The following is a 72089-nucleotide window of genomic DNA, read 5'->3' on the forward strand; positions in this document are numbered from 1 at the left end:
AATTCATAAAAACGTTTTGCACAATGAAAATGATTAATTAATTGATTAATTCACTTATTTATTTGCTCCCCAATTTCCGTTCACGACAAGACTTTTTTTTAACATATTGTTACCACTTCCTGGATCACAGTAAAAGAATTTAGTTATGAGTTCGTTCAGCCTAATCATCGTATAGGTATTTTATGCAAATGCATGTAAATTACCCAATCGGGATTGTCTTTGTTAGTCCAGTTCTCCCTTATCAGGATCTTGTTCAGGATAGCAAACCGGAAACGATCTCTATTGTTCAAACAGGTTTTCAGTGTTCTCATCCTTATCAAGACTCACTTATCTGTCTTTGCTTGAATTTGATGCTTTTTTTTTTATTGTAGATAAGAATTCTTAGTAATGGTTATTCTTTGCAGAAATGGTATTGTTTTCATATTAGTTCAATTTCTCGCTGTTATCCTATTATGTTGCTTTTGTTGTTTAGTTTTATTTTCATTATGTTATCGGTACATTTTACTATTCTTTTGCATGGAGAGTACTTTTGTTTTATATTGTAAAATTACCAATTTTGGCCTTTTGTGGTACAGTGTCCTCATATATTTCTTGGTTCCTCACTTCCTAAACCTTGTACTTAAGAGGTGAGAATCGAAGTAGATAATATTTAACATATAATGGATGGTTTGCTAATCATGATGCTGATGCGTAAAACATCTCCATTGAGCATAGCAGTGGTAAATTTGAATATTTTGAATATGAATATATGAGTAACATACTAACGATCCATGTCTGAAGTCGTTTTGGAGAATAGACGAAACATACATTTCCCTCGGTTATATTTATAGAAATATGAGGACACGAGTATCATAATCTGGGGCTTGAAACACGATAACGACAGCGATATCAACCCAAGCCATTAACGCTAGATTTTGCACCTATGTCGATATGGGCTCTATGTAAAACTAACTATAAGATGTTTATGAACAAAATTTTGACTAATATATTCAATAAGAGGCTAATAAAAGCAAAGCATGCCTGCATTGTGACGTTGTTTTTACTCAAATATTTTACCCTAAGTTCTTACTATCCTACGCATGTATGCATGTATTATTATACTATCGACCATTAACTATCCTTCGTGGCAGTAAAACAATTCAATGTTTTCTGTTAAAATATACAACGTTTTTGTTAACTGTATTCTGGTCTAATCTCAGCTACAACGTTTCTTAGTCGTATTTTTTGTTGCCTTTTAATCTTCTGTTGTTTTACGAATGTAATGTTTTCTTTTTCATACATAAAGGGATTGAGGTTGTTAACGTTGGAGTCTAGCACTGGGTTCCCTTTGATCATTTCTTTTCAGTGTAGTTTTGCAAGAGCTGAAAAATGTCTATCCTTTTTAATAAGATAATTTCATTGGATAATTTCATTGGAGTCAACTCCACGCAAGCGCTGACGCTACTAAATTTTACCTTTTTCCATCTTATTGTTTAGATTTCCTTAGCAATTCCGTTAAATCAGTTTGTTAATGATGTTTAGTAAATTAGTAATTATGATATAGATGAATCTGACATTACTTTATTGTGAATCGCCTGCATTTAGTTTACGATAGTTAAAAATCTTGAAACCCAATTAGCACTACAACTAGGGCTAAGGTTATTAAAGATATATGAGAAGTCGTGACATTAAAAGTGATAGTGCAATGAGTTACAGATATACAGGTGTAAGTATACTCAACGACTGTATATCAAAGAGGTTAACGGGATATAAAATAAAGTGGTTTCGTATGAATTCGGAAATTACATATTTGACTTTCTTATTCGTTCACATTCCACTTCTGATTTACACCATACCTCGTCAGTGTATCTTGGCTGATTTGAAAACCACGTTAAAATTATGATTATATGTCTTCCATACTTTACAGATATATTGGTAATTTTGTATTAAAGGAACTTGTGTCTTTATTTCCCCCGCCAAAAATTCTTATATATGGATGCGCAGAAAACAATTTTAAGCCTTATTTTTCACAGAAGAATTAGTAACACGTGTAGTGTTTTTTAATATACATATTGTAAAACAGAATGAGAACGAGAAGGAATATAAAAACTTCAAATAATGAATGGATGAATGGAAGGAAAACATGGATATTTATTATTAACTTAGTGAAAGCTTTTGCGATCACTTGTAGTCCTGGGAAATGAATATCTTTTGAGGAATTATAACCATGACATGTTTAGGAAATAGGTAAAGTGTAGAGACCACGTTTAATCTTGATTGTTAAATGAAAGACCTATAAAATCAGTTATGTAATGAATATAATTAGCAAATAAAATGATTCAGTGACTTTCAAATGCCAGTGGCAGAAATGATGCAACCTCCGGCACAGCAACGCATTGCAAAACACCCACAGTGGGAGTTTTGCATTTGTTTCCTGTGGCTTCAGTGGAGGCCGTTTCACAAATGTTTTGTGGCGAATGTGTTTCTTTGTTATTCATCAGTTACAAAGGGATTGAAATTAACAGACCTGCTATACACAAATGACGTGAGATAAACCTGAACAGAGAAATGTTAGAAGAACTAAAATGAAGGCAAGTTTTGTGATAGAGAAATAAAGGTGTATTTGAATTTTAGGAAACGTAGATTTTGGTTGTCATTTTAGAAGTTCTCATTATTGCCATTTTCCATCGATAACAAAAGAGTGAAATTACTTTATTGATTTGCAAGTCAGTGTAGTTTTGAAAACCCAAAGCTTATTTTCGTGCAATATTACTATTCGGCTTCAATGAATTTTTTATCAGTGACAGAATTATGTTCTTACTGTTTAGTAAACCATGTTTGTAACAAATATATATATACGTTGTTTTAATTAGAAAATATCATATTTCTCCATCAGTGTTACATTGGTAATTATTGTGGAAATAAAAAGGTAATTCATTTTATTTACTCGTCAAAGGGAAGTTTAAATTGTAAGGCGTAAAAAAATGTCCAATATTGGCTTATCTACATCGCAGAGTGCACTTCTATTACGATCTAGCAAGGGAAAATCGTGTGTGAGTAAATTCTTCTGTTAAAACCGAATACATCTCAAGTATAAATGGCCCATTAAAACACTCTGGTTTAATGCTAAGGTCTTAGTAAGTATTTTTGACATGGGTGGCCATCTGCCATCTGGTAGGTTTTCCGGTTATGACGTCATCAAAGATGGCAGCCGCTCCATCATGAAACTTGTCATATCTTTCTTAATACTGGCCCGATTTGGATGAAACTTCAACTATTTCCACTAGTTAGAACTTTACAAAGTTAAAAGAAGAGAGATAAGTGATGAAAATGTTTGCAAATACTTAAAGGTGTCTAATTTTAAGGTATTATTCTAAACTTTTGTATGTCCAATTAATATAGTTTGTTTTTTGTGGGTTGCTGAAATGAAATGATTAAATCAAACTAAGTTGCAAACCCATTTATAGGTGTTTTGTATTATTTCTTTCCAAATATATTTCTGCTTAGAATTGCTATTATTGTAAAACCTCTCTTGTATGGACCGTTCCATGTCAACCACTCTTATGTTCACCCATTAGCTCAAGGGTACTAGTATCTGCTGAGGTTCAGAAAATGGTCTTGGAGCTAAAAACATCATCCTTAGGAATTACTGAGAAACTGCAGTCAATATCACCAAAAGATATAAGAAAGTAAAGACATATTGTATGTGTGTGTGTGTGTGTGTATATATATATATATATATATATATATATATATATATTAGTAGTACGGCATGTTTACAAATGTACCAACTGTTTGTAATTTTGGTTCGCTTTAGCAAACATCAGTGGGTAATCTCTCTCTCTCTCTCTCTGTCTCCTTCTTCCTCAGTTGAACTGCAAAGATATTCTCTTAACTCGATATTCATATTCTTGCGTGGGTAGAAGGTAAGTTGTGGAAACACAGAGTAGCAAAATTACACTTATTATTCTGTAAAAGGTTTACATCTTGAGATAGCTTAGAAGAAAAGGTTTCTGAATAGATGTTTGAGACAAGAGGAGTAAAGGAAATCTGAGTTACAATACATTTACAAATCATAGGCGAGCAAACCTAGTCAAGATACAGGTATACGAACGAACATACTTATCTAGGTTAAGACACATCATCCTTCAAGTTCTCGTGAGAGCCGAAGTCGGTTCCCAAGGAATATAGGTTGTTGATGTTCTTCATACATTTGCTTATGTAAGGTTCTTACAGTCACACATCCAGGATAGTGGTTTTCGGGCAGACTTTCCTCCATTGCTTCCTTGGCCCCTGACCTGATTATGTTATGTGTATTGCTTCTAAAAAATGTTCCCACATTCCTTTTATCATGTAATATTCATTACATATCGCTCGGTCACGATAACAAAATCAAATATAAAAGAACAGTCAGGTCGGAAAGATGCCTTGCCACAGGATGTGTGCGAATGTTATTTCAGGTATAGATAACACAAGTTATGGTAAACATATAACTACCAAAACATAATGACTAAGAAAATTATATTGGATTGGTTATATGCACTAATCATATATTAAAAATGAATATATACGTAAAAGATTTATGGAACATTTAGATATAGATCCACGCACAAGACATATGCATATGATTTTGATTCTAAATCCCAAGGGTTATATATATGTGTGATATATTGATACATTTATATAAATCCAAGTCTTGAAGATACATATTCAACAAAATTACTGACGTATTTCTGATGGTTACATGACACACAAAGATTATATTTGTTGCTAAAAATCAATGGTACCAAAATATGATAAGATATAAGATAATAGGTATCACCTCACAGATAATATACTATACATAACCTGATATATGCATGCATGTATTTATTGATTCAAATTACTGATTCAAATAAATGTGATTAAAATATGTGCGTTTTATATAGATTCCTAGTGCGTACACGCACAGATATATTGATTCATTGTTTAAATTCTATATGCTTTACTTAGATGCACATTGATATAGATAATTGTGCGCTGATTACTCTGTATTCAGATACTTTTACACATGGAATGCATTGTCAATGAGGTTCTTTTTTACTTCACAATTAGCCAATGACCTGATCAACTTTTTGCGCATTTCACAATCCCAACCAAGCCACCACACGTCAAATGAAATGGCCAGTTTTATATGATGCGCACATCAAATGCCTTGAGGGCACATGGAAGATTGTTCAGATGATCTCTGACGTTCTGTTGGTAAGCCATTCTTGTTCTCCTCATCCTACGCCAAATGAATACATTTACAGTCACCATGATTGCCACCGTCACCAAAGTTGTGGCTAACAGGATATAGTAACGAAGGTCCTCAGCGACATCGTAAGCGGGGGAAGTGCGGTCAATGGTAGCTGAACGCGTCAGCTGCTGGGCTACCTTTTTGTTAAAAGGCAGAGGAAGTGCTGGGAAATTTGTATTACCCCAGGAGAAATTTGCGAAGTAAGCTCTCTCCCGGATAATGGTGCTTATTCCGTGGACGATATCGTTGGTCGTTGCTCCACTGCAGCCATCCGCAGCAAAGAACAGTCGGGAAGATGCAGCTGATCCATCTGGGCAGTCGACTTTAAATTCTTCTATGGAGAATCTCAGCCAGGTTCCATTGTTCAGCCTGTAAGCGAAGTTATACTCGTCAAAAGGGTAAAGATGATCCAAGCAATGTTCTCGCGTGTGGGGCAGAGTACATTAAAGGCCAGGTCTAACTTGCATGAACCCTTGGAAATATTGTGGAATTCAAAGGAGTCAGCCGTACAAACCTTATTACCTATGGCTGTGAAACAATTAGTGAAAGAGTCCAGGCCTCTGACGACCGTAAAAGTTTCCTTATTAGGAGAAATTAATACGTAGCCAGACCGGTTCGATATTACTGGCAATGAGCTATTTGACATGTAAGTAGGAAACGGAGCTACTTTGTAAGATTTCCATGCATCAAAAGGATCAAAGGGGATATTAATCATGATTCTATAATTTTCCACGCTTACTGAGATTAGGCTATAATAGAACTCAATCTTATTTGCTTCTAACAAAGGACTATAACCAAGTTTGTCACGCACATTCTCTAAGGTTAATGTTAAATCTGTGATTGGTAACAAATGCGGCAACAGGACACCCCTTGTAGCTAAAGTGATAGCTTCAACATAGTCTTTGGTTTGGCACGGGGTAGACCCCCTGGCTGACAGGTCTCTTAGTGTGCCCATTGTTTTCGTGGCCAATGTGACAATTAGCTATGTTTTTTTTATATCTGTAAGGATTGTAGACCAGTAGAATAGCCTGGGATGACCATGTAAGGGATTGGAGTGCAACCAGTTTAGGACGATTGTTATAAGAGAGATTGGTACTACTACCTGGTCGTTAGTCACCTGCGGTGTGCTTCGGGTTTACCTCGTCATGGACCTACACAGACTATTATCTTTGATTATATAATTCTGCTGCGCATACTTTAAATATTCTTTTTCTTTAGGATTTCCGCTCAAAACATCTATTATTTCACTTAACTGCTGATTTTTCTTTTGTTCACTCTGTACCAGTTCAAACCAACCTGGGTCGTCAACGTGCGCAATCGTTTGGATTACTGAATTTTTTTATTCGGATACTACTTTAACAATGGGTACGGATGTTGCGGTATCTTCTAGTTCAGCTAATGGTTCCATGCATGTTGGCGCGGGGTTGCGGGATAATGCATCAGCGATGATATTTGCTTTCCCAGGTAAGTATCCTATCTTTGCGCCAAAGTCCTGAATGATAATATGCCACCGAGTTCTTTTGGGACTGTGATTAAAGCCTTTGAAGAAGTCGGTGAGGGGCTTATGGTCAGTAAGGACCTTAACAGGATAGCCGTAGATTATGAACTTAAAATGTACTAGTGAGTTAATGATAGCTAGCCCTTCCTTGTCTATTATAGCATATTTACTTTCAAAGGGCTTCAGTTTACGTGAATAGAAAGCTATCGGGAAAAACTGTTAATCATATTGCTGAAGTAGTATCACTCCTACCCTCTGGTCTGAGGCATCAGTTGCGATAAAGAATTCCTTACTGAAATCAGGGAATTTTAAGATAGGTGAACTGAACGATTTTTCCTTCGAGGTATCGAACGCCTGTTGATGCGTTTCAGACCATAAAAATTCTGCGCCCTTCTTCATGAGATCAGTTAAAGGAGCTGCTATGATTGAATAGTTGTTCACAAACCTGCGGCAGTAACCGCTGCACCCCAGAAATTGTTGTGTGCCTTTAACGTTAGTAGGTACTGGAAAGTTATGGATAGCCGACACCTTATTATGGACTACCTTAAGACCTTGACTAGATACCGTAAAACCTAAATAGACTAACTCTGTCTTAAAAAACTCACATTTAGATATTTTTACTCTTAAATTGTGTTGTCTTAATCTCTGTAGCACTAGTTCGAGTTTATGCAAATGTTCTTCTAAGGTATGAGAAAAGATTACAAGATCGTCCATATAGGCATGAAGGATATCTCCCAATAAGTGTCCAAACACTATATTGATCATTCTGGTAAATGTGATTGGGGCGCAACATAAGCCGAAAGGCATACATAAAAATTCATAGTGTCCCCTGGCTGTGCTGAAGGCAGTGTATGGGGTACTCTCCTTAGCTAAGGGTATCTGGTGAAAGCCTTTAAGTAAATCCAAGCTAGTGAAATATCTATTCTGCCCTAACAAGGATAAGATATCGTTGGTATATGGCTCCGGAAAACGATTGGGAATCGTTATTCTCGTTTAAGCGATGGAAATCTACGCAAATTCGCCAGTCCGATCTTTTTTGGGTACAACATTTAAAGGAAAGTTATAGGGGCTATTCGATTTCCTAATGACTACTTCTAACATCTTTTCTACTTCATCATTGATTTCATTCTGAAATTTCATAGGAAGTCGATACGAAGGTATGTAAATAACTTTATGCTTGTCTTTTAACCGTATATGGTGTTCAATGATATCCGTTTTCCCTAGAGATCCCTGGCTAGTAGAGAAAACATCATGATATTTAGATAAAAGTTCAAAAAATGTCTTCTGGATCCCCACATCTTGAATGTCTTTATCGATTTTACTTTTGATAGATTGTAAGAGGGATTCATCAACAACGGGTTGAGCATGATTAATTTCAGCATCGGTAAGAATGCGGTATTTATACACTTCTATATCCACGATATGCTGATTTTGTTTGATTACTAGATCGGTATTCAAGTGGTTACAGACTTCAATGTTAACCTGATGCTGTGAGTCAACAGTGTATAATGCTTGTGCCACGGAAAGTCCATTAATTTTCAGTCTGGAAGGATTAAAATTTCAGATCCCGGCAAGGTTTTCTTAACATGTGCTGAGAGATACGAGGGTGCATTAGGCTTGATAGATTGCATGCAAACTGCCAGTATGGGTGTGCGAGAATTCTGTTGGGTCGCTTGGATAATGTCATGGTTCATGAGACAGGTGATTGGTTCTTCAATATACGTTACTGTTTGATTGTCTGTCTCATTTTTGTCCAAAACAGATTTTAATGTGTTGGAAGATTTGTAGAATTTTCCTTAGATAAACACGCCATTTTAGGCAGGAGCTAAGATAATATTTTGAATGTACATGGATGGATATCCTACAGTTACAACTGGATACATATCAATGTGCTGTACAAATATAAATGTATCGGTAAGCGTGCACTTACCCACCTTGTACTGAATTTGAGTTACGCCTACAACACTTAGTTCGTTATTGCCGATGCCTGAAAGTCGTACTCTGGACCTCTCAATAGGGAAGTTCGAAAACAACAAGTGATGAGTCTGTTTCTGATTCTGAGCAAAGTTACTGTTCGCTTGTTTCTTTTAATGATAATGTGGATGTTTCTTCTTGTTATCATTTGCCATGTGCTGTGTATTTTTAGCATTACTCTGCACCCGGTTGCGCGAAAAACAACGAGTGTATGCATGACTTGAGCTATTATGAATGGAGCAAAAACGCGTATGGCAATCGGCAATCATATGCCCCGTGCGTTTACAGTTAAAACAAGTTATCCCTGCCATGTTACTGTTAACTACGTTTATGTGCTGTGGTTTGTTTTCATTCTTTGCAAAAACGTGGACAAGTTAGGGATCTAAATCTGCACATTTAAACATGTTTCTTAATTTGTTTATAGATATCAAGTTCCGTACTATCTGACATTAGCTCTTCATCAAAACACCGCACCATGGCTTCTGGCAACATAGCTGATTTGAAAGTTAAGTATATGAGCCTGATAAAATCCTTTACAGCCATATTCTTACCAGTAACCCAATTTGATTGATTCAATTGATCCAGATATTCATTCAGACGGTCTGCAATAAGTGCTGCTCTATCAACCAAGCTAAGATGAGTCATAGAGACCAGATTAAAAATGTTTCTTAAAGCTAAAACCTCGTCCAAGGCTTCCTCACTACCATATACTGAACGTAATTTAACTTTAAATTCTTCCCATGTCTTTGCCTCCTGAAAGGAAACACCTCTAAGGTAGGACCCAGCATCCCCTTTTGCAAAGTCAGTGAAGCTTTTAGCTTCCTGTAGCTATAGGGACGGCAAACTGATACATTTAGCTTTCAAATAAGCATCCACGTATGAAATCCATGATTCTACCCCTTGAGGCAAAAACCCATTAATGCTGCCTTGGAAAGGAACAATTGCAGATCTAGCATTAACTAAAGTGACTACCGGGTTACTGGGTGAGATTGACGCAGATGCCCCTGAGGGAACTGCGGTCGCCATCTTTGCATGCGATGTCTTATTACTACTACGTCTATTTGCAACCCTATCAAAGTACCTATAAGAGTACACACGTCCACTGCGTAAATGCATATGCTATATAAACACAATGTGGCACAAAAATATTAATGTGTCTCCCAAAATGATAGTTAGGCACATAAGATATAATAAAATATTTCAGTAAAACCTCTGAAAAAGAAGGGTTGGCATGAATGACAAGATGAAATCCTGCGGGAACAGTTAATAAAATGATAAAGATAGATTCCTGCAAGAAAAAGTGAGATTAAATGATGTCTCGTAAGTCACCCAGAGTAGCGATCTCACGACCTACGTAAAACACTAGGTCACTAATGTTACACACCGAATGAATAAAGAAGGTTTACTTAGCTGGTTATATGGGAGAAGCCTGTGGTGTTTTTATGACGTCATGGATCAGCTGGCTTCCTTCCTTGCTTCCGAGTGACACAGATTGAAGATTCGTGCGCCGTGTTTGTTTGTAGAACGTCTGTTTTCTGTTTCGTTGGTATGTTGATGATATTCTGCGGAAGTTCTCGAAGTTACACGCTTTCTATGAAGGCCAGATTACGATGAAGAAGCCATTATATAGCGTATGGCGTATATATTTTAATAAAGATTCACTTGCTCCAAGGTCGACTCCATACGATTAGCTGAAGTCTCGCGGTGCCTTAACGCTTCTGCCTGAGGCATGATGCCGACGCTTGTGGCTGATTGTAGATTCTTCCGTTGCGACATCGTAGAAAGATTCCGATATAATTATGATAAAGTTTAAGTTTTCCTACTGTCGATATTCCCACGTTACCTTCCAATTTTAGTTTCCTGTGATCACTTGCCACCATTTATTAGTAGTCGCTGTGTTTACAAATGTACCACCTGTTTGTAATTTTGGTTCGCTTTAGCAAACATCAGTGGGTATTCTCTCTCTCTGTCTCCTTCTTCCTCAGTTGAACTGCGAAGGTAATCTCGTAACTCGATATTCATATTCTTGCGTGGGTAGAAGGTAAGTCGTGGTAACACAGAGTAGCAAAAATACATTTATTATTCTGCAAAAGGTTTACATCTTGAGAGAGATTGCAGAGAAGGTTTCTGAATAGATGTTTGAGACAAGAGGAGTAGAAGAAGTCTGAGTTGCAATACATTTACAAACCATAGGCGAGCAAACCTAATCAAGATACAGGTATACGAATGAACATACTTATCTAGGTTAAGACACATCGTCCTCCAAGTTCTCGTGAGAGCCGGAGTCGGTTCCCAAGGAATATAGGTTGTTGATGTTTTTCATACATTTGCTTAGGAAAGGTTCACACAGTCACACATCCTGGACAGTGGTTTTTGGGCAGACTTTCCTCCATGGCCTCCTTGGCCCCTGACCTGATTACATTATGTGTATTGTTTCTAAAGAATGTTCCCACATTCCTTTTGTCATGCAATATTCATTACACACACACACACGCACACACACACACACACACACACACACACACACACACATATATATATATATATATATATATATATATATATATTATCTATATATATGCGTCTGTCTGTATGTTTGTATGTATGTGTAATTGTAGATTATAGTCATACCTTGCGGTTTGTGTAATATAACACTGGCAGTAGATAAATTTGAAAGGCAGACGTTAAAAGGCTTTTTCCATTTAATATAAGTATTTGTACACTTGAACGTTTTCATCTGACAGTGCATAAATCTCTCTATAGTTCGGCCCACGGGGAATTAACGGTATGATAGGTAAACAGATGGAAAGAGAAAAAGGTAAACTGAAAAATTCGTTTATGTTCCTGAGTAGGAGTACTTTGGAGGAAATATTCTTAATGCTCCATAGTAAATTCTCTGGAATGCAGAAACTCTGTGCCACTTGACTGTTACAGGTGGTATCTATTCGATTTTTTGGCAAATGTTACCAAAATTATTACTACTGCTGTTAGTCTCCAAGATATTGTTGAGTAAACCAGTGCAAAGACATCAGGAGGTAAAGCTACCCCAAATTCGTAGATTCCAGGGGTGGGTATCAGCTCAGGACAAATAAACAATAATCAGGTTTAGAATTGTTTGCGTACAAATATGTAATTAGTTACGTATACTTATGGTTGTCATTATAAGAAGTATACCCTGTGTATAGTAGTTCATTTTTCCATTTCTTTCTGAATGACACAGTTAGGTGTCAGCTTTTTCCATATAAGCCGTAAGGCCTGTGGGTTTTCTGGGAAAGTAAATCGACAGTAGTGTGCCTGTTTGGTTTTGTTATTTAAAATATAAAAAGCAGAAAGATTTCGATGACCTGTCAATCTCAAGGAGAACAATGCAGCTCATCGAAAGCTTTCTGCTTTATATATTTTAAAGAACAAAATCAGATAGGAATACTACTGCGGATTTACTTTCCCATTTTATGGACTCATGTGATTATGAGTTTTCTTTGGATTGAGTTTTCTGTTATGAAGTCCTTTCTTATAAAATTATATTATGCGTTTGATGGAAGTTATCTTATTATTATGGTCGGTTACGTTATAGATTGTAGTTGAGTACTTACAACGTGGTTGGAATTATTTTCACATCTATGGAACATTTTGCATAGTTTATGTACAATTAACGATTTTTTGCACATGTGTACTGTAATTATACTTATAGCTTGAAAAAGCGAAAATAAATGTAGACTTCACTTTCAACTTTGGTGAGAAAGTGTAACACGTCGACCGAAAAAGATTAACGCTTATCTACCGACAGAGTGCAAAGGGATTTTATTTTTTTCCTTGGAAAAAAATCGAAGAGGAATAAAAAGAGCTTTCAAATGAGCGGGAGAACAAAAACGATTTTTATTCCTTACCTTAAGTCGTCCAGGGAAGGAAAATATATTTGCATTACAAGGAAGGTGATATAAATTCAGGTTTCATATGAAGTAAAGTTGCTCATCAAAGTGACGGTCATCAGAACCAGTCTTAAGAAGTATTATTAACTGCTAATTCAATAATAGACGCATCAATATTTTTCCAAGCTACGCTTCAAAAAGTCCTTTTTTCGAAGCTGGGGACAAATTTATTGTTCTGTGAATCTAAATTATAATGGTAAATTACTGATGAAGTACCATAACGCTGTTTAATGACATTGGACAATTATTAGAACGAAACAATAGCTATTCCCCTAATTGTGTTAACTACAAAGAGTCCTGATTATGCTGATGAAGTCGTGTTTAGTGAATCCTTTCTAGTAATTGTTGAAGACTGAAAAAAAAACCTGAAATGAGCTGTTGCCTTTGTTTTCTTCAATCTTAAAAGCAACATTATCATTTTACAAGCAAAACGTTCAGACTTCTTATGTCTTAGTATTTACATTTAACCAAACGGTAACGTTTCATATCGTGAATAGAATAAACTAGAAACCATGTGGGATTTACTAGTTCTTAAACTGAGTATTTTCTCGATAGGTACATCAGGAACTTGACTTTGTTTCCAAGTAAAGCAAATTATGTAAATATCTAGGCATCAGGCCAGACCTAGTATAGGTGATGCATTTCAGTTTATAGCTTTATTCTTGATGGGCAAGATTTTGGTTTTACTCCAAAGATTTTTATTGCTTGGTTATTTAAAATTTTGGTAACGGGGTTTATGTTACCCTGAATGCCAGTCTTCGTCATTGTAGTCAAATTTTTTTTGCTACTTTTCATTTATATTTCATCATTAATGTAACCTTAAGACAATTGTGACATCTCGATAGGTAAATGAGTGTTTTAAACTTTACGTTATTGTATTATGGGGTCTATGATGTTTTTAATAATTTATGCGTTTTTTTTATCAATTTTTTATTTTGGTAGAATTTGACAGTGATCTCTCTACAACTTTATGAATGTTACCAATTGATTTTCATCTTTTTTCCCAAAATTGTTCTCTCGCTTTTCTCTTATGGCATTCCGAAAATGCAATTATTCATGAATTTAGGTTAATGTTTACGTTTCAGTGTCAATTTCAGAGACACCTGTAGAAAAATTTTATTCCTCTCTGTAGATGAGAATCGATATTCCTGTATTTAGTTTCCACAGAATAATTCATTACGTAGGCCAATAATTGATTTTCTCCCAGTTAAATATATCTTAGTTTTACCAGCCCACTGAGCTGATTAACAGCTCTCCTAGGGCTGGCCCGAAGGATTAGATATATTTACGTGGCTAGGAACCAATTTGTCACCTAGCAACGGGACTTACAGCTTATTGTAGGATCCGAACCACATTATATAGAGAAATTAATTTCTATCACCAGAAATAAATGCTTCTGATTCCGTGTTGGCCGAGCCGAGAATCGAATTTCGGACCATCGATGATTTTCTCCCAAAAATGGCGTAAAATAAATAATTTAGCCACGAGATTTATTTGCTCCAATCTATAAATAGATTTTTAATGTAGCAACAAACAATTAATTATTTTTAAAAAAAATTCCATTCCGCATTAAAATCGATCTCATGCACTAATTGGTATTTCGTCTATATACTAGGCAAACAAACCTTTAGCCCGTTCAGTGAAAACCCATGGATATATATTTTGCAGTTATATATCCTTTTGATGAATTGGCGACAGACCCTTAACTACAAGGCAAATGTTACAGTTTCATCTCATAGGTATTAACGAAATTAGAACATATTGGTCCGGCATTGATATTTTGTCGTCATTATGCATTGTTAATCTTCAGAGAGATTTTTCTTATTTTAGTGTAATTATTTAGACTTCATCATTAGTGAAGAAATAAAAAAAGGACAATTTTTGCAATTATTTGGTAATATATGCACAAAGATACTATTTTTAAACTTCAATTAAGTTTTCCTGGAAACTGTTCATTCATGTTGATTTGAAAGTGCGATTGGGAAACGGCTTTAATGAGTGGGGAGGGTGGAAAGCAAATGTACGACGAGTTCTTGATAATGTGGTATGAGTGCATCCAAAGGTGTTGAAGATGTAAATTTTATGAAGCCGGAAGAACAGTTCCCGGCTGGATCTTTTTCAAGCGTGAGGAAGGAGTGCAATGATATTCGAAAAGGGATCAGTTAAACTATCCATTTTCATGAGTATTATCATAAGTCTTCCCATTATTATTCTTGTTTTTTTATGATTATTATTTTTCTTCCCCTCTGTTGCCCTCATAGTCCCCTCTTCTGTCGCCTTTTAGTCCCCTCTGTCGATCATATTGCTTAATTTCGTGGGAAAACAAACTAACCCTACCATTTTATTTCAACATAATTGACATTGGCCATTTTTTCAGGGTTGCAGATTTTCTTTATTAAAATTACTTTAAAGTAACTTATGATTGTTGACAGTTGAGTTATAGATAAAGATGTTACTGTTTTGGTGGTAGGTATTAATGATCTAAAATGTCCAAACAATTTCTTAAATTATGTGATTAAAATGTCATATTTTCAATCTTTTCCTTTTGGAAATCGTACACAAATTTGGTAAAGGTGCTAATTTATTCATTAATGAAGGATCGCGTGTGAAACCATCCCTGCCAATAGGTCAAAGTCTGGGGGTCCACACCTGGCTTGTGGTTTGTTTTTATATCTTTCTTTGCGACACCAAGAGGCAGTTTGGCTTTTGGGAAGTTTACTAAATCGAAGTCATCCTATATACATATATGATAGGCCACCCTTTGAAATATTCCAAATGTTTCCTAATTAGGAATAGTTTTTAATTGTAATTTTTCATTGGTCTGTTCAATTACAATTTATAGTAGTATGAAGACCTTGCATGGATCATTCCCGCCAACAAGCCATATATGTTCGCCCCTGTGGAACTGAGTCACACTTTTAAAACTTTGTTCATTTTCTAAGTAAATGGACGAAAAGAAAAAGGTAAATAACAAGTGAGACTATGTTGCCTTTCGTAGTAGTGTTTGGTTAATAGTCTTTTTTAAACGCAATAGTAAATCCTCGTTAACACAGTAACTGGCTTAACTGATAAATGTGGTATCTGTTCGGTTTTTGCTCTTTTGTTACCATTATCGTACCACTGTTGTTAATCTCCGAGATATCATTAAGTAAACCAGATCTGTTTGCTTACAAATATAAAATCGTACGTATACATATCTGTATGTTAAATATGATCTCCATATTGTAGGTCTTTTTCCATTTTTTCTAAATTATGACATTATGATCGTTTATTGTTCCATCTGACACTTAAGGTCAATGAGTTTTATGTTATGATTCTTATATATATATATATCCTTTCCTTGTTAATTGTGAATAACAAACGTCCTCTTATATGTTTGACGTTAATAATCTTATTATTTTGTCTGATCTGTCCATTGAAATCTGACAACGTGTGATTGGAATTATTTTTCCGTAGTTTACGTAGAATTAACAGTGCTTTGCACATTCATATTTTACTTATATATTTTGTCGATAACTTCCTTATGTACATTCTGACATCAATGTAGAATCAGTATATTCATAATATGAAAGTCCGTAAATAGATGTAGAAACATCAACGTCAGACTGAGAAAGGAATATTTTTTCTTGCTGATGTAAAAAACTAAGGAGAAACAAAAAGAACAGCAAAAGGCTCGAAAACATTGCTGAGAACAAAAATTATTTCTCCTTCCTACGATGAATCGTTCAGAAAGGAAAATACATTTTGATTTCACAGAGGACGATATAAATTCAGGTGTCACTTGAAATTAAGTGGTTCATAAAATTAGCCATCATTAGAAGTAGTCTTATTTAAGAGGTATTATTGAATGCTAATCCAGTAATGGACACATCAGTTTGTTTGCGAGCGACGCTTCAAAATCCTTTCTTTGAAGCTTGCGACAAATTTATCGTAATGTAAATTACTGATGAACTACCATTATAATGTTTAATGACGTGGAACATTTATTAGAATGAAACAATATTTGTTCCCTTTATTGTTTTGCGTACAATGAGTCTGATTATACCAATGCAAAACGCGTTTAGTTAATCGTGTCCATTGTGGTATGGAAATGCCAAAGGGCTTGTATGATGAAGGTAATTATTGATGACTGAAAGAAACTTTTAACAGTTGAATTGAGTTGTTAGCTACATTTTCTTTATTCGTAAAGGGAACTGGACGTATACAAATAAAATTTTTGGAAAAACATTTTCTCTGAAATAACGCTTCATATTTTGTATAGACAGAACAGAAATCCATGTGAGCTGAAGGTTGTAAAATTATATATATATATATATATATATATATAATATATATATATATATATATATATATATATATATATATATATATATATATATATATATATATATATATAATATTTATATATCAGGAGCTCAACCTTCATTACATTAAGTTTATAGTTGTCTTCTTGATGATCAAGTTTCTAGTTTTAATTTCTGAGATTTTGATAGCTTACTCAATATTTGAGTAATTCAGGTTGAAGTTATTTGGATATCATATTGTTACTGTGAAACTAGGATAGCTAACTGAGAGTTTTTATTAGAATTTTCTGTAGTGTGTATAGATTTTAATAATTTCTGAGTTTTTAAGAAATATTTATTCTGATTGATAGAATTTGGCATTTGTTGTTACAGCTTTATGAAGAATACCATTTGATTTATATCTTTTACGGAACGACCGGAGAGGAGTAGTGCCGTCAGTGCACATCACGTGGTGCACTGTAGGCATTTGCTTAGGGTCTTAAAAAAGTCCCTTCGGCACCTAGATGCAACCTCTTTCCTTCCGTTTGCTGTGCATTCGTTCCAATTTTCTTCCTTCCATATGGTTGCTCACCTCTCTAACAATTGTTCATAGTGGAACAGCGAAGTGTTCCTCCTGTTACACCTTTCAAACCTTGTTAGTGTCAGTTTCCCTTTCATCGCTGAATGACCTCATAGGTCCCAGTGCTTTGCCATTGTGCGAAATTCTTTATTCCATTCTATTCTTTTGCGTATCAGTAAGCATTTCAATATTTCCCAAAATTTTTCTTCTTGCTTTTCTTGTATGGCATTCCGTGAAATGTAGGTATTCTCGAAATTAGGTTAATATTAGTTTTCTACTTAAGATACGTTGGTTTACGGTAGGAGTTTGGTTTTTAAGCAATAAATAGTGTCTGATGATGTCACAGTCTCCTCTGCAGTTATATATAGCTATTCAAACTAAGTATGAACTTGAAATTTATGGGACAACAATTTTGACGGAAATTTTTGAGGAGGATTTAATTTTTGTACTCTAAAAATCTTTTTCAATCCAAAATTTGAGAATTTTATCATTTGCACAGAATTATGATTTTATATCGCTGAATTGCAAGAAGTTTACTCTTAGGGTGATCTTGTAACTGGTCGAATTCTGGCAGTAATTTTACAAAGATTTTCATATTTTTTTAAAAAGTCAGAGAACTGATACTTGCATACTCAGTTGTCAAATGAATCCAAAGGGAAAATTTATACATATATATATATATATATATATATATATATATATATATATATATATATATATATATATATATATATATATATATATATTATATATATATATATATATATATATATATATATATATATATATAGAGAGAGAGAGAGAGAGAGAGAGAGAGAGAGAGAGAGAAAGCACTAATGAAAGACAGAAGTATACCTCGCAAAGTGAAATCCATGATATACCTCACTGTTTTAAGACCAATATTGACTTATGGCCATGAATCATGGACATTAACATCAAGAACTAGAAGCCAACTTCAAGCAACTGAAATGAAAGCCCTATGACTCATAAAAGTGTAACAAGACTGGATAGGCTACGAAATGAAGATATAGAAGAGAACTGGGAGTGGAGGGGATTCTAGATTTTGTGGAGAGGGGGACAGCTTAGATGGTTGAGACACACCAAAAGAATGGAGGAGGAGCGATATCCTATAAGGTTTTTGGAACGGACACCAGAAGGAAGAAGACCGGTAGGTAGACCAAAAATGAGATGGCTACAAAACACAGAGAGAGGAGTGGAAAGGAGAGGCTCCAGTTTGAGGGAGGTTGATGAGATGAGGCTCTATGAAGGTCGCCAAGAATGGAGACACTTTCCTGAAGCAGGACAACTGACAGGCCTGGAGGCCTCCCTAGCGCCTGGTGAGATAATGGTATTAGCTATCTATCATCTATAAATAAATATATATATAATATATATATGATATATATATATATCTATATATATATATATATATATATATATATTAGTAAAATATAATATATATATCTATATTATATATATATATATATATATATATGTGTGTGTGTATATATATATATATATATATATATATATATATATATATATATATATATATATATATATATATATATATATATATATATATATATATATATATATATATAACCATTATCTCACCATATATATATATATATATATATATATATATATATATATATATATATATATATATATATATATATATATATATATATAGAAACAAGCATGAATATGGATGTCATTCAATAGACTCCTACTCACGCATGGGGTAATGAGAGGGAAGGTATCCGTCACTGTCTGATAGTTCTTCCTTGGACGAGTGGGTTACGTGCTCACCTACCGATTCGGTAGGCCGAGTTCGATTCCCCGCTCCGCCAACACGGCATCAAAGGAATTTATTTCTGGTGATTAGAAATACATTTCTTGATATAATGTGGTTCGGATCCCACAATAAGCTGTAGGTTCGTTACTCAAGTAACTAATTGGTTCCTAGCCAGGTAAAGATATCAATCCTTCGGGTCAGTCCTAGGAAAGCTGTTAATCAGCTCAGTGGTCTGGTTAAACTAAGATATACTTAACTTTAACTCACTATCTGATGACAATTACACCTTCGCATTGAAAACGGGAAATCCTTTATAGAAAGTATTTCCATTTATAAAAACTATTCCTCTCTGTAGACGGAATTTCAAAACTGTATTTAATATGGGAACATACAATTAACCGCTGGTAATAGAATTTCTTTCCCAGCATGAAGATCGATCACTAATGATAATTACGTCTAAACGGACAAACAAACCTTTAGCTCTTTCAATGGAAAACCGTAAAAATATATTTGGCAGTTTTGCTCTCTTTTGATGATAAATGTCAGACCTTTAACTGCAAAGTAAATGTCACTGTTTCATCTCATTGGTATTAACGGAATTAGCACGTGACCGTCCAGGAATGATACATCTTCACCCATGTGCGCTTTTATGCTTCAAAGAGTTTTTATTTTTTTTTTATTTTTTAGTGTCATTTTTAGACGTCGTTAATTATATTTGTGTTGAATATCGTTATTTCAAGTAAAAAAAAAAAAAGTTATTTGTGCAGGTCGTGGAAACTCTTTTCCAGTTCATTTTTCTGATAGGTTTTGTAATTGACAAAAAAGAAAAAATATAAATTTTTCAACTTCAGTGTAGATTGTCCTGGAAACAGATTATTCTTGTTGATTATATAGTACGATTAGGAGTGAGTGTGTGGAAAGCAACGGCGCGAGCTTCTGGTAAATGTGGTATAAAGCCATCCAGAGGAATTACAGGTGTAAGTCTTAATGGTAGTGGATTGCCAAAGCTGCAGCAACTATTCTTGGCTGAAACTCCGTTAACACTTGCGGAGTCTAATGATATTTGGAAAATGTATTAGAATATCGTTTTGCATGAATTATTATCAGAAATCTTCACATTATTATTCTTGTGTATTTATAATTATTATTGCTTTTTGTTCCCCCTCTGTTGACACTAGATTCCCCATCTCTTGTTTTTATACCTCTATCATATTGCATAATTCTGTATGGCACCAAACTGGCCTTACCACTTGACTTCAACATTATCGAAATCGGGCAGTTATCAAGTGCAGAGATTTTCCTGTTAAAATTACCTATAAATTACTCATGATTACTGACAAGTTACTTACTAGCGTTTTCTGCGTCGTTAAGTGCACCACTGCTAACTCCATTTATGCAAGGGATAATTAGTGTATACTTCTCATGTAAGCCGTAACGTCATTGCGTTTTCTATTATGACATTCCTTTCATATGTTTGTGTTTACCTTGTTAAAGGTACATTAACTACTGTATTCTTTTCTTCTTGGCGATCATAGTTCTGTTTAGGATTAAAAATGTTTTGTACATTCATTCATACAGATTTGGTTTTGAAGTCCCTCCTACACACGGTAACATTAATGTAAAATCCTTTCCACATACTTTAAAAGTGTATAAATAGATGTTGATTTGTGAACTTCACCTTCGGAGGGAGAGATTATTACTTGTCGACAGAGTGAGAAGGAAAGAATTTTTTCCGGTCGTGTAGAAAACGAAGCAATATTATCTGAAAAAGTACAGCTTGGAAGGCTTTGGTAGAGCAAAAATGACTGTTTCCTTCCTACGTCCAATCGTGCAGAAGAGAAAATACGTTATGATTTCACACAGAAGACGAGATAAATTCAGATTTCATGTGAAATTAAGCGGTTCATAAAACTGGCGATCATTAGAAGCAGTTGTATTTATGAAGTGTTATCGACTGCTAATCCAATAATGGACACATTAATTTGTTTACAAGCCATGCTCCAGCGAGCCCTTTCTTTGAAGCTTGGGACAGATTTATTGTTCTGTGAATTCAAATTATAATGTTAAATTACTGATGAAGTGCCATTACGCTGCTTAATGATGTGGAACAATTATTAAAGGAAAACAGCAGTTATTCCCTTTATTGTTGTGAATACAATGAGGCCTGATTATGTGGATGCAAAACTATTAGTGTATCCGTCTGTTCGAGTATAGAAATGCCGAATGGATTACACGATGGAGGTGATTGTTGCTTTGAATTTTTTTTTAGTGTTTTATATATACTCTGATCTTTGATAAAATTTGGAACTGTCCACTGCAACTATATGAATATTACTAATTGGTTGTGATCTTTTACAATCTTGTTCTTTTACTTGTCTCGTATGGCATTCCGTAAGATATAGTTTTTCACGACTTCAAATTAATATTTATGTTTTAAACTTAAGAAATACGTTCTCTTACGGTTGTTTTTCCTCCTTGAAGCAGAAATGGTGTCTGATAAAGATTTATCACTTTTCCTCGGTTAGTTACATAAGGTTGTTGACACTAAGTACGAATTTGGAAGTTAGAAGCCAATAGTTTAGACAGTAGCGTTTTTTGAAATTCTAACTTTTTTCCATTTTTAACTTTTTTTTTTCTTTTCAAAATAGAGATTCTGAGAATTGTAGCTCGTTCACGCAATTATTTGTTGCCACTGATATTTTGCAAGTAGTCTTCACTTACCACTATTTGTAACTGATTGTTAAGGTGGTCGAAGTTTGGTACTTCTTCTACTGAAGTAAGGGGGGGCGGGGGTGGCGGGTGGCAGAAATTTTCTTAGAATTGCTTCTTGAATGTTTACTTCTCAAATAATTTAAAGGGCTTATTTGTGCGGGGATTTAACCAAATATGAGTAAGGATGTCATATCACAAACTCCCACTCATAGAAGAAAGATATTTCATGCTCAAAGTAATTTTCATCATCACTCAATAATTCATATTGTAGGTCATCAACTGATTTGCTCCCAAAAAATGGCGTAAAAGCCTTTACGATCATCGGCTCCAAAATAAATCGTTTAGTAACGCGATTTATTTGCTTCAATCTCTAAAAAAAATGTTTAATGTAGCAACAATTAATCCCTGATAAAAAATATTCCATCCCACATTAAAATCGATCTCGTGCGCTAATGGATATTTCCTCTATACAGGCAAACAAACTTTCAGCTATTTCAATAAATAACCGTGGATATATATTTTGTAATTATATTTTCTTTTTGATGAATAAACGACAGACCTTTTAAAGCAAAAGCAAATGTCACTGTTTCATCTCATAGGCATTAACGGAATTAGAACGTGACTGTTCAGCGGTGATATTTTTTCATCACTTTCCACTTTTATGCTTCAAAGAGATTTTGTTTATTTTAGTGTAATTTTTTGCATGTCATTCATTGTACTTCTGCATGATATCTGGATATCGTTATTCAAAGTAAATAAAAAGGGCACTTTTTCGGTTAGGCTTGGTAACTCTTTTCCAGTTATTTTTATGTGGGGTTTTGTAATTTATGAAAAAAAGAAGCCCTTTTACAACTTCAATTAAATATTCTTGGAACTGTTCATTCATGCCGACTATTGGGAAAGGGCTTTTATGAGTGAGGTTGGTGGAAGTACTAAAAATGAGTCGTAACTCTTGTGAATTTTCTAAAACCAGAACAACTGCTTAAACTCCATGAAAAATTGAACAGTGTGTGACATCCAGCAAAGGAATTGTTATCCAGATCTTTTGCGTTATAATTCTTGTTTATTTATAATTGTAATTTTTCGTTTCGGTTATATTTTCTTGAGAGCCCCCTTATTGTCTTTAGATATCGGTCATATTGTATAATTGTGTAGGAACCCAAACTGACCTTATCCCTTGACTCCAATATAATTGACAGTGGCAGTTTTTTTTTAATGTTAGATTTTGTAGTAGAAAAACCTAAAAGTAACCTACGATTGCTTACAATTGACTTAAATTTAAGGATGATATCATTTGGATCGTACATAAGTGATTTAAATTTATCAAACAGTTTATGAAATCATATGATTAAAATTTCATATTTCCAACATTTTACCCTTGAACATCTTTAACAGTTTCTAATCCATTCCTGAATGAAGGCTCAGGTGCGAAACCTTCTCTTTTGATAGGCCAGACTCTGGTGGTCCACACCGGGCTTCCTGTTCCTTTTCTTTTGTATAATGTTCATGGGTTAGGTTCTAGTAGAGAGGCTGCAACTGAAAGTAAAACATGAATTAGAAACTGTTCTATTACAGAACCATTTTGTCGCCGTTATAATCAAGTGAAGGGGAATGAGGAACACCACGTATGAGCTTCACGATCCAAGTTAACCTGAAAACCAGGGCTAGATTCGAGCCTGAAAAGCAAACTGTAAAATGTCAGAAAAACATCAAAAGTCGAAAATACAAATATGACAACAGCGGCATTGCCAATACAATAACAATAAAGGTTAAAAGACCAATTTTTTATCGGATCCATTTAACTCGCAAGGTATAAAGTAGTAATAAAAAGGTTTGGGTCATTTGGAAAGCCCTTTTCTTTTTTCTTTTCAGGGTTTGTTTGTTATACTTGTCATCCCATAAGGTCAGTTGTTTCCTCTCTATCGCTGAAGTTTGCTGGCGCTTAAATAACTACCTAGGAAACGTTATCTTCAGATAGGACCCTATTCCTGTTGTTAAAGTGATGTTAGCTCTGCTTAAGAAATATTATGGAAAAGTAACCACTCTTACAGTTTGGTGGTTCTAAGCACGTTCGGAATGGGCTAAAGAATTGTTGTCAGCAGCAAATAAAGTTATGTATTTATATAAAAAAAATAATAGTTAACTGACTATACGAATCTAACTCGGTAACATGTAATACTTCTCTGCAACAGCTATATCCCCACTCAATCAGTCGGACTTCTCATGCTGATGAATACAGATATTATTTGCATAAATATATGCACTTCTTTGCATGCATACAAAAGGAAAACATTTGAACTGCAGTTGCATGCGTTTTCTTCCTTTTATAGAATTAGGCAAAAGGAAAAATTTGTTTAGAGAATCATTCAGAACATTTTTAATTGCGATAGTGATTGGTACATTCTTTTAAAAAATTTTAATTCAATAGTCAATGGTGCATTCTTTTACAATTGGAATCACTTTAAAGTTCTAGAGAATTCACTCGTATTAATCAGATTTTCTTATTTTAAACGGTGTTTTTGTGGGTAATATTGATAAAAAGCTTCCCTTTTTCGTAGTGAAACATGTAAACATGATGATCAGTTTTCCTATTTTTTTAGGGTAGTAGTACTTAACAATCTTTATTTTTGCATCGGAAAAAAAGAGATATATATATTCCGTTTGGTAGGCGAAGTGCAGAGTACTCAGAGTTGCAAATGTTGCAGGCTCTCGCTTACCAACGCGTCCTAAACCGAGGGAAGTGTCGAGTATTGCATTGTTGCAGTGATTTAACTGGTCTCTGTTTTGCGGTGTATTTGCGGGGCAGCAGTTTCTTTACCTTTCATCAGTTGCAAATGGACCGAAATTACGAGAGTCGGTCGGCAGCAATGATCAGAGACGAATTTCGCCGCAGAATCATCAGGAGACCAGAGGGATGAGAAATGCATATTATGAAGGAAAATATAAGCGTCAGAGTTCGCTCGCTCTAAGGGATTGTGTGGAAAACTGGAATTTGGTTGTTGTTGCTGAACTCTTGTTTTCTTTTAGTAATTCATTTATCTAACTGTTAAAGAAATAAAAAATATTTTCTTAATCGTTATTTCAGGTGCCAGTTAGCGTCATTATGTGTTCAATTAGCACTGTCTTACTCATATCTTGCAGGTTAAATAACTGCAACTGTATTGTAGCAAACATTCCAATCTTTTTCCTCTACCTAAATGCTATTTCAAATCGAGTTATCATAAGTATATATCTCTTAATTTAGTACTCTCATACTCATATCTTCCAGGTTGAAATAACCTAACTGCATTATAGCAAACATTCGAATAATTTTCCTCTAAAATAATAATAATAATAATAATAATAATAATAATAATAATAATAATAATAATAATAATAATAATAATAATAATAATAATAATAATAATAATAATCATTGCTATTTCAAACCGAGTTATCTTCAATATCTGTTAATTTATTACTCTCATACTTATATCTTCCAGGTTGAAATAACCTACTATAGCAAACATTCAAATCCTTTTCCTCTACAAAAAAAATCATAATTGCTATTTCAAATCGAGTTATCATCATTATTTGTTAATTTAGTACTCATATTTTCCTCGTTGAAATAACCTGACTGCATTATAACAGATATTCAAATCCTTTTCCTCTACAAAGATATAAAAGTCATAATTGCTATTTCAATCCGAGTTATCATCAATTTCTGTTAATTTAGTACTCTCATACACTTATCTTCCTCGTTGAAATAACCTAACTGCATTATAACAAACATTCAAATCCTTTTCCTCTACAAAAAAAAAAATCGTAATTGCTATTTCAAATCGTGTTATCATCATTATCTCTTAATTTAGTACTTTCATACTCATATCTTCCTGGTTGAAATAACCTAACTACATTATAACAGACATTCAAATCTTTTCCTTCGACGTTGGTGTCATACATGTCATTTTCTTTACATGCATTTTCTTGAATAGCCAGCCCTATCATCGAATCGACGAATATCTTTATACTCTCAATTTCTTTCACCGTCTCTTGTCTCTCTCTCTCATCTTCGCAAGCACAGCATCACTTGAAGTCTATAATATCCGTTCTCTATCTTCCTTCTCCTCTTAGCTCAGTCAGCGATTGTGAGAATTATAACGATCCATACAGCGTGCCCATCTCATTCTCTTTTACTCCTCAAATCCCGGGAGATTTTTTCAGGTACTTTTGTCTTCACATTAAATGTATTCGAGATTAGCTTTCATGATATTATTTAAAAGGGCTTATCTCCTTGGTGCACAATCTATCCTACTTTCACCGCCGTCAGTAGATGTTATCCAAAAGATGAGTAAAAATTATTGTTACATTCACAGCTCTTCATTGTGATATTTAGCTGAGCAAAGTAACTTGCATTTTAAAAGATATCTATGCTCTTTCCACCTCCAGCAGTTTATCCTTAAATAGTAGTTTTGTTTATTTTAAAATACTTGTCGCGTTATTAGATGGAATTTGTAGTTTTTATTTCACGTGATGGCGGTTTACTGTACTGCGTTTGCCTTACGAAGTTTAATAGTTTTGTAATGTATTGAAACTGTACATGAGGACCGATCATGTGAAAATCATAATATTGAAGTCTTAACTAAACTCTAATTAATGGATCTGTTTTGTCTGAGATAATGTAAGAAAACAGTTCAATTACTTAGTGCACTGACTTGAGATGCAAATAAACTTTATCACTGGAATGGAAAAGCTATCTTCTTTATAATATATATTTCTTGATGCTGTGTTGATTCTTACAGTAATGAAATTCATTGATCATCTAAAAGCAGTTCAGACAACAAAGATTGCATATCTCATTTATCCGTCAAATATAGCTAGTTGGTCTTACTCAAGAATCTCGCATGCCACTCTTCGTCTCCTTTGGTGTTTTTAACTTTGCATAGTTCTCTGTGTGCACAATACATCTTATTCTTCCGGTGTGTTATGTCCCTGTGACTTTGACGTTCTTTTGGATGGAGTGATGTATGTGGAAAATTGTGTGAATAAATAAAGTGGCATGAAGAAGCTAGAGTGTTTGATGTTGCAGCTAACGCAATTTCAATTGCAAACAGGCAAGAGACACTGTAGTAGGTAGTGCATACGTTTATAATTGTTTGGAACAGGAGAAAACTGGGAATGAATATAAGCCACAGTAAGGTTATGGAGGGAAAGGGAATCCTTGAAGATGGAACACTGAATGTTTATATAAATGGTGGAAGACTGGAAGCTGTTGATTCAAACTGGTAACTGGGAATAAATAAAAGTCATTATGTTAGTACGAAAGATGACGTGATTGGCAGTTTTCTATAAAAGTCGAGGTTGGAGTGCGTGTGAAAGCATTGGCAAGCAAATTATCTATAATGAAAGTTAAATGTGGATATTAATGCAAATAAAAGAACAAGAATTTGGGAACTCTTATGGTAAATTGATTTTATAATAGTCCTGTAGGAAGAATTGAAAGGGACGACAAATGTGGAGATATATAGCAATGGTAAAAAAATAAGTGCAAAAGAAAGGATTACCAGAGTGTGGGTAAATATAGAAATGAATGACTCAGAATGTGTAGGAGGGTTAGACATGCTACTGATGCAGTTTGTGTTGCTGTATGAAGTAGCCAAATGAAGTTTTGTAAGTTTTTGCGCATGCGTTCAGACATGACTTGGCAGCTAAAATAGGAATTTGGCAGTGATTATAACCCCCCCCCCACCCTTTTTTTTTTTTTCCCTTTGGCACGGGGGGTGCGTGGGTTGCTATTCGCTGCCTTTTAGAGGCGCATATACGATATATTTATTTATTTATTTATATTTATATTATTTATATACATGCTTATATACATACATACATTCATACATACATAATTACATACATATATTGTATAGCCAAATGAAAAGCAATCTTGATAATAGGCATACTTTATATACACCCGTAGGATTTACGACTGCTGATTTTAATTTGCAATCATTCGCATTTTGCCTATGGAATGATACAAGGTATGTACGCAATGAACAAACTCTTGCATAACAGATGTGGGAATAATGGACGGATGATTTTAAATTCATTATACATGATAAAAAGCCAATAGATACTTTATTAAGAACCACTGCCAGAAGACCTGAAACTGTCTTTCCTATTTCATACATCGCTGTGACATTTTTTTTTTAAATAAGCAATAAGGCGAAAAGCTTCAGTTAAAGTTTGATTATAGGAACAAATAATGGATCAGATTTCCATTAAACTATATGAATTAGGGAAACATTACCTGTTTACCAAAATTTTCAGAGGATAATAATCCTTGTAGATTTTATGAACCAAGCACAGTGTCGGTAAATTTGAAATATGTTTCATTGTTTCTTTTTTAGTTCATGTTCCAGAGTGATAACAGACTATCAAAACCAGGTATTATCACGTGAAGAATCTTAGAACTGGGCCTTCATGGAGGAGATGGGTTGAGTCTGCTCGTGTTCAGAATTGCAACATGGTCCAAACCCATGTGTTAAACAGGATTTGAACTCGTAACTGTTGTGTTACAAGCATTTCCGACTTTCTAGACCTGCTATCCTTTACTTTTACAATACCGTTTGTAATCACAAAACCAAATATCCTTACAGTAGATGCTTGAAGAATATTCTCTGTTGCAGTGCGCAAGTATCCATTTCACATTCTTGGAATCTAATTCCAACAACGATGTTTTCAGCTAACAGGAATTGTTTGACTGTTTTTGTAGCAGAACATAAATAAGCATAAAGCATTGATTTCTGTAATGCATTAGATACTTTTTCTAATCTGAACACTCCATATACTAAAACGAATACATGAACATTCCTGGTCTCGATTCCACATCCGCGGATCCGTTTCTTCTGGGTATGAAATTAAGCCCTACCTTTCAAAATTAGAATTAGGAAGGCGAGGCGTCCAGCGCAAAAGCCCACACTCACCACATATTTAAAAAATGGAGAAAAAGGCCTTTAAATGTGTAAATTTAAAAAGGCCATAACTCTTTTATTTTTCAAGATTTTTTTTTCAGGTTTGAATTTTTGTAATGTTTAGGACCCCAAAAATATGATGTTATATATGAACAAAAAATTAGACTGTGCACAATTTCGTTGAATGATTAATTGTATGATTGATTGTACAATTGATGAGCAAAATTAATGCTGGTATTTACAAAAGTACAGATCATATAATGCAAAATTGAACCATATTCTCATCATCAAAATATACTCTCACTTACACCATTCGAAAGAAGAAACGAAGAGGATTCCAGATGTACGATAAAATGCATTTCTCAAATTTGTGGCGAGTGTGGGTTTTAGCACTGGATGCCTCCGTCCAGAAGGGTAAGAAAAGTAGTCATTTAAGAACCCCATACAGAAAGTTTGGTTTTAACAAGTTTTAGTGACCATCACACACACGCACGTACAAACACACGCACACACACATATACATATATATGCACGCACACATATACATATATATGCACGCACATATATATACATATATACACACACACACACACACACATATATATATATATATATATATTAATATGTGTATATATATATATATATATATATATATATATATATATATATATATATTTTTTACAGGGAAATCAGGGTACCAGGGTACTCTTGCTAATCCCTCCCTTTTTTCTTCTTCTCTTCTTTTTTTTTTTTTTTTTGGGGGGGTTTTTTTAGAAACTACGGACAACCAACACATACATCCGAATGGGGATGCCTGTGTATTATCTTCACGGTCCACGTCACCTTCGAAACAGAAGGACGCCAGACTGGACATCAAATGTTAGAAATTGTTTTGGAGTGAAAGGCCTGCAGTCGGATACATACTATACCCCGGATACATGTATTGGAATGTAAGGACAGAAAAGTAACAACAACAACAGCAAATCGACTCGATAAAGTAGTCTTCCATGCTAATAATGATTTTTTCCTGTCTGTACTTAATTCATATGAAATTAATACCATGTGTCTATATGCGGCCGATGACAACTGATGCATTCATTATAAGTAAAACGAAACCAGAAGTAGGCGGTATTGGAATTGCATTTCATACATAGGTACAATGGATGCTCGTATCCGTTATATAATTGCACCTATTATACAATTTTACAACCCATTGACTCATACTTGTGTGGCTAAGGAATTTTTCCAATTAAGTGTCTAACAATGTTTGAAAACTGTTTGCAAACAATGTTTCCTATCCAAACCTCACCTGTCGTCAGCATGCTTGTCGGTGCAGTAGCCTCTGTATTTACTTGGCTATTTTAATGCACTTGAGGAGGGATAGGAGAAAGAAAATATAGATCGTGAGGAAGTCTTTAGAAAAAGGAGCCTGTCATGCTGACTTGCTTCTGGCGGCATTGAAAATAGATACATATAGGCTATACTCATATACATGCATACTTACACACACACACACATATATATATATATATATATATATGTATCTATATATATATATATATATATAATGTGTGTGTGTATGTATGCATGTATACACGTGTTATATATACATACATACATACATATATATATATATATATATATATATATATATATATCACGTTGTACGTGTGTATATAATACATTATACGTGTATATATACATATACACACAGAAAAATTAAATGTTTTTCGTTCTGGATGGGAAACAAATATGCGGTAAAAGGATTTTGCAAACTTTGTTTGCAAACAATGTTTCCTAGCGTGGACTCTCTTTTATATGCTTATGTATATCTCACACGACAACCGCACCCATCTTAATCTATACAGACCTCTTCTCATCAGTGTCTTGCTTTCTTTCTCTTGCTTCCATATTCTCCTCTTCTCCTCTTCCTCCTCCTCCTCCTCCAAACAAGTCAATGTATAGCCAGTTTTCTCTAGCGGCTATTTTAACACTTCATATTTTACAGTATTATTATTGATAATTTTTGGTCATATGGTGGTATTTTAAGTAAAAGAGAAACAGAAAAGATTCAAATTTATTTGTACAAAAAAGGTGGCGTTGAATGTAACATGATATAACTGTTTCCTTATATAAATGGAAGGTGATGATATGTAGTTCCGAAGAAGATTCCGCTGATCCTTTAGAAATCACAATCCATTTCCTTTGAGTAAAATTGGTTCAGTTATGTCTTCATACACTTTGAACCTTTGCTCTATTACACATTCATCGTTTATCTATTTGTATATATGTGTGATTACATATTGATGTGTGTAAGTTTAGATACATATTATGTATACACGTATGTAAAAAGTAAGATAAGGAGAGAGAATAAAAACGTCAATCCCTGTAGAGGACTATACTCTGTTTTTTTCCATCTGTCACCCGCCTGTGGTGTTTTTGTATGGTAACACTGCGTCCCGGGCTTTAGATAGTTACATTCAACGATTATAATAATATCTTGTTTCGAAACTTAAACGGTATAATTCGCATACAGTAAATTATTAAAACACTTTTCAGTTGCGAATGTACACCCAGATATCCTTTTATTTACTTAAAACTTACACATAGCGTAACTACCTAAAGCCCAGGACGCAGTGTTACCATACAAAAACACTGCTGAATTGCAATGTTTCATGAAATTTTATATGAAACAGTTTTAGAACTTCACCAGATAGACGTGATTGGAGAATAGGACCCATGAATTCCCCAGGAATTTTTTGCATGTATACGAATGTTATTCAGATGCATGGGAACAGAAACCTGCTAAACTCTCCCAAGTAGGGATTTTATTTTCGTGATGTTTTATGTAGTTATGAGTATAACTTTAAATTCTAAGTGGAAGTTTGAATTTTCTGTCCTTGTAGTTTGCTTTCGAAACAATATGAGATAGATATTATATCAATGTGCAACAAGTAGTTTTAAGAATTTTTATTACTATGTTTTGTAGCATCGATACAGTAATTTGATTATAAATCGTAATTCAATAGAGTCAAATGCTTTAATGTCTTAACAAAAATATGAAAGTTAGAAAATCAGTCTGTAACACAGTTTACGCAACATTCCCGGAATTTAGCCCCATTTTTCAGTCCATTTTATTATAACTGTGAGACTTTTGCATGTTTCGTAATATTAACTTTTTTTGAGGGGTGGGGGCGGAGTGTCCGTTACGAACGTGCCACTTTTATAATTGATTCTGATAAATAAACATGATTTATTAAGTATCCCAAAATCCCATTTTTTTCAACAGAATAGAGTGGTTACTTGTTCAGTTTTCCAGAATAAATCTGAACTATTTTTCGAATGCTGCTCAAAAAAATAGATAAAATGTTGCAGCCTCTTGTAAGCCAGGAAAAGCGTTTCACACTACTGGCACTACTTAATTTTGCATTAATTTTTGTGGGAAGTCTCTTTGCCGTTTATCAGTTACACATAGATTGCAGTTGACTTATATGAAAGTTTGAAACTATAAGACTAAAATAAAAAAAGAAAAGGTCGTTGATTACAGAAAAAAAGAACTTAAATGAGGTGAATTGAACTTAAAAAAGGTGAATAGAAAAGTAATTCATGGAAGCGGAAGTATTTGTTATTTAGGTTTCATGAATCAAAAAGAAATGTTTATTTTCAGCTGCAAGCCAGTGCCGACGTTCTTTGCGTACGGTGACATTTCCTTTGATCTGTTTGTTTTGCTCTCTGCCGATGTTTGATTCAGTAAGCAAGTAGTAGTATTATTTCTTGGCGAGTCGCTTATGGCTTAGGCAAGTAAAGCAATCGGTACCCTCCATTTCGCTAATGTGTAACTCCTTTCGAATTGTAGACATGTTAATGCCTTCAGATTAGAATTATGTATTACGGCAAAGTCATCGATTAAAGAATTAAATCTTTTGTCGATTACGTTATGCAGTATAACTCGCATATCACAAGTTGATCGCGCTTCTATTGAAGAGAATATAGAATAGTATATAGGCCAAGTGCGGTAACCACTGTGGCCATTCACCGCTGAAACGTCGGCGTTGAATAATCCTGATGGGTTCCGGGGCTTGGTCTTCAAGACCTAAATTTCATTATCAATCAATCAATCAATCAAACCGCTGAAGCGTAAATTGACAGTAAACAAATTTGAAAGGTGTAACAGGAGGAAAACCTTGCAGTTACATTATGAATCAGTTCTTAGAAGAGGGTGGAAAGTATGCTGGAAGAAAGAAAATATGAAAGGAGGAACTGTAAAATGAATGATAGGGGTCGGAGCTAGGGGCCGAAGGGACGCTGCAAAGAACCTGAAGTAATTAATGACTACAGTGTAGCACATCAGGTTTACTGACGGCGCCTCCCCCCCAACCCTCCCCACGGGGATCATCCTTCTATTAGTATGTAGTTTTTTGCTTGTTTTGTTGTTTGTTAGAATTACTCGACAGCCTTTGTTCTATATTTCCTCCCGCGTAAACAAAGGGGCGCTAGCAATTTCACGACTCTTGGTTTCTTTTTGTTAAGTTTGGCGGTGTCATGCAAACGGACAGCAGATTATGCGTTCGTGTGAGGGTGCCTTTAAGGCAGCTGATCGGAGCTTTTTTGAAGTTTTTCGTTCCTCCCTACGTCCTTTATCAGTATTCAAATCGGCTTTGGTAATTTGGTGTATGATTTCCATTTCTGTTATATAATACGCCACCAGTGCTTTCCCTCTTCATAATAAATTTTGTTTTTATAATCCAGTCCGTAAATCATAAATTAAGGTCCCGTTGTGTTTTTCGAATTATATTAAAAAAACGCGCAAAATTCCTACACATTTATATACTTAGTTAAGTACAGCATAATTATAAACCAAAAGAAGGAAATTTGTATATGTTAAAAGAAAACATCGAAGAAGGATAATGGCCATCTTCGGCAATTGCCAAGATTGTCATAAAACTATTGAACAGTAGTCTCCGTGATTCAAGTTGAAATTAGGTACTGCGCCATTTTTCTTTTCTGTATACTGTTTGCTTGTAATAACAATTAACTCTTTTTTTTTTTTTTTTTTTTTTTTTTTTTTATTTTTTTTTATCAGTCAGCAATATGGTTATTTGATGATTCGTGCCAAAATAAAGCGTATTTATATATCTCCCTTTATATTGCACATCTGCTTTCCCTCAATCTCTTATCGGCAAACCTTCCTGGTTCCCCTATTATATAAACATTTTTTATCATCTAACAAGGGAGAAATTACAACACAAGTGTGATCATTATAGTCATCAAGGAAATCGAATGTGACACTTAAAATGTATCCCCTAAATAGGGTGCCTTCAATATTAACGAGATACCTTTGACTTAAATGCCTGAAGTTTTAAAAATGACATATGCCACATTAGTGATAAACCGTCATGCATAATTAACCACACGTTGCACATTTACTACTGATCTATCATGGAGTGATTGATTTAAATAGTTTATAAATAGAGAACCTGAATTTGACAGTAATATTTACAACTGAGTCTATATGAATAATTGTTACTTCTGATTAACGAGTGCGCTAAGTACAGAAACTAAGGTATATATGTCTCCAGTCAGAGTGATAGGGATATTCAAGAAACAGGAAATGTGACCCGAAGATCCTCCGGAACAAGGAAATCTGGGCACCTCTCTCACTGCACGGGTCGGCTATGTAATGAAACTGAACCGAGGCCATTCATCGGGCGATATTGCTTGTTGAGTGGGAGGTAATAAAATCTCCGGGAATAACGGTACACAGATTCCAGACACACTATTCCAGGCACAATTTCATCAGCTGTAACTTGTTAGAACCAAATCAGTGAATGGATGTCATGAAGACAGAGATTGTCATCGATCGATATCTGCGTTGAAGTTTTTCGGCAGCTGGGAAATTTTCACAGTTTTGAGTAACTGAAAAAATAGTTTTTTTTTTCTATTTTTCTTTTCCTTCTGGGAAATGTATGATAAGCTAATGAATAAGTGAGGGATAACGGTTTATATTTTGATAATAAATGCCTCGTTATATTTATGATAAGTATATTACATAGAAATCGTGGGATATACAAATAAATATATACTGAAAGCTGTATTTAGATCTATATATATATATATATATATATATATATATATATATATATATATATATCTATATATATATACTATATATAGGTGGTTTTTTTTGCCACGAAGGAAAAAAATGAAAAAAACGAGTTAGCCGAGTACTTTCGGTCCTATTCTATCATAGGGTATATTATTGCAACAATTAAAATAAAAATATAGACGACGCACTAAAATTAACCGAGTTGATCATAAACCTAAAGAGGTTACTAAATATTGAGGCATTAAAAGCAATTTACAAATCAATATATATATATATATATATATTATATATATATATATGTATATATATATAATATTATATAGAATATATATATATATAATACATTATATATATTATATATATATATCATATATATATATATGATATATATATATATTTATATATATATACATATATATATATATTTATATATATATATATATATAAATATATTATATATATTGAAATTTGTAAATTGCTTTTTAATGCCTCAATATTTAGTAACCTTTAGGTGTATGATCAACTCGGTTAATTTCAGTGCGTCGTCCATATTTTTATTTTAATTGTTGTAATAATATACCCCAGGATAGAATTGTTGTCCAATTAGGAACAATGTATGAAAACTACATTTCCGGCCAAAGATTCCTTAGTGAACGAAACCTCACCAAACCATTTGCTGAAAATTGATATTTATTCTTCAGATTTCAACTCTCTCTTTCTTCTTGGTAGTGTCATTTTGATCTATTTTTTTTTCCACCAAACATTGGAAAAGCAACCCAGTCCTATTTGTATTATAAGATTTATCACTGTGTGCCTGTAACTAAATATATTGATGCAATTTTCCCTTCAGTCCTCTGCTTCTCTTTCTACTTAAACGAGGTAGAGTGAGTAAAATATTTTGTTTGTAAGCAGACAGATAAGTTGATTGAATAATGCATTATAAATTTTTTCGTAGGTAATGATTTTATTATATACTGCATGGATTTGTTTTAAACGTTTTGAGTGTGTGTGTGTGTCTTTTTCCTTGTGTCTCGATGTGTTGTCGAAGGACCTTTTCTGGTGATTTTATTAGTAATGCGAGTCCGTCCAGGCTTTCTCGTATTCCAGTTTTGGAAGGTCAGTCGTGAACAATGGCCTGACATATAGGGTGTGACGCGGACCATTTTCCTCGAATATCGTAATTCATTTACGTTGATTGTTAACAAAAGGAAATAATTACCAGTTTTTCCCGAGATGAAGGAGAGACTTGAAAGACTTGAGATATCAAAGGGCACTCGATTCTTCGTACTGGCTAGACCGTTTTTTATTCATTGATTGATTGGTACGAGTCTGTAGAGAATAATGGTCTGATTAAATGTCATGAAAACTTTTTTTTTTAGGAATAACGATCCATTATCTTATTTCTTATTTATATCCATTTAAACTCTTAATTAAGCCAGTGTAATGACGAGGGCTAAGTGTATTTGTGGAGTTATGAGTGAAATGTTTTTCATTCACCTATTTCTCCTCCTTGGCATTAATGGAAGGTAGTTTGCTAACTGGTGACATCGATTTCACAGTTCTGATCAGTTGTTTCTGTGAGTTTGCAAGATTGCAAGTATGCCATTCTTATTTAATGAAGTCGTAAATTTTATTGCCGTGTCTTTTTCAGGGGTGCCTTTATTCAATACATCAGTGACCTCTAATCAAATCTTGCTTAGGTTAAACTTTTTTTCTGTTCGCTTTGTTCAGGATCCAATTAGTTTCCTTTTTTGAAAAACTATTTTTTCTGTTAACTCATCTCCATCGCTTTATCTTTATTATATAAATTAGTCCCTTTGGATAAGCTTTCCTAAGGACACACCAAATAGATTTACAATTCTCTTATTCATCAACATAGAGAAATACAGGTAACTGTTAAGGAAATGGATGAAAATCGGTAAAATTGTGAAATCAGTTATGATACAGTACGGTTCAGTGCAATTTAGAAATAAAGAGTAATGTACGTAGTATTATAGCGTCTATTAAGAGATGGATCAACAATTCCGGTTGTTCATTAATTCTTTTTCCATTGGCATCTATACTTTTTTTTATCTTTTTATCTAAGTTACCAGACATTGCTTTAGTAGTTATTCTAGTTTTACATCATGTGCGTTATGTCCTCCTTTAACTATAACCTTATGAAGAGGACAGACCTTAAAACTTCCACAATATCTATCGCACGCTTGTCTATTTGTCCCTTAAGAGGAAAACACTCACATTGGCGCAAATTCAATCCGGGTGTGATGTAAGAAGGTGAATAATATATTTAAATTGACTTTGGTCTGGCCGTTCGTTTTTTTTTTTTTTTTTTTTTTTTTTTGTTTTTTTTTTTTTTTTTTTTTTTTTTTTTGTTGCTAGTTGCTGTAAGACTTGGAGTTGTTCTTGCTTTTTGTTTCTCTTTAGTTTGTGACATAAAAGCATGTCATTGTTTTCTAATTGCGCTCTTTGTGCTTTATAGTGACTTATCGTCATTCTGTAATAACACTAGTAATAATGTATGTCATAATATTTTGTCACTTTTTTCTTCACCCGAGGCAGTTTGGAGGGGTTGCACTGTGCTTTGCAGTACTATTTTATTAATACGTGACTTTTTTCATTTATTTTTTTTTCATAATACCCACTGCTACAATTTTTTTCAACATTGAAAATAATCACTTCCAGCTTTTATACTGAGTATACTTATTGATTTCCTTCAGTAATTTTTCGTAGAGCTCATTCGTTTCATTTCATCTTCTCGAGCACATGTGTTGTCTATTTGACTTCAAAAAATTATTTATTCAAGTTTCTGATCAGTATTTCAAGTCACCTGTCTTGTTTAACTGTATTTTATCCACAAATAGACTAATTATTTTGGTTTCCTGGCCTAAAGTATACTTTGAACGCTTTTTACAACTGGGGAAGAAAAAGGACGATGATAAATTCAGTTAATTGTGTATAAAAATTCGCTGAAGATTGGAGGTACGTTTAATTGAATTTCAGTTTAGGCAGCCGATTAACCTTGCAGTCATTGAAGCCCACAAGATAAAAGTTGAAGGTTTTTCATTTTACCAAAGAGGAAAAATGTTTATTTGGCGATCCTAGGAAATATTCGATTATTTCGTTGGTCACAGGGAGAACTTCGGTTTAAAAAAAAATAATAAAAAATCAACTTTTAGAAAAAAACTTATTATAACCTGTTCGGTACTGATACTGACTTCAGTTCAGTAAAAAATGTGGAGTAGATGATCAAACAATCGGCGTCAAGACAATTATATGTTGTGCTGATCAAGATTTCATATATTGTACTTTATCATAATTTCGCTTAGCTTTCACTAATTACAGGAGGTAAAATGACGCAATATGGTCTCGATGAAAAGGTAAGTATATGAAAGTATGAGATAATATTCAAAACTATATAATTATATATATACATACACTATATACTTATATATACACATATATATGTATGTGTGTATGTATGTATGATGTTCTTTGTGTCAGAAATAGGAATGAGGATTTACCTGTAGTCATATAGGAACCAATTTTCTGTTTTAATATCAGTGGATGTTCCTTCTCTGTTTATATTGTTTGCTTATGGTACACTATTTCACAAAACGGGCTACTGTATTTAATAGCAGGACAGTTTAATGTCCTTCATAGAAACTTCGCGATAATGAATTGAAATTGCATTATCAGTCTACTGTAGAGCATGGACAATATTTGTTAATCCAGACTGTGTTCAAAGCATTTATGATCCAAGAAGTAATACAAACACTAAATGAGGAAATTGTACCATTGGATATATATAATGATGCAGATAATTACAGAAGCCCTGTTAGATTTGGTGTCACTATTTATGTGTGTGTGTGTGTGTATATATATATATATATATATATATATTATATATATATATATATATATATTATGAGTCATATCACATTACCTTCATTCATATTCATACATCGAGCTACAAATGTCTTTTAATATCTAAATCGCTCTACCTCGGAATTAATATATTTTCATATATGTTTAACCGAAGTGGAATTTTTTTAGTCAATAAGGCTTCACTGTGCGTCCTAGATTTGTTGGCGTGTATGGTTCGCTCCCATGAGCCGACAAATCTCTTATCCAGTGTTAAAATTTTCCTTCCGTGACACTGTAACTTTGTTCCGTATAATCATCACGTTTTTTTTTTTGCTTTTGTTTTTTCTTCGTGATTTAAAATCAAACACACACCACACACACACACACACACACACACACACACACATATATATATATATATATATATATATATATATATATATATATATAATAATATATATACTAAAATTCGAGAAATTATAACATGCTGAGATAATTGTTCGACTGTTGTAGTAATCCTGTGTCACGAGAATAGTCACTAAATCCTTACTGCTGTTCAACGCTTTTTATTAATATGAACAATTTAATATACAGAAAACTGGTCTGTAATAGCGTTATCATTCAACTTTGAATATTAACATTGTCATGTAACTTTAGCTTACTGACCTATTTAATATTACAGGTTGACAATGTTATTATGAGTATATTTCCAGCAAGTTCATAATTTTCTATATATTTTATGACTTTGTGAAATGAATTACCTGTGTGAAACTCAGTTGTTTGTCTCATTATGATAGTGAGCTCATGACAATTTTCCACCACTGCAAGGTTGCTGACAAAGGCTGCTTATGGTTTGCCACATATCTAAGTGTTTATGGTATAACTGCAGTTGAGATGAAATTCCAATAAATCATCGGCAAAAATAACTCAACGCTTGATTGTTCGAACAATAACCTTCCGTGTAATTTTCCTACACAGTCGCTGAATTTCTGCTTGCAGTGAAGTCTGGCTGTTGTATTCACTTCTTTCATTTCTGTAGCAATAATTTTCGTAGAGAACATTTCACTGCACTGCTGGAAAGTAGCCCCGAAAATCTAGTGAGATATTGTTCCCTTTGCTCGAAATTAATATATCGCTTAGTTAAATATACGTTTTTGAGGGAAAAAATGAATCTCTTTCCTGGAAGGTGTTTCGTTCAGTCAATGATATGTTTTCTTTATCTGTGATATCTTACCACGAGGGTAACTGACTGACTTTCCTCATAAGACCCATTGTCATTGGCATCAGATATTCTTCATATGCTGCAATCATAGATTAGTACGAACAAAAAATGATTTGCTGAAATGTTTCCATGTATTAACTATTATACAATATATATGCAAATATTTCTTCCCCCGGTAAAATAAAACAAAAAGAAAAAATCGTGCTCTAATTGATATATAGTCAGTACATCCAAAAATGCTTTAACTCTTGCAGTACTACCAAAAAACCAGGAAAATAGATTTGTCAGTTATATTTTTTGCGAAGCAAATGCCACCGTTTTATCTCGTAGGCATTAACAGAATTATAGCGAATCCGTTCGTCAGGGGCATTTTTCCTTACTTTACAATATATATGTAGCGTGTGTGTGTATATATATAATATATATATATATAATATATATGATATATATAGAATATATATATATATATATATATATATATAGTATATATATAATATTCCACGGTCCAGGAGTAACTTGATTTAGTAAGGAAAGGGAATGGCACAAATGAACATATTTTCCTTTTTGTAAAAGTATGTTGCGGTGCTTTATGACTTTCAGTTCTCAATGTTTCATTTTTATAATAAAAGTGAGAGATTACGATGCGTGGGAAGGTCATTTGTACTTGGTTATATCAAATGTAATAAAGATTCAGGTTATGGTGTTTTATGTGTTACAATGTACATGGATTGATTTTCATAATAACATGGGGAAAAATAATTTGCGTTGGAAGGCCATTGTACTTGGTAATAGTAAATGAAGGGAAAAAATATGAGAGCTGAGCTGTTGACAAGGGATAAATTTCCATGTTGTTCAGCAATTTTTACTGACGTACGTAAATATTGTTAATATTCTTTACGATATGCATTGCCTTTACAAAGTTCCAGACTTCTATTTTTTTCAAATGCCAGAACCACAACATGAATTTTATGCTTATGATTTCTTGAGTAAAATGTTCACGTTTTTATAATTGCGATAGAATGAACTGGCGATTCTGAAAGTTGGGTGATTTTCTCTCTCTCTCTCTCTCTCTCTCTCCTCTCTCTCAATTAGGGTTGGATACCTTAGGAAGGACTATCACATTCAGAACTTCTAGAATGATGCCAAACTATTCTTGAATGAAGCCTACTTGAAAAGAGTGATCTAGAGATATTAGAAAAGTTTCTTAATTTAAAGTGGTCTTTTAATTGTAGTCATTAAAAGCACGGGGCATTTAGGCCCGTTTTTCCTTCAAATCTGGGACACCAAGCGTCACAATAAACTTATTTAGTGACGCCTATACATTGTTATGGATAAGACGATTCGCAGTATTTTGTACCGTTTTGCCAGACTTGTGAGTTAAAAACACCACGAATATCATTAGCCAATTACCTCTTTTTTTGCGGCAATCTGTAAGTGTAATCAAATTAATGAAATTCAGCAACGTAATTGACAGATGGTTTACATTGAGTTACGGATATGATACGTATTATTATGAAAATATGTATGTGTATATATTATATACATGCATATATGTATATATACACATACATACACGCATGCATATAAATATAAACAACCTATACGATATATATATATATATATATATATATATATATATATATATATGTATGTATATATATATATATAATGTGCATAAAAATACCTCCTGAATTCATTGTTTCACTGGTTCGAGTCAATGAGCCGACGGATTTCTTGTCAACTAAATCATTCCCCTTCGGTTAACCTATATGAAGATATATTAATTCCTAGGTAGAGCGAATTAGATAGTAAAGAACATTTGTAGCTTGTGTATGAATCACAGGGGTGTAATAAAAAAAACAAAAAACATATATATATATATATTGTATATTATATATATATGTATATATATATATATATATATAAATATGATATATATAGATATATATATATATATATATATATATATATATATATATATATATATATATATATATAGAGAGAGAGAGAGAGAGACGAGAGAGAGAGAGAGAGAGAGAGAGAGAGAGAGAGAATATGATGAAAAACACGCAAGGAAAACACGTTGCTCTATTGCAAAACAACCCTTTGCGGTGAAGCAACAACAACATCCGCATGAATCTGAACGTGAAGGTCCAAGTATTATCTTCACGGTCGATGTCAACTTCGGAACCAGGGATTCGATTCGGGACATCAAACCTCCTCAGCTGCCGTGGGAGGCAGCATCAGGAATTGAATGTACAATTGTAACTACAAAAGCGACAATGCTCAAACGGTTACATGGCATTTGACAGGATAATAATTGATTCCTAAGAGTTCCCTTTTTCCTTCCTGTTTCCTACTAGTTCTGACGTTTGTCATGAAGGTCACTTTTGCAATTTTTTTTAAAGCTAATAATAATAATAATAATACTGGTGTATGACCGTATCTCCTTATTAGTGTAACTTATAAATACCGATTAAACGCACAGTACCCTGTTGATCAAACAAGAATTTAGATATCCTTATAGGAACAAATAACTATATTGCACCTAGATCCTGTTGTTAATGTGACGACAGGTCTTCAAAATACAAAACATTTCACAACAACACCCAGTAAATAAATACGTTAGGGAAATTTTTATTTTTTATTTATATATATATTTTTTTTTTTTACATTTCTTGCAACAAGTGCAGTTAATATCACCGTCAGTTGTATGCAGAAACCTTCACATGAATATCATTTATGCGTAATACAGTGAAATTATTTAACTCTAGATCAGATATTTCCTAAAACTAAATAAATTTTTGTATTATCGCTTATACTGCAGGATAACTTACAAACTATTCATGAATCTGTTTTTGTGTGTTTTTTTTTTTGTTTTTTTTTTTCAAATCGATTCTGGCAAAAATTCGTCCTTTCATTTACTGATGGGGACTAAAAAAAAAAAAATACTTGTTTGTTTGCAAGTTTTAAATAGAAATTTCTTCTACGTTACAAAACAACTTCAGCTACCAACTGAATTTCACCTATTTTAATTCTGTTAAGTTTGAACGTCCACATTTTAACTTCGCTATGCGAAGCTGATGTGCCTCGTTAAAAATTATTATAATTATTATGTAAAATAAAAATTAGAAACGGTTACGTTTGTCAGACTAGAATTATAAACATATTTAGTCATTTCATTTATGCGAAGGGTCAGAAAATGTCCGGGATCTTTTTATGTACTGCAGAAAATATCCAATTCTGTTTATCAGGAGAAGTAAATCGTACCCAAGGATGGAAATGTCACAAGCTCTCACACAGCATAGAGTTTCAAACGAAGGGAAGAGTCGCGGTCGTCAATTTTGCTCTGATTTAATTAGACGCTGTGTTGAGGTGTAGAGTTTCAGGCGATGGAGAGTTACTGTTATTTTAATCAGTTACAAACGGGTTGCAATTACAGGCATTGGTTGCTTGCAACGATCAGTCAAATTTAGCTAACATTTAGGGAAAACATGAAAGATAAAAGGATGCTGCGATAAATTATTTAAATGTCAGGTCATGAGGACAGATATGAGGTTTGGATGATTCAGATTACGATATTAGTGTTGACGTTCCTGTAATTCTGTAATTCAGAGATCTGATAAATTAGGTAACGTATTTGTTTATTGCCATTTCAAATGCAAATTGTAGTTGCATCATTGCATTAGTGTTCATAATACGTTACCCGCACCTCCCCCCACCCCTAGTTCCGTAATTTTCCGCACAACGATAACTTCATTCCAGAAAGCTCCTTAGGGATTTTCCTTAATTCTGGTGTCTTGCCTTTCATTTTCTTTACAATCGTTTCTTTGATTAGACCAATCCTAATTCCATGGATAGTATTTCTGTATATTAATACCTCGTACGTTTCCCAATCATATAATTTAAAATATCTTTCTTTTGCATCCTTCTCTAAGTTCACCTGAACATGTCTGTTGAATTTGAATCGTCATTTCTAACGATATATTGAAATTTAATGCGTTTGCCATTATTAATATAACTACAAATTCCGGTCTTTATCGCGAGCGGTGAGTGACCTACCATGCAGTTTTCATCGCTTATTTGTTAATTCAATGAAGTGTTTTTAAAAAAATTTGTTTCCATATCCGCTTCGCGGCAGTGAGTAAAACTTTAAAAATGATATACGTTTTTATTTCGGTTTATCTCTAATTGAGTCAAAGTCTAATATTCTGAACAGCCTTGACTTTTAATTAAATATTGAGCCTGTCTTGAAATAAAAACAAACCGTTTGCTGTTGACCTAAAAACTGAGATTCTTTTGCATCAAAGGATCGTTTGCCCATTAAAGAGTTCACAGTTCTCTCATGCAGCATCATCGGTGTCATTGGAAACAGGTATTGGTGCAATACTTCCAAACAGTACTCTTTTTTTTCTTTCTTTCTTTCTTTTAACGGCACAAAGCCGTTGCCCCTAACAGAATGATGTATCCAAGAAAAAAAAATGGACAATGATCCCTGCCCGATTCACACTTTAACCACTGAATGGTGGATAAAACGTTTTCCAGAAATGCTTTACAGCTTCTGCCACCTCTTGGACTAACGCACGAGATTCACCTGCACTGACTCGTTACCTTACGGGAAGTTTTGGCATTTCCTTTTCAATACCCATATTATAAGAATTTATTGTATTCTGTTGAAAATAAGAAGAACGGAGTACATTACCTATTTCCTAAAGACAGCCGTTGAATTGTGCTTTTGGTATTCTTTAAGATATGCTCAATTCAATTAGCGTGCCATTGATTCATACTGATACTAGTAATGAAAAAAATAAAGTATTGTCCTCAGTCTGTATAGCGCTTCTTTCCCATTCATTTTGATCCTGCAGTAGGTTTCGTATAGGGCTTTCTTCGAATAAAATTACTACTTTTAATTACTTTTAGAAAAGGCTGGGATGACAGTGTTTGTTGGTTGCAATATTGGTGCGAGTTATTTTCCCTTAGTTTTGCTTACTTTTTCTTGTTACTCCTGTTTTCAAAAAGTTTTACTTGCTTACTTTGCTACTAATATTTTCAAAACAGGATTTATAAATATCACTGATTTTACAACTGGAGATGACGTAAACCGTTGTGGGATGTTTTTGTTTTGTTATCAGGAGGCGTCTTCTTTTTTATGTCACTTCCATAAACGTTTCTTGATCAATTGAAGTCGTTTAAATTTCCATGCTTTTGTAGTGCAAGAACATATCCTGCATTCATAAACGTTTTCGCTACCTTCTGTATCTGAAAACTTAATGTAATAAATTAAAATTTACAAAGATTCCTCTTATCACTGCATGATCTCGATATCATATTTTATTCATCCACCTTCCCTGGACCCCGAAAGAGTTAGTGATGCCTCTGCACCTCACTGTAGATTTTATTGAAGGTGTTTTCAACGTCTTTTCGACTCCTAGCTCCATCCAATTGGTCGCTTAACTGGTTAATGCTACGTCTTAGCGCAGCTGTGGGCATTTCTCTAAGTTCAGCCCTTAGATCCTTGTACTTTATCTCCTTTATTTTCTGGGTCTTTGCTGTCCAAATATTCCAACACCCTGTTTTCGCTGCTTAAAGCGTCCAGAGGCCGAAAGTGCCGCAGCACTTAGTTGGACACCCCAAATGTCATCATCACTTCGGTGACTAAATGGCAGTGTTGCAATTCGACACGCGTCGGTGTAGGATTGGTACCATGTACTTCCAAGAGGAATCTCTCTAAATATATCCTTTTGGGATATTGGGTTCTCAGATAGGGAAAGTATTGTGCAAATCTATATATATATATATATATATATATATATATATATATATATATATATATATATATATATATATTCACCATTATCTTTGGGAAATATCTATCAAAATTTGCAGAAAATGGTTAAGTTATATTGTTTTGGATAAGAATAAAGACAAACAGTTACAAATAGTTTTTATGTTTGTGAGTAGCGTGTAGATCATTTGATAACGTCCATGAGAAGAGACATTAAGGAAAATTCCAGATCAAGAAATTTTTATGAATGATAACTATTTGGTCTGTGGTCTGTGGAGTAAGACATTATATTGGTCAGCTGTCCTCATCAACTTCTTTTTGCATTAATAAAGATTCCGGCTTTTTGTGACAATGTGACGAACATGGGTGGCAAAGTCTGAATACCAGTACTGACTATGTACATTAAACTGAGCAAGCAACGTCCACGAGTATTCAAGATAATATACTTTCTACCACGTTAATACAACATGTGCATCTAGATGAAGTAAGGTAGTGCTTTGCTTAGATAATGTTAGATTGAGGCTGTCGAGCAGAGAGAGCCCTGGGAGGAAACATCTCAATTGATCTATGTAATAGTTAGAGGTGTTTGACACCAACACTGAAGAAAGTGGGGGGAGTTATGGGATAAAGATACACTGCAAACACCTTTTAGTTCTGTCTTTCTCTCTGACACTTCCTTCGTAAAGCGCACGAACTGAGGATACGAACAAGTGGAACGTAAGAATAACTACCGAAAATATATATTGTATTATAATGATAATTCTTGAGTAAAGTGCACTTTGGTCACAAGTGTTCTGTCCTCGCTTTTCCATCGTAGAAGACAGTTGCATCCTGGCTCACGAAACTCATTTATTTCATGGATGACTTCACTGCATAGAAACCGGACGGTGCCAATTCAAAGCCAAAGTTGTCTGCTTAAACAGCTGCCATCGTCACAGTGAGTACATCACTTTATTTGGAATTTTGTTGAGTAATGCTCACTATTTTGCGGTTCGGTTTGCACCTTTTTCAAGTGATCTATCACAATAATACTTGATGATTCCAACACGCAGAGGCCATCACCTCGTCGCTAGGAAACTTTTCTTCAAGATATTACCACACTAGGCACCTCTCTTCTGACGTCAATATTCGCAGTACTCATCTTGCAAACAGCGCTAACCTCAGATGTTGGTCAATATAGGGTATGCATTGAGCCCCAATGATGCCCTTTGTGTCAGTTGTCGTTTGATCAGTCAAAACAGTGCAGTGAGAAGCGTCCACTCTTTTATTTTCATGTTTTGGGACGTACGGGCGAGTTGAATTCAGCAACCTATTTCTTAATGATGATGAAATAGGGAGGAGAGTCCTTCCCGGCCGCCTTGGCCACGTCTTTATGGATTTCCGATGAGCTTACCCTTCGTATGTCGATGCTTAATCACAGCACGGCCTTCTTCTTCTTCTTCTTCTTCTTCTTCTTCTTCTTCTTTTTACGGAAATTGGCTACATCTACAAATATAACAAAGTTTTTGTTTGCAGTTATATAAATAGTTGTAATGAACAGTTGAATATTTAAATCACTTTTCTTTCTATGTCTGAACGACTATTGTATTGCTGAACTGATATGAAATCCTTGTCAGATATTCTTAAAAGGTATGATGATTTTGTGAAGATGCATTGATTTTGTAGAGTCTTACTGCTACAGTCTAGATTTATGATCGCCAGTTGCAAAACAAAGGAAAAAGATATTGTTTACTTTAAATATAAATATAAGTTTGTATTTTGCGAACTGAAATATTTGTAGAATGTTGCTATCGGTACATCCACATAGCAACGTTAATAAAGAAAAATACCGTCTTTTTGTCCAGTTGTATAATATGTTCAAGTTACTGCGGTTCCTAATGAAATAAGTAATCCGTCTTTCGTTAATAAGAAATTGCAATGTTTTGATAGTGAAATGAGTACCTGATGCTAATATTGAAAGCATTCGGATTTTATGATATGGTAAAACGTTGTGTTCATAGTCTTTCAATAGCGAATAGTTTGAAATGGCAAATATATCCTGAAGGCGAATCAGAAATAGTCTACTGCTTTTACTGCCAAGATTCCACATGCAGAGAAATCTTTTATGATGCAAAATACTGCAATGAAGTCAAGTCTTGTTACTAGGAGGAAAAGAATGCTTTGGACGACCCCTGTCTATAAACAAGTATGGCAAACAGAGGAATGGTATTTGTTTGCAATGGAGATTTCAGGGTACAAGGGAATCCTTTCCTTTTAGATGGAAATTCTGTATATACAAGCAATACATACACATACATACATGTATACATACATACATACACACATATATATATGTGTGTGTGTGAATGTGTGTGTGTATATATATATATATATATATATATATATATATATATATATATATATATATATATATATATGTGTGTGTATAGTATATATATATATATATATATATATATATATATATATATATATATATATATATATATATATATATATATATATATATATATATGACATTGTGTTTCCTGTTAAATTGATTTAATAACATCATTGTCATCATCGTATTTCAGTGGTTTAGTATTGTCTCTTTACCTCAGAATTTTTGAATTATTCTTATAATTTCACCTTTTGTTCTGTAATTCTCATTTCTGTTATTATTCTTCGACCCATGATAGCTGTGGTACATCGAGGTTCCTGTGGATCTTGCACATCAGTATATTTCCTTGATTCTTTACAGAGTAACTTTTCCTTGCGGTGTCCATTGTCGTTATTAAGATTGTATTGACATTCTCTTGTTAATAACTTTCATGTTAAAACCACTTATATTCTTTAACCATCCTGCTACTTCTACTTTTCTAGGGATAATCTCACTTTGTATTTTGAAGGAAGAAGTTTTTTTGCACCAAGAGAAAATGAAATATCTTGACTTTTTTTTCTGGCTGAAAATTGTTTGTTGCTCCTTTTCTGATAAAGTATTTAGTAACTTTCTCATCAGTTTTGTTGAATATATTTTCAGCCATCACTTATCTCATCATTCTCTGTAATTATAACATTCATTCTTATAACCTTTATTCTTCCCAATAATTTCTGCGAGCAAGTTCGTACAAAGTTCCTGTGTCATGGACTGACAAGGCATATTACCTTGATGGACGCTTACATGATTCCTCGTGGAGGTTGTGTTCTTAAACTTGCAGAGATAAGGAACAGCACCCGTTGATTTGTCAGGGATTATGTAAGTTGAACAGTCACACAGGAATAGTCTTAAGAGGGATGGCTATCATAACAACAGTATGGATTGAATGTTGTCGAACGCGGACGCAGTCACGGATATTTCAATTTGTTAAAAACCCACGCTTCAACGAGTCCTTTCTTTGGAGCCTGGGATAAATTAATTGTTCTATAGGGACACATTCCAATGATAAATTACTAATGAAGTCCCATTACGTCGCTCAATGACGCGGAACAATTATTAGGATGAAACAATGGTTTATTATCCTCTGATTGGTTCAGCGAAGTTGGATCGTTTTTATGCAGATAAAAATATCATCATTTTGTTGTTTTCTCAGCTTCATAACACTGTGACCGTTATTCCGAAGTCGAATGGATTTCTTGGCCTCAGTGCATAAGCTTTGGTCCCCAAATTCCACGCACCCATCAATTGTAGGATAGAAATGGTAAGGGGTTTACGTGATGGCTGTGGTTACCTTTCTTATAATTTCGATAAGAGAACACTTAAGAGAAAATTGAAGTTTCTTTGGAGCACCCGAGTTTCCTTTTAGCGTACAATGCTGAATGAAACTCTCGACCACGGTGCGGTGGTGGCCTGTGTTATTGGCACCCATAACGGTGCCAGACACGATCTTGACAAATTTTAACCCTAAATAAAGTAAACACTACTGAGGCTAGAGTTCTGCAATTTGGTATGTTTGATGATTGGTGGGTGCCTGATCAGCATACCAATTGCAGTCCTATAGCCTCAGTAGTTTTTAAGATCTGAGGGCGGACAGATAAAGTGCGAATGAACGTAGACAAACCATTCTCAATCATTTTCTTTAACAGAAAACTAAAAACTGTTGTGTGGATTTGTAAAATAAATTTCTTTTTCGTTGTATGTCATGGCGTCGATGTCTGTTCGTAAAGTAATTGAATATTTAGCCATCTGATGCTACAAAGGAAATTGGTTGAGGATTCTTTTACTCATTTCAAGTCTTTGATTCTTGACTGTAATCCTCTGAGAATATTCATGAGATTTTTTTCTATTGTATTTTTCCTTAAATCTGTCTAATTTTTAATGAGCATTCTCCAGCTGTTTCTATCATGCAAGGGTTATTTCGTAACTGGTTGGGGCTGATGTTTTACAGGCTGATATCCTTCCTGACTCCAACTCTATCTCTTTATTCCGGCTTAGGACTTCAGTCAGGTTGAAGTTTTATTATCATCAGTGTTTGCTCATTTCCCGCTTGTTCACATTTGGTCTTAACTAGTGTTTCCCTCCTAATAACACTTTTATATTGACAATTCTTATATCTCAATATGAGTTTCGTTGTGACGTTTTTGTTATGTAGTATATAGCCGAACAGCGTCAGTACCTTTTGCCCCTTTATGTCCTTCAGTCTATATTATATTACACTAAATGATAAACTGTACAGGGGTGTGAAATGATTCAATCCCAGGCTACTTTAGTTTTGTGTATGATAGTGAACTTTATTGTTGAAGCCAACTCTTGCATTAAACAAGAGATGGCAGTCCCGTAATTTCTCCCAAGGCACTTTATCTAATTGGTTGAAGTAGCCCTAACCGCCTAACAGAGATTTCTTTTTAAAAATTAATCTCCTTTCCTCGGCGACATTTCCGTCCTCAGATAAATGTTTTCTTCCTTTTGTCAAATAATTGTCCACGTTTCATAGATTTTCCATTGCATAGGTAACTGAAGCCATGAGCGCATTAAATTGTACCCTTTTTTCCTTTCAGTAAAGAAAAAACTAAAGAGAAATTCATGTATAAAGTTCCTTCCTAAAGTAATCTCTTACACTTGTAATATATATTTCTTCTATATAAATAAACAATTCTTAAGCTTTTGTAGGAAGGAATGTGTTCGTTTACATTTTCCTGTGATGAAAAAATGTCAGACCATTTCATCCACAGTAAATGTATGAAATTGTTTCATGCAATTGTTATTGACATGATTTTAATCTTGTCTTTTAAGCTATGTATATTTTAATTTCAGAACTCTGTTTCCTTATTGTAGTGTCTGTTTGTGGCTTCAACAAATTGCTGTGGTATTGAATATTGCGCTCAGTAATTAATCAAGAAGCGGACCGTTTGCTTAAGAATTGGTGATTCTTTTTTCATGCCCGTTACCTTTGTATACTTCATTGCATTGTTTCTGGGGAATGGTAGAAAGAGAAACAATTTAATACACGCTGATAGATTTTTACAGCCCCTCTGGGAGAGGACCGGTTGTGGGAATGTCAGTCAGTGTACGTGCTACTTGATGAATGTGATGGACACAACCCTCCAGAGATATTAAAGATGTGTGCTGTTGCACGAGTCAAGATTCTCAAATCTAAACAACTGTGCGAAAATGCGAAGTATTTTAATATTTGTCCATATCACTCGTATATTTTATTTCTGTTTACTTATTTGAGGTTTCTCCTTTTCCCAATTCATTGGCAAGTCTTTATCATTTCTAATTTTATCACCAAATAACTTATTTATAATACGGAATACAAGGAAATCGTTCATAATTATGTTATTTGGTCACTGAAATGAACCAGCGCGAAATAATAACACATTGTTTTAATACCTAAAAAGCTCTGGTGATGCATGTCAAGAAAAAGAAAAATTTCATACACTTATTATCTAACTGAAAGGTTACAGATTCATTATGGTTTTCTAGTTTCATGGTCAATATAAAAAGAACAAAATTAAGAACATTACTAAGTACGTGAGGTTTTCAAGTTTCATTATCAATATGTAAAAAAAATAAAACACATTAGAAAGTGCGTGGGGTTTTATTTTGTATATTTCTTAATGTTGTCACATGTGCGGAGAAAATTAATAATAATTACAGTTTAAAACTTCACCTGCATATTATTTTTGAAATTACTGCCTCATATATGGTGAATTTTACTCACTCATTATCCTCACACTTTTCATAAGTTGTATCTCAACAGAGATCTTTCACAGTCATAATTGATCCCTGATCCCCTATATCTGCCAAGAACAACCAGATTCGCTGAACAGCAGTACCGATATTCAGTAAATGTGCCTCGCTGTCGAACTTCTCAGTCCCAGAGGTCCTTTATTCCAGAGGAAGTCGTGCAATTGGAACTTCAGAAGTTGAAGCGAAGTTGTAGTACTTTCATTTATAAGTAGAGTCTCTTCCTTTTTGTATTCTCCTTTACCTCGTCTTTGGGAGCTTGAATTTCAAGTCAATGTCCTATGTGGCCTTGTTCCGTATCAATAGGTTTCTTCTTCTGAATAATATAATAATAATAGCAAATCTTCTAAGGAGAGGAAAACAAGGCGTGATCCGACTTCCGTCTTACTCAGGACGCGTGCTAAAATCTACAGTCCAATAGAGCGTTGTTTCACCAATGGAAATCAAAATAAATACGCTATATTTTATTAGAAATAAATTTTCTGTACTGTTTAACATGCACATTATTTATGTTTTACATTTTTATTCTAATAATTAAATGTCAAATATCCTACTCAGACCTTTTTAGGCTTGCCTACCCGCCAACAAGAACAAGAACAACAAAAATAGTTTTTAGGGTTACTTTCCGAGTAAGCGAAAATTTGACTAGAAGTTGTGCTCATGTAAAATAAACGTAGTCCTTTTTGAAATGATTAAAATGGAAATTGATTAAAATGACCTTTAGCATTAGTTACTTTGATCTTCTGGGGATTAAAACGTGAAATTACTTGAATGCGGTATTCTCCTTTGCCCTAGTTTTTCGGAATTGTCATGTAATGGGAATTTCATAATTATATATATATATAATATATATATATATATATATATATATATATATATATTATAATAGTATGAAATTCCCATTACATATATAGATGTGTGTGTGTGTGTGTATATATATATATATATTATATAATATTAATTATATATCTAATATATATATATATATATACATATATATATATATATACATATGCATATACATATTGTTACATTTATTGACCGTCTCGTCTCCCCAGCAGTATTCAAGGTATTTTATTTCTAAAAGAAGCAGCCATATTCACCCAAATATCAGCTGATTTTACGCGGGAACCCAAAACACCCCAGCCAGAGATAGGAATTTCCTGCTATAGAGGGGGAATATAGACTTGTCAGCTTTAGGGACGTATCCCAAAGGGAAGGGTGTAGGTAGCCTGGTACTTATTAGGCTTACGTCTTAAGCTCTTTTTCCTGTGAACCCTCTGCTGGCTGTATGTTCTGTTTTCAGGATGCCCTGCTCTTGGGGGGTTAAGCTGACCCCCAACACCTGTGCTACACACCTGCCTTCACTCTCAGTCAGCTCCAGTCGTGACCTCGGACGGATGTCCCAGCCACGAGCCTTCCAACTTAGGCCTGCCACGGCGTTAGTGGCGCGCCCAGACCTGAGACAAAGCCGATGCCGCATTTCTACAAAGATCCACTGATCATGGCATCCAGGTACGTCTTGTGAAACAGCATATTGCCAGTTCTTTACCTCCTAGTGTCTAATTACTCCCCATTTTCACAATTCAAACTTCTAACTCAAATGAATATCCCTTTGTTCCTCACTGCCGTGTGGCCGCATGCTTCCCTTGTGTGATCGTCCCAGACAAATGAAGTCATTGCATACCTCAGTTAAACACTAGAGTTCCTTTTCCCCAGTGTTAGAGAAACTGAATAATCGTAACTTGTGCAAGAAGTCCTTTTTTTTATCTTGTCTAATCTTGGATCTTTTCCAGATTCCTTGAGTCACGTGTCCAAGTCTTCGCTCCCGCAAGTGATGCTTTACCGCAAGACATATGAACAATTTTGAAAGCCAGCTTTTATGGGAACCTCATTTTTAGCCAGCTATCCCCTTGTGAGAGATATATTGGTCCCCACGTGTGGACAAGCTGCATTTACTCTTCCTCCAGGCCAGTAAACGGCCTCTTGTAAATAAATAGATGTAAAGTAATTAGCTGAGTTTTCTGGCGACCTTTCCCTCTAGAGTAAATTAACACTATAAATCCTTTTAAGGTAAGTTCAATTAATTTATTCTGCTTTTTCCCTCAACTATTTCCGTTTATGTATTTGAGCCCCTTCAGGCCAGGCCTTAAAACGTAACAATGTACACACAGTATATATCCCCTATCTATTTCCTTTTGGTCCTAGCAAGAGGTGGGGAATGGGCTTAGGCAATGTACAAATGTATATATATGTTCGATTCTGACATTGTCCCTTTCATAAATGATTCTTAACCCTTCAAACTATGTTGCATTGTTCGTTATTTTTTATATTATTAAACTGACTGGTAAAGTATTGAAGGGAATAGGATGCCTGAAGTTGCACTCTGAACTTTGCCCTATCCACATGCAAGAAAGTAGAAGATTGCTAATGATGCTTTACTACATTTTCTGTTTTTTGAACAATACCGAGAAAAGTTCTTTCAGTAAATTCAGCAGGTTCCAGTCCTAAAATTCCCCTCATGTCTACTCTAGGGGCAGAGGTATTTTATTACATGCTGTTTTGGAAATTGAGGTGCGTCCATTAGAATACATTTCTTTGTTTACATCATATTCTATCACCCAGATGTTTGATTTATTACAGTAAAATAAACTGCCCTCAAAACCTTTAGCACTTGCAGTGCTAAAGGTCTGTTTCACCTCCCTGGCATTGATAGAATTACAACGTGTCCGATCTTCAGTGGTATTTTTTCACTGCACAACATTTTTGGACTTCAAAACAATTCCATTTATTTTAGCATCGTTTCGTGGTTCCACTGAATTCGACTAACGCTGAATAACAATCATGAAAATAATGAAAATAAATGATATTTACTTTAGTGTTGTTTCGTTGGTTCTGTAAACCCGTGAAAAAAGAAAAGCGAGCGGTGGTTTTCGAATGTCAGTGTATTTTCGTATCTAAGAAACAGTTCATACAGGCTGATATTTATAGGACCATTGGGAGAGGGCTGTTGCAGGAAGGAATGGGTTTACATGCCACTGATAAACGTTATGTAAAATCCCTTACAGGTATTGAAGATTTTCGCTATTACGCATGTGTTAGTTTTAAATCCTTAATGCTTATTCCTAGTTGCTAATCTGTTTGAAACAATAAAGTTGTCATATATTTTCCATAAGTGAGGTTAATTTTCGTTTGTTATGTAAAATTTACACTCCTTATATTATTATAAATCGTTACTATATTATTGGTGAAGGTTCTCGTTTTTGTTATATAATTTAAGTTTCTGCGTAATAACTACAAATCTCGCTCATATTGGGCAGTCATATTTGTATAGCGAAATTTCAACATTTCCATATAAAAAAATTTATCTCTGTTTTCCGCCGAAACGAGTCTCTGATAATTAGCACAGAATTCAAGGAAGTCAGCGCCAGCAGAATGTAAAAGGAGGGACAATAAGACATTAGTTATCTTTTCAGATGTATTGGAGTGATTAGTTATCAACCTTGCACTGAAGAATATTCTGAAATTGACGGGAGAATTCCTAGTGTGACCTATTCGTGACATTCTGTGTCTTGATTGAATGTACATTAAAGGGGCAGTACCACAATTGGGGTCCACAATGACCGCCGCGTTTGTAAGATTCCACCCTAGGGAATTTTTTTATTTCCTTATTATTATTATTATTATTATTATTATTATTATTATTATTATTATTATTATTATTAACCCCGCTATTTTTTTCAGCATTGCACAATGTGACTGAAAAATATTTCAAGACGTTCACGATTAGATTACTAAATCAGTCGTAAACATTTCTGTTAATAGTTAATAAATTTTAATAGCATTGCACTGGTCAGTCCGTTGGGAGTGAAAACCTACACTTTTGTTTTTCTGTTGTGCTAGGCTGCAGATATTAGTTTTTAAGTGTAATTAATTATTCGGGAAACTATTTCTGGATTCTTGTTGGAAAATGCCAACAACGGCTGATGATGCTTGGCAGAAGTAAAGTGTATTAACTTAGTCTTATCTTAGTTTTCCTTTATTTAACGATTTTTTTTTTTTATAGTATCGTCACCCAAAATGAGGCAAATCCAATATGAGAGCAACGAATAATTGCGGTTCCATATTGAGAATTTCATCCCTGATTACATTTGACCTCCCAGTGACCTTCCTTCTGATTGAGACTTTGGGCCGCTTTGTCCTTAATTCCCTTTGAGGATTATTCCTCAAGCCTCTCTTGTTTACCTCCCTCTTCGCGTCTGTCGTTTTCCCTGATAGCGTTTACTTATACTTATGTTGACGTTCGCTAGAAAACCTCACTTCAACATTTCCTTTCGTACCAGTAGAACCACGCTTCAGAATATATCCGTTTCAAATATATGTATTCATACTTATATACATGCACGGATATGTGTGTGTGTGGTGTTTGCTTATGTATTTATGTCTGTGCTTGTATATATATATATATATAATCACAAGGGAAAACAATATGCTTTTTTTCTGTAGGAATTATGCACCATGTTTTGAAAGTAATTATATATATCTTTGCTGTTCTGTATGTATTACCTCTTGTCGCGTTAATTATATTTTAAATAACTCAGTACCTAGCATTGGGAATGTTTGGGGAGCCAATTATATAATCATAGTGTTAATTGTACTTTTTTTTTAATTGTTCCATGATTGGATTTAGCCTTGTTTGCTTTCAAAATATGCAGGTGTTAGATAGGATTCTTAAGAGATGTTTCCTATATAGTGGTTTATTTATGACTAAAAGCGTATGCACAAAAGATATACAAAGGTGAGTTTAAGGTAAATACCGTAAGTGCTGAACTACATAATAAGATTTTTAAAGGTTTGAACAGTAGTTATATTTTTAAATACATTCTTAGCCAGAAACATATATAACAACAGCAGGTCAGGATCTTGTGAATCTTTCACACCGACAATGAGAATTCCTTATGTCAGTGACTTTTCATGTTCACATAAATATGGATGAAATATTTATGTACTCAGTAGGTAAATTAATGAAGACAGAGTAGCTCCAGGGTGGATGGGATAGAATCGAGTTGTTTATTGAGCGTAGCATGCAAAAGTATATTTACCATATTTACCTTTGAGGACTGAACAAAGAAGGTCACTGCTGTAACGCTGACACGAAAAGAATTAGGAGTTCTCAATGTGGCAGTGATACTACTTTATTCCGTGATTTCGGAACTATTAAGTAATTATATTTATTCAAGTATTGTTTTGTTTGAGCTTCCTGCGCTCCTTTTCAAAATCATTCACAAATATTAAGAGTATTTTTGCCATGGCCTTCATTTATTTTTTAAACATTTACTGTGTTGTAATTCTTCTCGTCGTGTCTAGGTATTCATAACCTTGGGAAGATTGTATTTTTTCATAACCATAATGTAGTTGACCATAAAAAAAGGCACACGGGTTAATTTTATATTATCTTTGAGAGAGAACCGTTTTCTGCGAGAGGCCAGCGGACTTGCTAATGCTAAATGCGATATACAACTCTCCAGAGGTATTAAAGATGCATGCGGCTAACTGAGTGAATGTTTAAAGCCCGAACAGCTGTTTCTGGCTGACAGTCCCTGCAAAGGAAATAGAGGGATAATGGTACTTTCAAATGGGATTAAATTATACATCTTATTACAATCTTCATTCAATTGCATGTTATCAAACATTACCAGTCTTTATCGATGTTTTATTAAACAAAAGGTAACTTTCTCCTTTATTGTGTTTTTAAATCTTGTTCATAATAGTCAAGCAAGGACCCATGGGGTTTAGTATCACATCAAACAGATACTATAGTGTACTCAATAGTATCTTTGATATCGACATATACGTAAGGCCTGACTGGCTTTTCAAGGTTGCAGACAGTTGGCGCCGGAAGTCCAATATGTAAAGACTAAATGTTCTTGATATGATGTTAACAAGCAAGTATTTTATTTTCTGGGGGTTACATTATTTATACAGTAAAACAAACGATCACTTTTCAAAACTGACTGGTAAAACCGGTTCGATTATTTACACCGAAAAGCTGTGGAGGAACTGTGAGTGTTCTCTTTTTTGTATTTCGAAATTCTGGGTAGAGAACAGGAAAAGATCGGAAAATCAAAATTTCCACCTTGGTGTAGGGTCATATTGTTTATAAAAGGTGAAGTAGTATTTTGGTCTTAGAAAGAGGTATATAAAATAGTCGGGAGCTACGAGTATTCTTTCAAAATTTGTACTGAATGAATATGATCGTGCTACAAATTTTTTATGGCTTCCTGCCTTAAGATTCAGTTGTCTAATGCCGTGATTTATGGCTAAATATAAGGTAGCATCCCTGTGATGAAGTAAAGAAAAATGATGAAAAAACTACATAAAAGAGAGTTTGAAATAAAGCTTCATTTCCCCTCTGATTCCATTTGCCGTTGTTCCATTGATATTGCCTCTTTTAGAAAGGGTCGACCCTGCTTATTTTTGTGATGATATTACCTGCTTCATGTTTTTTTTTTCCTTTTTATTTTCATTTCACTTCTGTGATCTTTGCATATAAAAGCGCATCCACGTGTTCGTAGATAGGAACTTTATTTCAAGTTTATGAATGTAAGTCAAGTATATTAGAATCCTGAGTAATCTCGATATTTAGGAAATTATACCTCTCTATATATATTAAAAAATCATGTGGAGAATTGCTCATATGCTCAAAGGCATCTGCGGCAGTCTGAATGCAGTTGTGTCTGAAAAACTAGGGTTCGTTTGAAATCTATCTGCTAATGTCTTTCAATATGAATTACTGACTACTGGATTGGTACCTAAAATACTCTCATTAACGTGATAAGGGTCGAAATTGCAGCAATTATTTTCACCATAAAGGTTTTTGTTAATAATCGATAATGGAATTCCACGACGTTCATTTTCATAATAAGCGGCTTAAGAAATCACCATTTCAGAGCAACTCCAGAAATCGGCCTTATTTCCACAGATCTTTACTTATGAAATAGTCCAATTTTGGTCACTAAGGGCCGAGTTTTACATTTACATTTCTCAGAAGTTTGTGTTCCATTATTTTACGTTTGTTCTTGTTTTAGCAGGTGTTGCATTTACACCCAAAAAATATGTCGGGAAGAAATAACTAATCTACATTCTCTAACTTCATTAACTTACCCCTGATCAACGGAAGGTTTTCATCTTGCCATCAATCTTCTCCCGAAACTAATTTATTTAGGGCAAATACTGATGGCGCCAGACAATGCTATTTTGTTAAAATGATTAATTAAGTCCTTTTAGTGTTTATTTCCGATTTGAAGAAGGAGAGGGATGGATGAAACTGGGACTGATAATGTTTGTTTGAAAAGAAGTGCCTTCTTGTAAACCGTTTCATTCTAGCTGTATATTCATTTCCCCATTCCTTGGTGGGGCAGTTCTTTGAAAGAAAATAATGAGTGTTATGCCTTCTAGATCCTTATCAATTTTATTACACTTGTTACATAAGGAAGGATGGATTTAGAATCGAAGTATGCAGAATGTGAGGTACAGTAATACGCTGAAATAAATAAAAAGTAAAAGTATTACGCTGCAGATTGTTTTCCCATTTCATCGTGCTCCTCAGGCGTTTGTGGTTGACGGGTTGAACGATATTTATCAAAAGCCAATTGCGAATTGAACTATGATTTTTCATCAACTAAGACTAAAGTAAAAAATGATATGGAGATGAATGAATGTCCCTTGATGCTATGCTATTATTACTCAATTACTTTATTTTCTGAGAAAAAAAACGAGCATGTGTGTCTATTTCCAGTTGCAAATTCTTAGTAATATATATCAAGAATTGAGTCAGTATGAAATATAGAACTGCCTCATTAAAATCATATGTGCATAAATGTTTACCGCAGTCTGCTTCATTTCCGTAATTATTTTTGTTACACATTTTATATATTTTAGTCACAGGTTTTATTTAGAGTGTGATTGTGTCAAAATGTAATCCTCTTATGAAGCATTACTTATGTCGATGTTTTAAATTCAGTGAAAAAATCATTATTATTTGTTGCAATAATTCTTTGAGTGACTTTTTTTATAGCTGATATAAATAGAGTATGCTGCTGAATAACTGTTTATGATTTAGAAATTAGAAGTTGTCTTCCGGCATTGTATTTGCTGGAAGATCATTTTCTTTTCTGTTCTACGAGACGATGGGTTGCTATTTTATTGTAATGTATTAGTAAATTTAATATGGATGGATTATTAGTAGGTAACTGTGTCTTTTGATTTTTTTTAATGTATTTTGATTGAAGTAGGTGGATGTGTTTTAGGATTATTCCAAGATTTCGTTTCCGGTAGGCAGCAACGAGTTGCTGTGGACTGGATCTTAGTGAACCAAGACCTATTGTGTCCGGAGTTCCACAGGGCAGTGTTCTAGGTCCACGGTTATTTTTAGTGAATCTTACTATAATGGGCATTATGTCTTTCCGTTTGGTCCGATGGCCATGAAACTTGGCAGGGTTATAGTTAGGACCCTTAAGATGGTTTATAATGGGGTTTCATCCTACCTCCACCCCCCTCGGGAGGGGTTGGGGGTGAGAAGGGATTCCCTTAAACGGAGCGGGTTCTGCCCGTGAAACGGACTGGTTATCCCAGTAGACTTAGTCAGGACCCACTGACTTAGTTACTTTACGAATTTATCGTACATAATTTCTGTATACATATGACTTATCATTTGGAAAAGAATACTATAGGGCAAACATCAATGACATTAAAGTGGATGGAGTTTGAGAAGGGGGTTGACAGAGAGAGAATAATGATAATAGTAATAATAATCTTACTATAATGGGCAGTTATGTCTGTCCGTCCGTCTGTCATTCAATCACGGCCAAACGGCTGGTCCGGTGAGCATGAAATGGGGTTTCATCCTAAACCCCCCCCCCTTCCCACCCCACCACTAATTTGCTAATATAAGTAACATGGTTATTGACCTGGAAAACAAAATTGTTCAGTATGCCGCTGATGCAGCATTTGTGGGTGTAGCGAAGTCTCCACTTTTGGGAAATGGAGTTGCCCTTAGTATCAATCGGGACATGGACCGGATCGGGGAATGGTATACCACATCCTCCCCTTTAGGTTGATGGCACTTTGCTAAATGAGTCTGAAGCTAAATTAATATTCTAGGTGTAACTTTGACTCACATCTCGCTTTTGAGAAACATCTATTGAAAGTTTTAGCAAGTGCCACACGAGAGTTAGGGCTACTGTCCGTAAGGCCTCATAAATTTATAACAGTGATAAAATCAGTGCAACCTGTTTTAGGTCATTTGTACTTCCTTTACTGGAATGATGTTTTCCCGGTGTGGATGTCTGCTTCTGCCAGTGACTTTTGTCTTTTAGTTAGAGTCGTTCGTGGTAGTAGGTTTCTATTTCCTAATGGCAGCAGTTATGACTTCAGCCATCGACGGATGGTCTCTTGTTTGTCACTTTTTCATACGTTGTTTTTCAACAGAGATTCTTCACATTCGCAATTGATCGCCTATCCCCTTTATCTGCCGAGAACAACCATATTCGTAGAAGAACAGCACCAGTATGCTGTAAATGTGCCTCGCTGTCCAACTTCTCAGTTCCAGAGGTCCTTTATTCCTCACACCGCTGGACTGTGCAACAGCCTCCCAGGGGATGTAGTATAATTGTAACTTCAGAAGTTCATGCGAAAATGCAATGCATTACCACCCTAAAACCATTGTTCTTGCATATTAATATATATATATATATTATATATATATATATATATATATATATATAATATATATTAATTTATTTTTTAAATAAATGGTATCCCTTCTTCCTGCATTTCCGTTTATATCTTTTTGCTTTTTCTTAAAAACACCATATTCTTGGAAGCTTGAATTTCAAGTCAGTAGCCCCAGTGGGCTAGTTCCATATGAATAGGTTTCATCTGCTGAATAATAATAATGATAATAATGTTTTTCTAATTTTCATTAAGTACTTCAGGCAATATTACCTATGTGATTATTATGTATAAATCATTGTTTAACAGTTGTATATTTACGTTATGATTTGATGATGAATTGTTTTTAATTATCTTTCCTTTGTAATTGCATTTTTGAGATAAAGCTTTACTGTGTTTTTTATGTAATTTCCATTGCCATACAATTTTATAATGTAAAAATCTGATTTTAAAAGCTTAAGTACACGTTAAGTGTATCTAACCATTCTTGCTCTATCTCCATTTGACGAATCTTTTAATGCCTTCACAATTAGAGGATTCCCTTAGTATTTTTTTAATATTTTAGCTTGATCTATTTTTAATTCTTTAGCGTTAGCATAACTGAAGGAAATTCTTGTAAAAATGTATTTCATTTTCAGCTGCCGTTGAAATTATCTCAGACGTGGTTTCAGACATAAAGTCCATCTATCCATGATTCTTTCTTATTGCTCTGAGGCTGTTTACTAAAGCAATTGTACAACGTAATTCCTTAACAAACCGAGTTTCCCTTGAATATCTCATTTAATCAAATTCCCAAATCATTTTCCCTATTTTCTACAGTGCCCCCCACAGTGGTTTTTATTTGTAAAGGCGAATTGAGTGACCACAAACAAACCGAGCCCAGATGGAGAAAGGTCATTAAAGGCCGAGATTGCGAGCGATATGTAATTTAGTTTGTGTGTAAAAGTTGCCTTTGTCAAAAGGGGGGAAACGGGAATGCGATATGACAGGTGTCTCTTGGATATTTATTAGTATGGAAGTGACCGTAAAATCCGAATGCAATTTCGGATTGGAAGGGAAACTTTGATTTTACCACGACCATAAACCTAAGATATGGCTCCAGTTACTTGCAGTGTTAGAAGAGGAAAACCTCTGCATACTACATGCAATAAATTTCTATCTCTCTCTTCTCTCCTCTCTTCTCTCTCTCTCTCGTCTCTCTCTCTCTCTCTAATCTCAACTGTGTAAATGAATCAAGTTTATACCGCCCTTAGAAATACAATGCGACACACATGCATATATGCATATATATATTATATATATATATATATATATATATATATATATTTATTTATTTATTTATTTGTATGTATGTATATGTGTGTGTGTATATAACTGGATCACGAAAACAGAACGTGATGAATATATAAATAAACAAAATCCACGAAGAAAAGAGAAACGGTAGAGTTCTGCAAGGCCTTTCGACTTCTTGTCCTTTACTTAGCAGACTGAAGAAATATAAAAAAAGGAAGTTAAAAAGAAAGCGTGTATAAATGACAGATGGGGATTACAAAGGAAAAAATATATACCTGGAATCCAACACAAATGAAGTATTACTAGACCTATGAAAACAAAGTTAAGAGGTTTTACAAAAGATTAAGCCCAATAGCTCAGAAAAGGATTAACATGCCAATTAAAACAAACAAAAAAGGTGACTGACTACCAAAACATTTTTAAAAAGTACAAACCGATAACACTCCAATTGGTAAACAATAAAAATTTTTGCAAGGTGAACATATCTACAAGAAAGTATTAAACATACAAGTACAAGGAAAATACTTGTAAGGTAACTAATTTGTAATTACTAAGTGATTTTATCCTTTTAAGTCATTCATAAACATTTTAGTAATACAGGGGTCCAAATGGTACATCCAAGGGCTAATGTTAAAATTACAACTGGAAGTAAGCTTTATAATAGTGGGTTCTAAAAGACTTTGTGAAGAGAAAATCCAATTTGTTGTGTGAGAGTTTTCACTTAAATGGATGAATATAGCATTGGATGTTTGCCCAGTTTTGACAGAATACTTATGCTGTTTAATTCATACTTCTTAATCCTTTGCTAGATTGGCTGATATAAAAAAGAGAGGCAGTCCAAACACAGAATTTTATTTTTTTTAACATTTTTATTGCGATGTTATATGAAAAAACTGAGGTTGACATTATAAGATATTAACAATGATTTTCTGTTTTCAAAACCACTAAAGTAAGGCAAGTGAAGAATGTTCTTAGGCATTTCTTTGTTCATGTTAGTTTCACTATAAAATATTTTTTGGGCTTTATTATAACAAATATCTTGTACTTGTGAAGCTTTATAGTGAAACTAACTTGGAAAAGAAACCCCTAAGAACATTGTTAGCCTGCCTAACTTAAGTGATTTTGAAAACATAAAATCACTGTTAAAATCTTTTAATATTAACCTCATTTTTTTCTCATTTATGTTGCTATTTAACCCTGACCAATGGAGCTTTATTATCCTCCTGTCAGCTTAATCCCTAGTCATGGTGGGTGTTTTTCCTAAGGGTTCTGCGGCTGTTTCCATCTTGCAAGACTTATTTCATAATTGGTTTGGGCAGATCTTTTACGGACGGATGTCATTCCTGGCTCCACCACTATCTTTATCCGGGCTTGGGACTTTGGTTAGGTTGGAAGTTGACTAATTTTTTGGGGGGCTTATTCGCAACTTTATCACTTTTGTTCTTAATTATTATTTTCCCATTTCCTTCAGGATGCTTGTAAAAAAAAAAAGAAAAAAAAACCTGTACGAGATTATGAATTGATATTTCCTATATCCTCAGTATGAGTTTGGTTGCGCTGTATTTGTTATGTAGTAGTACATAGCCGAACAGCTTCAGTTAGTTTTACCCTTTCGCGTCCTTAAGAATAGATTATATTACACTAAATTACAAACTACCAAAAATGTGAAGTATTTCATCTCGACTGCTTTAGTTTTGTGAATAATCGTGAACTTCATCGTTGAAGTGAACTCTTGGATTAAGGAACAGATGGTAGTCCTGTAATATCTCCCTAGGCAATTTATCTAATTGGCTGAAGTAGTCCTAACCGCCTAACAGAGTCTTCTTTTTAAAAATTCATCTCCTTTCTTAGGCGACATTTCTGTCCTCTGGTGAAAGTCGATGGCTATTTTGGCATTTTTTTTATAAACTTCATTTTTGTATTTTTCCACGTTTCCTACATATTCCAGTACAAAGAATTAAAGTTAGGAAAAGATGCCCCTTTTTTTTTTTACTTGTATTAAAGAAAACAGTTAGGGGAAATTCATGTATAAACTTTTTTGCATAAAGTATCTCCACGTGAAAATTGGTGCCTATCGGTAACAGATATTTCGTCTTAATGAAGAAACATTTAGCTTTTGTGGAGAGGCATAAATTGGGCGATATTTTCCCTCAATAAAAAAATTCAGATAATTTTCTGCAAAGCAAATATTGTTTCATACCACTTGTATTAGCGTTATTTTAAAGCTGTTGCTTAAGCTATGATATTTTATTGAACTTCAATAATCTTCTTGCCCTTTAGAATATTTATTTGTTACGCTGTCTTTTTGTTGTTTCAATAAATTTTATTGTACTGAATACTGTTCTCAGGAATTAATAGCGAAGCGGACATTTTGTCTAAGTCTGGGTTAGCCTCTTTTCATTCACATTACTGTTATACTTCGTAACATTGGTTCTGGAGATTCATAGATAGACAGCAGTATAATATTTTTTTCCTTCACTCTGCAGGAAGCTATACACGCTGATAGATTTTTACAGGCCCTTTGGGGGAGTGTAAATGCCTGTGTACGTACTTCTGATAAATGTGACGGACAGCCCTCCAGAGAAATTAAAGATGTGCGATGTTACGCGAGTGAATCTTCTCAAGCTTCATTACACTGTCACCAGCACAGACCATGTGCAGAAATACGAGGCGTTTTGGTCTTATTCTATTTCGCTCATATATTTTATTGCTGTTTTCTTATCTGGGTTTTGTTCTTTTCCCATTTCATCCGCAAGTCTTTATTATGGTGAAATTTATTTCCTGACTAATATATGACCTTGGCTCCGTTTTCAGTGCCATAAACCTAGATACACAATAATGTATTGTATTTTCATCATCAAGTAATTTATTTGTTACGCGATTACATTTCATGGAGGACCACTTGAAAATGGGTTGCTAAAGAATGCCATCGTGTTACCGTATAAAATATATGTGGTATTGTTACAATTTTTTTTCAAAGTTGTATCCAATACTATTTGTACTTTGATTAGCAGTTTACTTGCAATTGAAAAAACAGCAAATTGAAGGCAATTTGCCAAGGCGTAAAGACCATATGGACATTTTTAAATTACTGCGATTTATATCACTAAATACAAATCAGTCTAAATTTTTGGCCTACGGGCAATAATAAATTTAGAGAATAAGTATGCTACCGCAAAATACAATGGTTACAGTAAAAAGAAAGAATAAAAAAACCGTAGATTACGATGCTCTCGATAATGAACTCTTCTTTTGCCATTATGTACGAGGGATTCGGTGTTATGCTGAACGCAGAATGTTGCTGAACCTATTTTGGAACACAGAATTAAGTAACTTTTTCGACGGATAGGTTATAGGTTATAAGGACAATGAGCTTTAGTGACACCAAGGAGAAAATAGCTGAGTTTACACTCTAGGCCGATGGATGTTGTGTAAATATTACCTCCTCTGAATTACTGTACAATGCTCTTTTCATATCTTTGTTTTTGAAATCTGATGCTTTTTAAAATTTATTTCAGCAGATTTCATTTCCGCCTCTTTAAAATAGTATCAACAATATCAATGTATTTATTTAAAGAAGAAAAACAGTTTATAAAAAGGTTATAAAAAGGATGTGCTTCGTCGAGTGTATGCAAGCGCGGAATACAATTGATTTATATATCCAGTTGAGAGAGAGAGAGAGAGAGAGAGAGGAGAGAGAGAGAGAGAGAGAGAGAGAGAGAGAGAGAGAGAGAGAGAGAGAGAGAGAGAGAGAGAGAAATTTATTGCACGTAGTATGCAGAGGTTTTCCTCTTCTAACACTGCAAGTAACTGGAGCCATATCTTAGGTTTATGGTCGTGGTAAAATCAAAGTTTCCCTTCCAATCCGAAATTGCATTCGGATTTTACGGTCACTTCCATACTAATAAATATCCAAGAGACACCTGTCATATCGCATTCCCGTTTCCCCCCTTTTGACAAAGGCAACTTTTACACACAAACTAAATTACATATCGCTCGCAATCTCGGCCTTTAATGACCTTTCTCCATCTGGGCTCGGTTTGTTTGTGGTCACTCAATTCGCCTTTACAAACATAAAAAGTAAAGGGTGGGGGAAGTGTAAAGAAAAAGGAGAAATGAATTGGGAATTTGATTAAATGAGATATTCCGAGGAAATTCGGTTTTTAAGGAATTACTTTGCGGGATTGCTTTCGTAACACGCCCGAAAACAATAAGAAAGAATCGTGGACAAATGGCCTTTATGTTTGAAGCCGATTTAAAAAAAAAGAAAAAGAAAAAGCGAAAACAAATTTTTACCAGAAGAAGATCAACTGCTTAACGAAATACAACTAAAAGGACTCCTGAAGAAAAATTACACTAACGTAAAATAAAATATGTTTGAAAGCAGATTTTCAATTTATAATACTATAATGCAATGGAGACTACGTCAAAAGCACTCTAAAGCTGTTTCTCAAAAATTAATTTAGAAACTAATAAAGTTAAAACAGCACGGAATACAAGTTTCACCTAAAGACTACAACATATGGCGTAAAAGCGATAATGTAAAAACAATAACTACTCGAGTGTCGTAATTCATCATTATAACGCTGTAATAAAATTAATATTGCTTAATTTCATACAAAAATAAATAGAAATTTATCGGAAGACAACGTTACCTACTAATAATTATGTTTGTGTGCGTGTATATACATATATATATATATATATATATATATATATATATATATATATATATATATATATATATATATATATATATATATTTATTCAGGAACAAAATACGTATACCGGAAGGCAACTCTGTTTTCTAAATCATATACAGCAATTCAACAGCATACGCTATTTATATTAGCTATAAATATGAGTCTCTCAAAGAGTTAATACAACATATGACAATGATTTTTTCACAAAATTTAAAACATCGACCTAAGTAATCTTTTATATATAGATATATATATATATATATATATATATATATATATATATACATATATATATATATATATATATATATATGTATATATATATATAATATATATATATATATATATATATATATATATATATACTTTGCCGAGCGTTTATGACTAGATGGCACTCGTTTAAACAAAATAAACAAACAGGCAATCCTCTTACCTCTCGTTGCTGGTTATCCTTCTGCAAGAGCTAAAAATGCAAGCTGGGCTAATGAATCCTCGTAGATACAAAAATATACATTTATTTCCCAAATTAGCTAAACATTAAGTGGAACAAAATTAATATAAAATTGAGTAAGTAAAAGAACTAAGTCTGACCCTCAAAAGACCGTAAACTGTCATTCTACTCTCCTGAACTAGATTAAGTAATCATCCCCTAAATCTGAGTCTGATTAATTATGCATTTAAATGGTCAAAGTCTTTTATAGAACCCATTCTCTATATAATGCCATGAACCCATCAGAAATGAAGAGACATATTTATTATATCACTCCAACATGTAAAAGATAATTAAAATGAACATTTACACACTACACTTCTCTCTCTCTTTTCAAAGGGTAACTTTTCCTAAGTCTTAAGGTTACACTACCTTACGATAAGTGTGCCCTCAAGTCCACTCCAAATGTGTTCTATACCACAACACCTATAATCAAAGAGTGTCATCTGCTTTGGCACCTCGTACTGTTGGGTCCCTTACATTACACGTCACGAACACACACACGGACACGCCTTTTGGAATGGCATAGCAACCGTGCCACACCCAGTTTCTGAAAGGTCGTCAGCCTCATATCGCATGGTCACCAATTGTGACTGTTTTTTCATTTCAGCAATCTTCGAGGAATCGAGTGCTTGTCGCTAAGCCCTCCCGTCACTAAGCGGAAAAAGCTGAGATTAACAGTTCACCACCACATCTATTTTTTAAGATGGCTTGGCCACCTATGTCCTTTGTGCACTCCCGTCACACACCACATCAGCAACTGGTATATAATGGTTCATAATGTTTGCAAGATAGCCCCCATAACATATTTTGACTACCACTGTTGATACCATAAACACAATCACTGGAATTGTGTAGCGTTCGCCGAAGAAGAATTCATCCGTCTCTAAGATAGGCGGAACTTGAACCGCCTCGTTAGTCCATGTAAGTGTTTCACGAACACCTTTGTCAAATAGTTGTAGACCCAGGCTGAACACGTGAACCATCTCAAAACAATTCAGCATGCGCCATTATTTAGCGTCTGCAATTCCTGTAAGTGTATCCAACACCCCCTCGTTGTCAAGGAAATATCCTGTAACTTCCATGCAAGTGCATCTCGCACCCGCCTCGTAGTAGATTGTAGACTAATGATTTGTCCGAGAACATATCCTGAGATGATCCACTGACGTCATCTTGTCCATTGCTGAGGCGATCCATAGCATCACCACTCGTGTGTAGATTTGACCTCTGTTACTGTAGAACCAAGCCGTTTCCGTCGCCACCATCACATGAAGTTGGGAATTCTCTAAAGTCATTGTGTGTCCATATTTGAAAAGTATACATGATCATAGAGTAACTAAAGTCTTGCTTTACCACACAAATCTGTCATCAACTAATATACCCAATCTCCTAGTCAATTATTAAAAATTCCTCACTAAACAAAATATGATCTTTACCCACTGAATCCTCACAAGTAATCCTATATCTGACAAATGTATTATCAAAAAAAAAAACCATAATGTGTATACAGCAAAATCCATGTACTCTTTATATATTTAACCTCCATGAAATACAATGCCGAACACCCCTTCTATCTAACTCATATACCCCAATAAATTATACCTCCTGTCTATAATAGAAATGCTATGTAAAGCCTAACCCCGATTACGAACATCCCTCGTAGGAAAAGAAAAAAAAATAATAATAATTGAACTTTCCCCATTGCAAAATGTACACAGAGAAAAAAAACATAATCCAGCACTTTTCCACTTAAACGCAGTATGTATTGTTATGGAATTTGCTGCCGCAACATATCCCTACGACCGGAATTGACCCCTTACATACACCCCCATGGAATGTCATAATCAACATCTCTGAAAACAGACTTGCAACCTCAGAAATCGTTATTCTCCAAATAGCCCAAAAATTCTATACTGATGCTATATAACCACATTCCACAAAATTATCCCTTGGACATCACCAAAAATTGTCCTCGAAAACTTAACTCATTCATAATACTGCCACAAGTATATAAAAGCGCATAACCACCTTGTCGTGATATAAACCACAATTCACCCATTATTGAAACCACAATAACCCCCTCTTGGCTCATAAAACCACAGATCACCACCAAAACAAATATAACCACAAAAAATCCACCGCCAAAGATTACAACCACCAAAAAAAAAAAAAAAAAAATCCCAGCCCCAACAATCCACCACCCTAAAAGCTGCAAAAATTCAGCCCCACTAAACCCATGCACACAGGAACCACCAAGGGCTTATCATAATATTTCTCAGCTTAACAGAAATTTGCCATATTTTCAACCCGATTTTCCACATGAAATATTTACCTCTGAATCTAACGCCAAAACGCCACAGTTTGCGCATAATAAGAAAAATAGTAGAAAAAATGAAATAGAAAAAAAACATTAAACACATTTCACCGTCAATTTGCGAAAACCAGAAAAAAAATAGGCAACTACGCGACATTATATTAGTTACCACAACCAACTCTTTTCAGTTTTGATATGTGTTAATTTCGACTGACCTGTTTTTTCCCCTAAGACTACAAATCTGTTTCCAATCTTTTCCTCAGTGACTCTAAAAGGACCCTCAGATTTCGGACCCAGTTTGTAATTTAGTTCATTTCTCACGTTGATTTTTAAAAATACCTTGTCTCCAACATTGATCTTAGGATCAGATGTTTTGCTATTACTTCTTTCTACCATTTCTCGAGTTGTGGTCTCGAGATTGTGGCTGAGACAAGCATGTCTCTCTCTCGCTGTAGGTATTAATGATTCGATTGTATCCTCCCCATGATGAGGTATAGTTAACAGATCAAATGGGCCTCGTGCTGGGCAACCAAACAAAGCTTCAAATGGAGACACTTTAATGGAATCACTAACCATAGTGTTAATATTATGTCTAACAATATCAATATATCTGTCCCAATTTTTATCATTACCACCTACAGTCTTCCTGAGAGCTTTGAGCACTTTTCTGTTTGCTCGTTCACACAACCCATTAGCTTTAGGTCCGTATGGAATAATTGTTACTTTCTGTATCCCCATGATTTCCGCTAAACATTCTAAAGTTTTGTTTACAAATTCTCTGCCATTGTCGGTCAATAAAACCTCGGGTGAACCATATCTGCATGTGATACCATTGAAGAATGCTATAGCTACTTCTTCAGCCATTTTATGCTTAATTTGAAAAATTTCTACTATCCTCGTAAGTTCATCTATTATTACTAACAAGTACTTATTCACATATCTAGATTCACAAAAATTTCCTAGGATATCCATATGTATGCTCTGAAGAGGTCTACTTGGTATCGGATATGACCCTAATTTGATGAAGTTATCCTTGCAGGTTTGCATGCATTGCATACTGTACAGTTTTTCACAAAATTTTCGAGATCTTTTCCCATGTTTTTCCAAATATATTTAGCATGCACCTCATTATACATTTTTTCTATCCCTAAGTGTGGACTACCGAACCTGCAGTGTACTATATCCAAAACCACTGGAATTAGGACTTTCAGAATTACGATCTGTGTCGTATCTCCTTTACTTTCACTAGTTCTTAATTTATATTTAATTTTCCTGACCAATAGATTACCTTCTAACTCTAAACCCGAAAAAGGTAACTTATAACGTTTACTAACTAATTCCCCTCTTAAGAAACGCTTTTGCGTCTGCCAGAATTTCATCTTCATCCTGCCTTTGCTCTTTGAGACCCGTATTCCATTGTATAGACTCGCTAGTGACTA

This window comes from Macrobrachium nipponense, chromosome 9 (assembly GCF_015104395.2).
Source record: "Macrobrachium nipponense isolate FS-2020 chromosome 9, ASM1510439v2, whole genome shotgun sequence".
Taxonomy (NCBI): domain Eukaryota; kingdom Metazoa; phylum Arthropoda; class Malacostraca; order Decapoda; family Palaemonidae; genus Macrobrachium; species Macrobrachium nipponense.